The sequence below is a fragment of the Aristolochia californica genome, unplaced genomic scaffold, assembly GCF_029961685.1.
Source record: "Aristolochia californica isolate CCGP_79_NKW_82.1479 unplaced genomic scaffold, dmAriCali1.0.hap1 SCAF_16, whole genome shotgun sequence".
In the NCBI taxonomy this organism is placed as follows: domain Eukaryota; kingdom Viridiplantae; phylum Streptophyta; class Magnoliopsida; order Piperales; family Aristolochiaceae; genus Aristolochia; species Aristolochia californica.
The window spans coordinates 14,455,717-14,527,805 of NW_027181837.1; the positions used below are offsets into that span (position 1 = coordinate 14,455,717).

The 72,089-nt window shown below is 35.4% G+C and overlaps 2 protein-coding genes and 1 pseudogene across 2 annotated transcripts; 2 read left to right on the forward strand and 1 right to left on the reverse strand.

The window, feature by feature from the left end:
- The first annotated feature begins 14,263 nt into the window (after positions 1–14,263).
- Positions 14,264–15,616, forward strand: LOC137952642 (protein neprosin-like). The gene is made up of 6 exons (XM_068799708.1): positions 14,264–14,422; positions 14,494–14,580; positions 14,670–14,897; positions 15,000–15,161; positions 15,343–15,396; positions 15,536–15,616. Exons 1-6 carry the CDS (start codon positions 14,264–14,266, stop codon positions 15,614–15,616), a joined length of 771 nt encoding a protein of 256 aa, XP_068655809.1.
- Positions 15,617–36,681: 21,065 nt separating this feature from the next.
- LOC137953970 (protein neprosin-like) lies at positions 36,682–38,594 on the reverse strand. Its single transcript, XM_068801547.1, has 7 exons — positions 38,388–38,594; positions 38,196–38,282; positions 37,912–38,106; positions 37,670–37,831; positions 37,507–37,560; positions 37,272–37,418; positions 36,682–37,190 (listed from the first exon to the last, which is right to left on the reverse strand). The coding sequence occupies exons 1-7, from the start codon at positions 38,535–38,537 to the stop codon at positions 36,816–36,818; spliced, it is 1,170 nt and encodes a 389-aa protein (XP_068657648.1). The 5' UTR covers positions 38,538–38,594; the 3' UTR covers positions 36,682–36,815.
- Positions 38,595–63,809: 25,215 nt separating this feature from the next.
- LOC137952644 (uncharacterized) lies at positions 63,810–66,476 on the forward strand (annotated as a pseudogene).
- Positions 66,477–72,089: the final 5,613 nt, after the last annotated feature.

A 72,089-nucleotide genomic window follows, 5' to 3' on the forward strand; every position in this document is an offset into this window, starting at 1 on the left:
GGGGGTATATTTTTTGTAGGAAGACATGTTTCATTAGACTCATCAAACATAGGATTCGTATTTACCTAAAGAGGAACATTTTGGGTTGATTCTTCAGTTATTGGTGCAGATGGGAGTAACTCTGAGGGTTTTTCATGAGAAATTACTGAATCACGGTCTTGTTGCACATCATGACACTTGAAAAATTCATTCACCACTTCTAACTCAATAAACTCAGCACCTCCGCTATTTTGTTGTTGAACATTCTCTTCACTTGAACTCTCCCCCTGAGAGATTTCCAAGAGACTCCACCTGAATAATAAGGTACTGATTCATGGAAGGAGACATCTAGAGTCACATGGAGCTTTTGGGTGTGTGGATCATAACACCGATATCCTTTTTGAAATTCAGATTAGCCAACAAATACACATCGCTTGGCACATAGATCAAGTTTATTTTGAAAAATATTTGGGATATGAACATATACGGTACACCCAAAAATCCGGGGTTCAAGGTTTGGAAGATGGAGAATTGAAATCTGGGATTGCAACTTGCGTTGAGGAGTTTGAAAATCTAGTACTCTAGAAGGTGTTCGATTGATGAGGTAGGCAGTAGATTTGATAGCTTCGCCCCAATAAAATTGAGGCATAGTTATGCCAAAGAAAGAGACACGCACTACTTCCAAAGTTGTTTGTTCTTCTTTTCTACCAATCCATTTTGTTGGGGAGTATAGGTGCAACAGGTCTGATGACGAATTCCATGATTGGTCAGAAAATTCTCGAGAGAAGCATTAACAAACTCAATACCATTGTCAGATTGCCAAACATGAATCTGTTTTTGGTATTGAGTATGTATCATTGTGTGGAATTTCTAAAATGCTAGACACACATCACTCTTTTTTATAAGCAGAGATACCCAAGTCATTCTAGTGTATTCATCAATAAATGTCACAAAGTAACAAGCTCTAGAAATAGAGGAAACCTTGGCTGGACCCAAACATTGGAATGAATAACTTCAAAAGGTTTGAAACTTTTATTCAAACTCGGTAAATAAGCGATACAGTGGTTGTTAGCCAGTTCACAGGCGTCACAATGAAAATTCACATCATTCAAACCTGAAAAAAGTTGTGGTCACAATTTCTTAAGATAACCAAAGGAAAGATGTCCTAATCGTCAGTGCCATAACCATATAGTTGTTTGAGAATTATCTTCACTGCTAGCTTGATTTATCTGACCGATTTTTGATCCCCCATTCTCTATCAACTCCAAATAGTAGAGTTTGCCTTGTCTAACACCATAACCAAGAATCTTCCGGGTTAGAATGTCCTGAAAGACACAAAATGAGGTCCAAAAGGTTAAAGTACAAGCAAGAGTGGAAGTAATTTGGCTAACAGACAAAAAATTATATTCAAGAGATGGAACCACAAGGACAGTTTCTAATGAAAGATTATTAGATAATATAACAGATCCTTCCCAAGTAATAGGAGAGGTACTACCTTTGGTTGTTGAAATAACAGATTGTGGAGAAGGTTGGATAGATTGTAACTAATTGGAATCCCATGTCATTTGATCGGATGCACCTGTATCAATAATCCAATTTCTATTCTTAGAATTTATAGAGAATACTGATGCTTTATCGAGATTACCTAGATGGGCAACATATGCAGTAGGTAGCTGCTGATTATCTTTCGTGGATGTCACCATAGCTTTCCCAACAATCTTTTTACGAGGTTTTTTTGGAGAAATCCCACCACTCCGGATAGCCAATAATCTCATAACACCATTGTTGCGAATGTCCTTTTTCTCCACAGTGAGTGCATACCCAGTTGTTACCTTTTCCAGAGGATTGAGTGTTATGACTGCTTGATGATCCTTGTTGGTTTTGGTTGACCAACATAGTCGAGTTCTCTGAAATTGGACGATAGCTCCCCATTGTCTATCTCGGTTTATATTTTGGTTTGACATATGCGTATGTACTCTCCAAATCAAGTTTGGGTCTCCTCCAAGATTTCTCCACGAACTTGATCAAACTCAAAGTCAAGCCTACTGAGAAAAATATGAACTCGAAGCCTAGCCATTGCATAGTGCAATTGGATTAGCCCTTCGACTGTTCCTTCCTGAGATATAGTTCTATGATCAATCTCTTGAAAAATAGCAACCAATTCATTGTAGTACGTGGATAATGGTCTACCATTTTATTTGGTAGAAAAAGATCTTTGGTTTAGCTCAAATATACAGGTTTCATCTGATCCATCATAGAACGTTTTTTATATTGCTTCCTATATCTCCTTGGTAGTGGAGAGGCGAATAAATCGTTGCATTAGCAATGGAGTCATGGAGTCAATAAGCCAACTTTTGACTCTTTGATTTTCAGTAATCCATGCTCCTAGATTGGGATCTCTAGATGCTGGTTTTCTCGTTTTGCCGGTGAGATATCCAACTTTGTTGCGAGTGCCAATTCGCATCTCCATGAGTTGGGACCATAATAAATAATTGGTCTCATCAAGGATGATTCCAGTTGGAAATGCAAAATTGTCTTGGTGGACGATAATCTATGGTGATGGGATAAGTTCGGTTGAGGCGCCTGTAGTGGTGGCCATCAATCTGGAAATTTGGTCCGGTTTTGTCTGATCCAGTCCGGTTCGATTCGGTTTGGTCCGGTCCAGTTCTGGTTCGGATGTGGTTCGGTTAGGGTGCGGTTCAGATCCGCTGAGTTGACCTACCGATCTGGGTCGATTCAGTCGGCAGAGAAATAAAGGAACAGTAATTCCTAAGTTTAAAAAAAACACCTTTCTTCTTCGACAGCGGCAACGAAACTTTGGCTTCCTTCAACGACGGTGGTGATCGACAGTGATAACGGGGCGGTGGAGCAGTCATCGGCAGTTGTCGGCGATCGTTGGCGACGAGGTTTCGGCTACGGGACCGTCGGTAGTTGTAGAAGAAAAAAAAGAGTTTGTTGGCTTCTTTCGGCAACATCGGCGACTACGGGAGCACTTAGCTTTGATCTTCGGAGACGGGAAGGAGAAGAGAATTCTCCCACTCTGATACCATGAAAAACCAAAGGATTTCAAAGAATTTTTTTTTATGTGTTCTTCTCCGTTGAGGAGGCTATTTATAAGACATTACATGCTTGTTTTAGGTCCAATTTAGATCCTAAAATCAAGGTACAAAATCACGAATTAATGGAAACAATTATTTTTCTACAATTAAGCTAATCTAATTTACATACATTCCATTACAGTCTGCACACACCAACTCAAACATTTCTAAACCTAACCCAATGTTATTGATGAACCCTTCAACTCCTCTGGTTTTACTCCTTTATCACTCTACTTTTCACTCTGTCAAACCTAAATTTGAGCCACAATTCTCTCTACTCTCGTTCGCTTCAAGCCATTGTTCACTCTTTTTCTCTCGTCATTCTTCCAATTGTTACCTCTTAAAATCTTTCTCTTCAAGATTTCATTCGATCAAAGAAGGAATCAAAACCACCTGCATAACAAAAACTGAATTGTCTTCTACTCATTCGTGGAGAAAAAAACTCTTGAAGAAGGGGTACATATGAGTTCCATTTTAACTTTTATCTATCATTCTTTTCTTTTCTATTTTAAATACCGGGGTTGGCATTTCAATCTTGAGACCCCTTACACTAAGTTTAGGTTTTATGATTTAGTATTTTTTTTTCTATAAGTGAAATTAATTGTTGCACGTCTGAGAGGACATTTTCTTACAAGGCAATGGTGGGAAATTGATAACCTATCGGGTTGAAAATTAGGAGTCAACATGCTCTACAAGGTAATTGTGATAGCCATACTTTGTAGCCATTACTTAGCCAAAATTTTGTGCAGCCCTTTGCTATTTGCACCTGAAAACAAACTATACAATCGAGTGGTCTTGAGGATATTTCCCTTAGATCCAATATGTAAGAGATAACTTACTATTGACTGATTTTTTTGCCTTCTCACTACAATGACAATTCATGTTGTGATTTTATAGCTCCAATTTGCTTACTCCATCTTTGTTATTGGACGAACTATGATGTTACTCACTAGTAGGAAAGTTACTGTAGCCAATGTTCTCTAAGAACCATTGACAGTAATTCACCAATAATTACAGTTTTCTTAGAACCATTAGTAGTGATTAGTAGTGATACCTCAATTGCCAAGGTTTTCCTAAAACTGTCGGTGGTAATACATCAATAGTTATGTTTATCTTACAACTATTGGTGATAAATCTTAATAGCCAAATCTTTAGTAGAACCTTTGGTAGTAATGCCTAATAGCAAACAATATCATAATAAACCAGGGGAAGTAAGGCCTATTAGCCAATGGTTAATCATAGATCATTGGTGATAACTCATATAGAGTATGTTTCCCTATAATTATTTTTTATTTTTTAATAATATATTTATGTTTAATAAGTTTAAATAAAAAAATAAAAATATTTAAGTTAATAATTTAATTTATATATTATTAAATTTATAAAAAAATAAATACTTCACTAACTTGTTGTAATTTGAGTACAATGAGACTCTATTTGTAATAGAGGAAACCAGTAGAATTTAATTATAATTAAACTACCCTTATCCCAATTACACACAAAGTTAAACAATAAGAGATAAGCCCAAGAATACTAGAATAATTGAACTACTGAATATAATTGAATACTAACATAACTAAAACACATTTAATTGAGACTCTTATGTGAGACCTCCTCCTATGAGATTCCTATAAGACTCCACCATATTAATTATGACTCTCTGAGACTTCTTACTATGAGTGTCATGCAAGACTCTTCCATATCATATCTTCAATTTTCAATGAAAAGAATTTTTGGTTTTTAATTTTCTTTTGCTGAAAAAAATTCTTCATAAATGCAGAAACTTCATCTTATGTGCTCCCCTTTCTTGAATATTTTGGTTACATAAAAATTACCACAACATGTGGAACAAAATACCTCTTTTTTGTACTTCTTCTTCTACTTCTCCCCCTCAAACTGTGGATAAAAAGAACATAGAGACCCAACTTGGACAAAACACAATTTGGGAAAAGAAAATCACTCCTAATTGTACGATAAAGCTCCATACACAAGTCAAAATAATCATAGTCTGAAACACACTCCGCTCAATTTAAAAGGCGAAAAAATGGCCCAACTTTAGGGCACAAAAAAGAGACTAATCACTTTTTAAGGGTAGCTCAAACACAAATCACCTATTGGGTGAAGAATAAAAGACTTGACTCAAGTTGGATCTTGGGCTCACTTCTATACTATTTAGGTGGTGGATCCATGCATTGCTTTGAAGTGATGAAAACACAATATGGAAAATTGAAGAAATACTAGAGGAAAACAATTTTAATTGGAAGGAAGCGATTATGCAACACTCATACTTCTAAAGTGACTTTTTTTTTTGAAAACTAGGGGAGTCTATAATGGCATAACTTAATAAACTTGACAAAGTATAACTTTTTTTGGGTGGCCAAGATTTTTGGGAGTTAACTATGCAAAAGATACACAACCAAGTAACAAAAATACAAAACTTGAAAACAACATTGAAGCAAGATATTGCATACCTTGAAAGAGTACATCATGGAAGGATTAAGTTTTACCAAAACTCTCTGATTAGAAGAGAAATTTGACTAAAAATTTAGATTTTAGGAGAAAAAAAACTCAATTCACGTCAATGCATGAAGAGATAAAATGAGAGAAAACAAGAAAAGAAAGAGATTTTTGGCAGAACTGACAGTTAGCAATTCTGATATCATTATCTCCAAAAATATAGCTCTGAATCACAAACGGTTTGTTGTAAAAGAAAATAGACTCAAATATATTTAAATTGATATCTAATTTGACATAAATGAATTCATTCTTGAATCTTTTATGACCTCTTGATTTTCTTCATTTTGTATCTCGATCCTTGCCGACTCCAATGCAAATATCTCCTTAAATATAGATAAGATTGATATGAAATTTTCTCTATGAAACTAGAATTTAATTCCTTCTATCTAAGTATAAATTTTTTTCATAAAATATTATTCTTTTAAGGGAAAGAATTTGATAGATTTCAAAATTTTTAATTTGGACAAAGTAAGTAGTCTTTCTTTTTTGGCCAACATGAGCATTGATCCTTGTAAAATTGATGTCTCTCTCTAGAAAACTCAGATTAAAAATTACTTTGATAAGGCTGAAAATATATAGGCTATAAATATATTTTTTCTCTATTTATTGAACTGGCATTGGACTGGTCGGTCAGCCAATAGTAATGATCGATCATCCAAAAATGTACAAGCTAGAAATATAAAGCATGATCGACCATCCAAAAATGTACAAGCTAGAAATATAAAGCATGATCGATCATCCAGAAATGTACAAGATATAAATATAAAGCATGATCGATTAACCATAGCCCATTGATCGATCACCCACTTGGATTGATCGATCATTTCTGCCCATGCAAACAAATTTCACATAGAATGATCAATCATCCCACCTAATTGATTGATCAAACAAAACCTTGCTAGTAAGGGAGAAAAACCATGATTGATCATAAGAAATGCACTAATCAATCATAATAGTATTGCATGGTCAGAGGAAATTCTATTTGATTGATCCCCTTACCAATGATCGATCAACTTAACTTTTCAAAACCAATGGTAACATATTGATTGATCAATCCATCGATCAAATCGATCAATAAGTCACTGTCTAACAGAAAATTGGTCGTTATGATCAATTGATCGATCATTGCAAACGAGCCACTAAAGGCTAGTTTGAGTGGGAGAAGCTATAAATACCCTACTAAACCATGTATTGAGAAGTTAATGAGCATTTATTGGTAAATACTCAAGCCATTATTCTCAATCTGTAAAAGTTCTTTGAAAATTCTATAGAGTTAAAGAGAGAGCCTTACACTTCGAAAAATCTCATTTCTCTTTCATCAAATTCTTCCATTCACATAGTCAAAGTTCCTTCATCCTTTCGCATCATGCTACAAAGGAAGAGGAAACTAGAATATCTCAAAGAGAAGCATCTCTCCAAGCAAGGCTATACTTTTTTCTTTCTTTTCCTTGAATTTGTGAAAGGTTCATCTAGAACCTATAAAATCTAGATAAAAAGGTATAGCTGAAGCTAGAATCTAGCAGCAATCTCTTGGGGGGATTGGCATTGTAAAAATCATGTGTTGAGAGCCAAAATCTCTTTTGTAATTGTAGAATTTAGGATCTCATGCAAGGAACTTTAGATCAACGAGGAAGAAGAAGAAGAAGAGAAAAAGAGAGGAAAAGAAGAAGGACGTGGAAGGAGAGAGTTTGGATTAAGGGAGAAGAGGTTTGCGTCAAAGTGAAAGTGAAGGCTGGACGAATTTTTGGAAAGAGAGGAGAGTGCTTCAATGCTCTACCTCTTAGTCAATGCATTTATTTATAGTCTTTACAATGCCCTTAGGGCTACAACTTGATGAAATAAAAGACATAAAAAGAACAAATATTTACACCTCTATGCCATCTTTAAGTGAAGTATCATATTTCACACATGTGCAACTCCTTTGATGTGTGAGTTTCTTGCCTTAAGCTTGTGGGCTTGAGCCCATCTTCCAACACTCCCCCTCAAGCTGGAGGAGAAAAGACATCATAAATACCCAACTTCCCACATATAAACGATAGGATTTTAGATGTAACAGGTTTAGTGAGAATATTAGCTACTTGCTCTTGAGATGACACATGTTTGAGAGAGATTATTTCTGCTTGAAACTTCTCCCGTATAAAATGACAATCTACCTCAATATGTTTAGTCCTTTCATGAAAAACTAGATTTGATGTAATATGAATGGTCGCTTGATTATCACAATGCAGACCTATGGACCCCTTTTTATAAAAACCTAATTCGGTAAGAAGGGTCCTAACCCATAAAAGTTCACTAACGGTATGGGCCATAGCTCTGTATTCTACTTTAGCGCTAGATCTTGCAACCACATTTTGCTTCTTACTTTTCCATGTATCCAAGTTTCCTCCAACCAGAGTACAATATCCTGATGTAGATTTTCTATCATTAGGTGATCCGGCCCAATCTGCATCTGAGAAGCCTTCTATGTTGAAGTGCCCATGTTTTTTATACATCAATCCTCTTCCTGGAGCTCCTTTTAGGTAACATAATATTTTCTCTAAAGCCTGACAGCGGGTAATTTGTGGTTTGTGCATGAATTGACTCACCATACTTACAACATATGATATGTCTGGCCTAGTTACTGTGAGATAAATCAGTTTTCCCATGCCACTTTGATATTTGCCAATATCAATATCTTCTTTATTTGTGGCACATAATTTTACATTTGTATCCATAGGTGTGTCGACTAGTCTACAACCCTTCATTCCTATTTCTTCAAGGAGATCCAAGACATATTTTCTTTGAGACAATATTATCCCATGTTTGGATTGAAGAACTTCTATACCCAAAAAATATTTAAGCATACCAAGATTTTTAGTCTTGAATTTCTGACATATCATCTTTTTCACCTCTTGTATGCTAAGAGCATTATCACCGGTTAAGATAATATCATCCACATATATGGCCAATAATATTTTTCCTTTGACAATATCTTTATAATATACAGAATGATCAACCGGGCACCGATGAAAACCAAACCGTAGAAGTGTTTGACTAAATTATCAAACCAAGACCGAGGGGACTGCTTAAGCCCATATAAAGATTTTTTTAACAGGCATACTGACTCCCCCTCAACCACATAACCAGATGGTTGAGCCATATAAATTTCCTCACTTATATCACCATCTAAAAAAGCATTTTTAATATCCAATTGATAGACGGGCCATGACGAGTTAGCAGTAATAGATAAGATGATGTGTACCGAATTCAATTTTGCAACAGGAGAGAAGGTCTCCTCATAATATATCCCATAGCACTACATATAGCCCTTAGCAATGAGTTGAGCTTTAAAATGAGCAATCGATCCATCCGGATTATGTTTTACCAAAAAAACCCATCTACAACCAATCGGTTTTTTACCTTTTGGGAGTGATGTTAAGGACCAGGTTTGATTTTCATATAAGGCATGCATTTTTTCATCCATAGCCGCCTTCCATCCTGGATGCCTCAGAGCCTCTTCATACGACTATGGAATGGACATAGAAGAAAGAGACGCAAGGAACTGAAAACACTCGGAAGACAAGTGATGGTGAGACATAAAATTTGAGATAGGATGAGAAGTAGTACAAGAACGATGTTCCTTTCTTAAAGCAATAGGCCGAGTATCAAATTCAGGCCCATACATAGGAGGAGAAGGACTTACCTCTTGTGGATCCGATAACTCCATAGGTGAAGGTACGGCCGGTGCATCAGGGGTTGGGTTAACTTCAAGATTGAAAGGCACAAGCGAACAAGGAGTGATAGAAGGACAAGTCCATCCTGGAGGAGCATCATGGGAAGAGTAGAAGGAGGTGTCCTCAAAGAAAGTCACATCCCTAGAGATAAGCATCCTCCGAAGGGTAGGATTGTAACAGACATAACCTTTCTGGATGTGAGAGTACCCCAGAAAAATGCACCTCATAGACAGAGGATCAATTTTATTTTTATCTGGGGATGTAACATGAACAAAACACGTACATCCAAACACTTTCAAAGGAAGAGAAAGAAAATCTTCATCATTAAATAACACAGAGTAAGGAGTTTTATGATAAAGAACTGATGAAGGTAACCTATTAATAAGAAAACATGTTGTAGGTATAGCATGAAGCCAATAGAAATAGGGTATCATGGAGTAGAGGAGGCCCCGAGCAACTTCAAGAAGATAACGATTCTTCCTTTCAGCAACACCATTTTGTTGAGAAGTATAGGCACATGATGTTTGATGAATAAGCCCATTACTCTCACAAAATGATTTGAATTCATTAGACATGTATTCCTTAGCATTGTCAGATCTAAGGATTTGAAGTTTCTTCCCAAATTGTGTCAAGACCATAACATGAAAATTTTTAAACAAAGGAAGAATTTTTGAATGTTTTTTAAATAAATATAACCAAGTCGCACGGGTAAAATCATCAACAAAAATGGCAAAATATTTAACTTGGGAAATATTTGAGACACATAAAGGTCCCCATACATCAGAATGTATTAGCTCAAAAGGAGCAGTACTTGTAGTTGTAAGACGAGGAGAATATGTACTCCTAATATGTTTACTTAACTGACAAACCACACAACTGAAATTAGAAAGTTCTTTTAAGGACGAAAGCAAAGAACGAAGTGAAGGGGTAGACGGATGACCAAGTCGGTTGTGCCAAAGTTGGGCCTCAGATGTAGTGGATGATAATGCAGCTAATGGTGGAAGAGTGAAGTAGTACAAAACCCCTTTTTTCATGGCCGCCACCAATCACCTGCTTCATAATGATATCCTGAAATGCACAATAAGACAGTGAGAAGGTGATAGAGTAATTTAATTGTTTGGTTAATTGACTAACAGAGAGAAAATTTAAAGGAAATTGAGGGACAAACAAAACAACTTGAAGAGAATAGATGAGGTAAGAGAGGAGGAACCTTTGCCAAGGACCTTGGTTTGGGTACCATTAGCAATAGTAACGAATGTCTGAGGATAACATGGAGATAAGGACTGCAACAAGTGTTTATTACCTGATAGATGTTCGGAGGCCCCAGAGTCGATGATCCATGAGGAAGAGGAAGAAGAGGAAGAAAGCATACCTAAGGCAATAGTAGTAGCAGCAGTAGATGATGAGAGAATAGAGGATTCCATGAAGGACTTCATTTTATGAAATGCAACATAGTCTTCAGCAGAAAGAGTCACATTTTTTAAGGATGATTCAGCCTTATCTTCATGTTTCTCAACTCTAACAGAGACTGGGTTAGCTGTGGCCCAGTCAGGCTTGCCATGAAGTTTCCAGCATGCTGCCACAAGGTGGTTCTGACCACCATGGTAAGTACAAAGTTGAGGCTCAGTATGGGGATTATTTGGACCGGTTCGACCACCTCTATTTTCAGCCCCTCTCATAGTTCGACCCCCTCTCATATTTATTCCCCGTCCTCGGTATGTTGAAGATATACCCCGATTGCCGGAGAACATCTCCAATGGGGCATCAATAGGAGAAGGAGGGGATAGATCAGGTAGCCGAAGTAATGTAGCACTAATGTCATCGAAGGATGGAAGAGCGGAAGAACTTAGAAGCTGAGTTTTTGCAACCTCAAGGTAAGGTTTAATATTCGATAAGCAAATGGCTACTGCCAAAGCTTCTCGTTGTCGTTCTTGAACGACAATATCAGTAGAGTATGGCTGAGCTATTTTCCATTCTTGGAGAAGGCCTCGAAATCGGGCCAAAAACTCGTGAATATTATCTCCATGTTTCGTTTATAGCATATTTTGTAAGGCATCATATACTTTTTCTAATGAGGCAGTACTTGAGTAAAGCTTAGCATAAGTGTCCCATATGTCCTTGGCAGTTTTCAACTGGACCACATTGTTGGCCACATGCTCTTCCATGCTATTGATGAGCCAACTAATCACCATGTTATCATTTTTAACCCACTTGTGGTAGGTCTTATCTTCTTCATCAATCGGAGGATGAAATTTAATAACGTGGCTTAAGAGGTCACGATTAATAAGAACCCTCCGAACCGATTGTGACCAGCTCATGTAATTGGAGAGACCTCTTAGTGGAATCGTAGTAATACGGAGTATATCACTCTTATTACTGTTGTGTCCACTCTCCATGATGAGGCAAGTCAAATGTGGAGGTCAAGGGAAGGGGCATTCTTCAAATAACAATTACTCAATGTAATTTGAAGAATCCGTGGATCAAATCAGTCACCAAAAAAGAGAACAAGAACCAATTTCTTTCACAAGGGCAAGCACCAAATTATCAACAAATTTGTGCCTTTAGCAAGTGAGAATAAAATCCAGCCATCACTCAACTCCTCTTGTATCCTTAAAAACAAAGAGAAGAAGGTAGATGCAACCGATTAGGCCTTAATCCAAACTCCAACACAAACCAAGAGATAGAAAAAAAATATTTTGAGAAGATTTAAAGGAAAATCAAGATACTTGGAAGAAATTTATCTTCAGCTCATGGGATACTTCAATGTAAAAAAAAATTCAATTGTTGAAGTTCAAAAGAAACTACAAAGGGTAAATGATTGCTAGAATTTCACCAAACATATAATGGGCATCCAATAACATAACATAAACCCATGAGAAATATTAAGTTGGAGAAGTTACAGCAACATGTGCTGAAATTCTACCTCAAATGAGATGATCCAAGTTACATAAAGGTAATTGAGTCTCACTCATTAATCTTAATAAGACGCAAACAACAAATGATCTTGATCACGCTTGTAATTGATTTACAAGAAGATCGAGATTATAACATCAATTTAGTCATAAAAATAAATCTTCACAACATATAAAGATTTATCTCGACTTGTTGTGATTCAAATTTCAAGAAGTAAAAAAATAGTAAAGAGGAGTATGTAAATAAGGAAAGGAAACAAAATGTAAATAAGAAGAGAATGAACTTATCTCTTCATGACTGAACGCCTTATTTTACAACTTCTTGAGCAAATTCCATAATAACTTCATCAAGAGGGATCCTAAACTCCTTGGTCTGATACCATATAGAATTTAGGATCTCATGAAAGGAGCTTTAGATCAACGAGGAAGAAGAAGAAGAAGAGAGAAGGAGAGGAGAAGAAGAAGGACGTGGAAGGAGAGAGTTTGGATCAAGGGAGAAGAGGTTTGCGTCAAAGTGAAAGTGAGGGCTGAAAAAATTTGTGGAAAGAGAAGAGAGTGTTTCAATGCTCTACCTCTTAGCCAATGCCTTTATTTATAGTCTTTACAAAATCATTAGGGCTACAACTTGATGAAATAAAAAATATAAAAAAAACACATATTTATACCTCTATGCCATCTTTAAGTGAAGTATCATATTTCACACATGTGCAACTCCTTTGACATGTGAGTTTCTTGCCTTGAGCTTGTGGGCTTGAGTCCATCTTCCAACAGTAATTTTAGTTATTAGAGCTTTTAAAAATAGTAAAATTTTTCCAAGCAAGGGTTCTTGGGTGGTGACTACCACTAGGGAAACGTCGATAACAAAAAATCTTCTTGTCCCAGTAGTGTGTGTGTGCATGTTTTATTTTATCTTGAATTATCTTTATGCATAATATTTTAGTTACAAGCACAACTTGTTTTTAGTTTCATATTCTTAATTCACCCCTCTTGAAAAGCCACCTAGGACAACAAAAATAACAGGAAAACCTAGAGGAGAAAGATATAAAAAGAAGAAAGGAAGAAAAGGAAAAAAGTGAAAAATCGAGAGGAGAAAGAAATAGAGAGCGAGAAAGAGAAAAAAAATTAGAAGATAAAAACCAGAGTAAGAAAAGGGGAAGAAGAAAGGAAGAAAAAAAAAGAGAAAGTGAAAGGAAACAAAATGGAAGATAAAACTGAAGTAGAAAGAAAAACAAAAAAGAAGGAAACTTAGAGCAGAAAATACAAAACGAAAAACACTGGAAGATAAAAACCAAACTAAGAAGGGGAGAAGAAGAAAGGAAGAAAAAAATAAAAGGAAAGGAAACAAATTGAAGCAAAGAAGGGTTGAATTAGTAAGATTGGACGAAAGAAGAAAGGAGAAAGGAGGGAAACCAAGAGGATAATAGGGTTTAGGAACGAGAATGAAGAAGAATGAAAAAAAAAATAGAAGATAAGAGACAAAAGGATGAAGAAGACTATGGTTTAGGACGGGATTCATAAAATGGGAGAGAGACAACTTCCCTCCCTCTAGCTGTCGCCCAAACAATGAATTGAAGGATGAAAAATAAAAAGAGGGACTTATAATTTCGTTGGGAGGAGCTCTGGCAGGGAGTTTCACGAACAAAGAATGCTGGAGGAAGTGCATTGAAGGACGATGAAAAGTGAAAAAAGACAGAAGAAGAAGGTGAAAAGAAGGAAGAAGAAAAGGGTGAGCCCCAAGGTAAAAAACCATGCTAACAGGACACCACGCTATCGATCATGGCTGAGTTGGCCCATTGACTGTTCCAGCATGGGAGAAGTCCTCTTACTTTAGTCATAGTTGGTATCTTGACCATTAAGTTTAAAAGTTGGGTATTTTGATAATTAAAATGTTTAAATTGGTTATTTTGGTAAATTTTCCTCTAAACTATTAATGCTAATGCCGTTATATACAATTTTTTTGCTGTAATGTTCCAGCAACACAATTGAATAAAATCCCCTTCGAGGTTTACTTCTTTCGTCTTCATCTTTGCTTCATTCGAGTTCCATGGCTAGAATAATAAGTCTACCCTTGAATCATGCAAAGCTGCTCTGCGTGGCCATATTCATGTTTCTGGGCCATGCATGGAGTGTGTCTGCAGACGAATATCTGCAAATGAAGAGACTCCTCAAATCGCTCAACAAGCCTGCAGTCAAGATTATAGAGGTAAAAACCCTATCAAAGGCTCCTAATCTCGAGCACTGAAACTGATAGCTTTTTTGGTGTTGAAAAATCAGACCGAGTATGGAGAAATCTTTGATTGCGTTGATATTTACAAGCAACCCGCCTTCGATCATCCTCTCCTGAAGAATTATACAATCCCGGTATGTTAATGTGACAAGGTTCTTATAATTTTTGTTTCAGCTTTCCACCTTCTGCCTTAGTAATGCTGGATTTGGTACATGTTGCTCAGCCGAAGCCTACTTCCCCTCCAAATAGGAGGAATTCTTTGGTTTCTTCCAATGCATCGGTGCTGGATATAAAGCTCCCACATGGAGGCTGCCCTGAAGGAACAGTTCCTATCCGAAGGGTTCAAATGCAGGATCTGCTAAGAGCTCGCTCTATCTCTCACTTTGGAAAGAAACATTACCTCAATGGTTCTTCTTTTAACTCTGCCAATGATCTTCCAAGTTATCATCATGTATGTCGATTTTTCTTTCTTCTTGTTTTTCTTCAAATTTTTTAGACAATTCTTCTAGGATCTAATGGTTTTGTTTTTGTGTTCTATATACGATTTTCTCAGTGGGCTAAGATAGACACCAAAAGCGGTGACTTCTATGGAACATCCGCACACATTAATGTGTGGAAACCAGCAGTAGCGAGCAAAGACCAATCGAGCGGCGCCCAGTTCTGGCTAGTTAGTGGCTCTTATCGTCAACTCAACAGCATAGAGGCAGAATGGATGGTAAGCTGAGATTAAACCAAGTTCAACTCCTTCGAACTTTTTCTTTCTGTTTGATTTTCGATTCTTTCATAACTACTTGACGATACTGTAGTTTAGTTCCAGTTAAAGGGATTAAAATATTCTCCACTTATGACTATTCAAAGTTTCGCTTTACTGATTTGATATGTGAGTCAAATTTCAGGTAAATGGCGAGATATTTGGAGATCTGGAACCTCGGATTTTTATATATTGGACTGTAAGACACCAAGGATTCTCGAGGATCAAATCTCTTTTGAGTACACCATTTTCAGACATTTTTCATATAAAAAATTATGACCAATGCAGCCATCTTTTTCTATCCCATTTTTTCTTGTGCTGCTTCTTCTTGTTAACAGTCAGATGGCTATAAGGCCAAACGGGTTGTTTCAATACATTTTGCCCAGGTTTTGTGTCAGTTCACAAAGAAGTACCCCTAGGCAACAGATTCGACAGAATCTCTATAAGAAATGGTCCACAGTTCCATTTTACAGTGTCAGTTTGGAAGGTAAGATGAAAAAAGAGCTTAACAGACCCATCGTTTTAACTGATTTTAAGAAATTTTTGTATCGATAGTTCCAAAATCTAACACAAATCAAATGATATATAATGCATATACCGACAAGTCCAAGTATGACCCAAATTTACATTTTTGTATGCAGGATATAACTCAGTGGTGGCTTTACATAAATGATGAAGTTGTGGGCTTTTGGCCACAACAGATCTTCAGCCGCTTAAACTGAAATGCTGAAAGGTGATGTGGGGAGAACAGGTTTACAACAATGAGGAAGACAGGCAAAAACCGGCATATTTTCCACCGATGGGAAGTGGAAGTTATGCGAGGGAAGGTTGGCGGAGGGCTTGCTTTATGAATAGTATTTTTATTGTAAATAAGAAGAACGAGTATGAAGATGGCCCCACGGATACTTCTACTTTCATCGATAAGCCAATGTGCTACGACTTAACCGACAATGGAATACACAAAGATCCAAATTGGAGAAGATACATTTTCTTGGGGGGTCCTGGTGGTCAATGCTAGAACTGGTCTATCTTCTTTTAGGTTATAACAAGAATAATGCAGCATTTGACTTCTTTCCTCTAGTCTCAGTGGATGCTATTTTTTATGCAAACACACTCATATATACAAACATACAGACACACAGACATACAATGTAATAACCTTTTATTTTGTCTCTCTTATTCACACCTTTTAGGGAGAAACATATACTTTTAATTATTGTATTCTTGACCACTATAAATAGAGCTTAAGGGGGAGAATTAGCTCATTCCAACGATCCATAATCTCTCCCCTCCTCTACAACCTCCTCCTTCTCCACTCTAATCGCCCCCTTTCTTCTTCTTCTTCTCTTCTTCTCTTCTTTTTCTTTCTTCTCTCCTCCTTCTACCTCTCCTCTATCACATGTGACCTTCAAGATCAGAGATGATGGAGTCATGAAAGAACATAGTATCAAAGCAGCTTATTTCAGGACTCCAAGGTGCAAGATTCAGTTTGAAGATCTGAAATCATCTTATTCGATTTGTGGTGGATTTACTTAGGAAAGTTAAGCTTTTTCCAGGTTTGATCCATGATGTTTTATATATATAATAATGCTGGATATATTACAGATCTTCTTCTTCCAGAATCTATGACTTTTTTCATGAGATTTGTGAGGAAAAGTTGAAGTTTTTCCTACTCCATGAAAGCTAGTTTTTCCTGTTTTGTTTCTATATAAACTGTTATAACGAAGACACTAATCCGAGCATATAATCAAGGATATCAAACTATGAAGCATATAATAAAAGAGATAAAACATAAATAGGTGCGGAAACAGTAAATAAATCACAAAGGAGAAGAGATAAGGGTTACGTGGTTCGGCAACAGCCTACTCCACGGGAGATGACGATGATTCCACTAAGTCGAGTGAAGAAGAGAGCTTTGCGGCTCCAAGCATACAAATCGAACACCGATTTCTCCCAATGAAACCCTCTTCCCTGACTAAAAAACCCTCTTCCCAAACTCTCCCGACAGAGAGATCCCAATTAAATGATTTAATCGGGCAACATACGCAGGTCCGTAATCGGGTGCAGGTACTTGGATATTCGGGTATCCATTTAAGACACCCAAATAACAAATCTCCACCTTGGCTTAAATGGAAATAATCCTCTCTGAAAAATAGAACATGTCTATCGCCATCTCTACCTTGCCCCTTAGGACATCCTCCTCAGGTACTACGAACACCAATCAAGTCCAAGCAGTGCTTGAACTTGAGTGTAGGAACTGGTTTGGTAATCATATCTGCTGCATTCTCTGTGGTACCAATCTTCTTTACCCCAATCTGGCCCTAAGAGACAATATCTCTCACAAAATGATATCTGACATCAATATGCTTAGTTCTCTCATGATACATCTGATTTTTAGTCAGATGTATAGCACTCTGACTATCACAGTGAACAATTATAGCACCTTGTGGCAAACCAAGCTCACCAAGTAAACCTCTCAACCAGATAGCTTCTTTAACTGCCTCAGTCACAGCCATGTACTTGGCCTCTGTAGTGGATAAGGCAACTGTAGTCTGTAATGTTGCATTCCGGCTCACTGCACAACTCGATAGAGTGAAAACATAACCCGTCAAAGATCTCCTCTTACCGTGATCGCCAGCATAATCAAAATCAACATAGCCAACTGCACCAGTATCTCCCCCAAATACCAAACCAGTACTAGTAGTACCCTTCAGATATCGAAATATCCATTTCACAGCCTGCCAGTGTCCCTTGCCAGGACGTGCCATATATCTACTCACAACACTAACTGCATGTGAAATATCTGGACGAGTGCAAACCATGACATACATAAGGCTCCCAACTGCACTCGCATAGGGAACATGGGACATGTGCTCCTCCTCATCCTTGGTCTACGGTGATAACTCTACTGAAAGTCTGAAATAGGCAGCAAGAGGTGTGCTCACAAGTTTAGCGTCCTGCATCCCAAAGCGCTCAAGTACCTTCTCAAGACAACTCTTTTGTGATAGGTACAACTTGTTTGCCTTTCTATCCGGACAAATCTCCATGCCCAATATTTTCTTTGTTGCGCCAAAATCTTTCATCTCAAAATCACCACGGAGTTGAGCCTTCAACTTGTTGACCACAAACATATTTTTGGCTGCAATAAGCATATCATCAACATATAACAACAGATACGCAAAAGAACCATTTGAGAGCTTCCTGAAGTAAACACAACTATCATGCTCACTTCTAGAACAACCATGGTCCATCATAAACATGTTGAACCGCTTATACCACTGTCTAGGTGATTGTTTCAGCTCATACAAAGATTTCTGAAGCAAACAAACATAGTCCTCCCAATCTGCTCTTTAAGATCACTATGTAGAAAAGTTGTCTTGACATCAAGCTGCTCTAGCTCTAAGTCAAACATAGCAACCATAGAAAGCAACACGCGAATAGAGCTATGTTTCACAACAGGTGAGATGACCTCAGAGAAGTCTACACCCTCTCTCTGACAATAGCCCTTTGCCACTAAACGTGCCTTGTATCTAGCATCGTCATCAACTCGAGTTCCTTCCTTTCTCTTGAAGACCCATTTGCATCCAATAATCTTCTTCCCATTCGGTGGTTTCACAAGCTCCCAAGTTTGGGTCTTTTGGAGAGATTCCATCTCCTCATTCATAGCAATAGTTCATTTTTCAGAATCACTACCCGTGACAGCTTCACGGTAGTTAGAAGGCTCTTGAAACTGAACGATATCTACCACAGTCAATGCATAAGCCACCATGTCTGTATAGCCGTACTTCTAAGGTGGCCTTATCTGCCTCCTCACTCGATCTCGAGCCAAACTGAACCGTAGCTCTTGAGATGCATCTTCTACCTCACTAGAATCTTGCACCTTGTCATCAATGGACTGAACTGGAGTGTTTTCTATGTCTCTCCCAGAAGCATCACCCTCAACCGCCACCTACTCACTGATACCCTGATTTCTGCCTTCATCAACAGACTCCTTCCTGGGATGAAGCATATAAGTTTCATGAAAAGTAACATCTCTACTGATAAGAAATTTAGGTGCCTTGGGATCAAGACACCATAACCTATACCCTTTCACCCCATATGCATAACCCAGAAATATGCATTTCTTCGCACGAGGTTCTAATTTACCCTCATTCACATGAACATACGCTGGACAACCAAAAATTTTCAAACTAGAATAATCTGTCGGAGATCCAGACCATACCTCAACAGGAGTCTTACACTCAATAGCAGTGTGTGGAGACTGATTCATCAAGTAGCATGTTGTGGAAACTGCCGTAGACCAAAAATCTTTCTCCAAACTCGCATTAGAGGCATACACCTAGCCCTCTGCAAAAGTGTCTTGTTCATGCATTATGTGACACCATTTTGTTGAGGAGTGTGCCTAATTGTACGATGCCGAGCAATTCCCACATTCTCGCATAAATCATTGAACTCCCCTGAACAAAACTCCAAACCATTATCAGTCCTGAGCCTCTTGATTTTCTTTCCAGTCTGATTCGTAAGCATAGCCTTAAACTGCTTGAAAGAAACAAACGCTTCATCCTTAGTCTTCAACGGATAAAGCCAAACCTTCCTAGAGTAGTCATCAATAAAGGTAATAAAATACCGAGCACCACCCTTTGAAGGAATACGAGAGGGACCCCACAAGTCAGAATGGATATAATCCACTATACCCTTAGTTATGTGGATTGCCCTACTGAATTTCAGACGCTTTTGTTTCCCAAAAACACAGTGTTCACAGAAGTCTAAATTCCTTGTCTTCTAACCACCAAGCAAACCCTGTTTGCTCAAAACTGTCATTCCCCTCTCACTCATATGCCCTAATCGCATATACCACAGACGAGTCATGTCTGTATCTGAATCTGTAGATGAGGAAACCGTTGTAGCACCTATGATTGTACTGCCCTGAAGCACATAAAGGGTTCCAACCTTTTTTCCTTTCATCACAACTAATGCACATTTACAGACCTTCAAAACTCCACCTTCAATTGTATATCTACAACCATGGGAATCTAGAGAACCTAGAGAAATCAGATTTTTCTTCAAGTTTGGCACATGCCGAACTTCTGACAAAGTCCTCACCATACCATCATGCATCTTGATTTGGATCTTTCCAATCCCAACAGTTTTACAGGGCATGTTGTTCCCCATCAAAACTGTACCACCATTCACCAACTGAAATGTCGCAAAATAGTCCTTTATAGGACACATGTGGTAGGAGCAGCCCGAATCAAATATCCACTCATCTTGTGAGTGTGCAGCACAAGTATCAAGTGTGAGGACATATTCTGAATGATCAGAATGATCTTCAGCAACCCCAGCAACATCTCTCTGTCCATCAAACTTCTCTACTGTATAATTCGTAGCCATAATTACCAAAATACCCTCAATCACAAAAAAATGCTCAGATGCTTAAATCTTCTCTCTGACCTCACTGATAAATAGAATCTCTCTCTTTTCACTTCCATAATCCAACACCGAACAGTGGCCCAAAAAATTTTTCTTCCCCTCAGCACTGACATAAAACCACCAACCTATGCCAAAAAAGAAAAAAATTTCTTCCACTCAGCACTTCCAGAAAAACAACAAACGGAAGCTCGGGACAGAGAGCTCTCTTCCCGTCAACGGAAACAGAGAGGGACAAACGGAAATCTGGTGCCGTCGCCAAAAAACCTCGCTCTGATACCACTTGTTATAATGAAGACACTAATCCGAGCATATAATCAAGGATATCAAACTACGAAGCATATAATCAAAGAGAGAAAACATAAATAGGTGCAGAAACAGTAAATAAATCACAAAGGAGAAGAGACAAGGGTTACATGGTTCGGCAACAGCCTACTCCACGGGAGATGACGATGATTCCACTAAGTCGAGCGAAGAAGAGAACTTTGCGGCTCCAAGCATACAAATCGAACACCGATTTCTCCCAATGAAGCCTCTTCCCGGAAAGACCTTCCTCTCGACTAAACCCTCTTCCCCGACTAAAAAACCCTCTTCCTGTAAGTCTCAACCCCCAAACTCTCCCGATAGAGAGATCCCAATTGAATGATTTAATCGGGTAACATACACAGGTCCGTAATTGGGTGCAAGTACTCGGGTATTCGGGTATCCATTTAAGACACCCAAATAACATAAATTAGAAAGGATTTCAGCCAGAATTTCGATGGGATTTGGATTACAAACTTTTCTCATATGGACTGATCAATTTAGGAAACAAATCTAGTGGTTAAAGTTACAATTACCAGTCTTTCCCTTTTTATTTTACTCTTGCTATTACTATTTGTTGGAGGACAAAATTCCTGGTTTACTATGTTATTATTCATGTCCAGCACTGGTTTTTGGTGCTGGAAATTAATCCTTCAAACATCTATCCTAGCAGCAGCTGCATGAAATATTGTGGCTTTATTACACTGCAGTCACCAGCATATATTGCTCTTATTAGACATCTAATACAACAGCTCTTATATCTTATTTACAGCAGTATATTATAGTAACAGAAGACCATTGTTCAGCATCTGTTTTATTTTTCTAAGACGTGCTTCTGGTGTCTATTACAACAACAATATATTAATCTTCTTTTGATATTTGATATTGCACATGGAGTTCAGAGTAAAATGTCTTTTAAAGCTCAAACATGGATGATGAGCTAAATAATACAATGGCTGGAAAAAAGTGATTTGCTTAAAATCACTACGGTTCCTATAAAAGGACTATCTAATTATTTAAGCTGGTATCAATCAATGAGAAGGTTCCTCATTACTTGTGATTTTTTGAGTCACTTAGGTAAGATTCCTCCTCCGGTGGATGAAAAAGATAGTGTGTACATGAAGTGGTTTAAAGAAGATATACAGGTTCTCAATTAGATGATTAAAAATTATGGAAGAAAATGTCACCAACAATGTTGTCCATCTCAAGACCGCTAAACTAGTATGGGATACTTGTGCCAAGTTATAACTCCAGCGCTAATAGTTTGCAAAAATTATATGATATTTTTCAAAGAATGTATAATAATAAACAGGGGAGAATTTACATGATTATCTTGCTTAGTTTCAAGGACTTATTCAAGAATGGAAGGTTGCTCACCCTTATGCTACAGATATTGCGGTCCAGGAGAAACTAAGAGAAGCATTAGTAGTTGCAATTTTCCTTGCTAATACCAAGCCTTATCTTGAGGTAGCTAAGTCTCAAATTCTTAGCTCCGCTGTTTTTCCTTCTTTTGATGATATTTTGCCTACATTGTTACGTATCCCATATCCAGCCCCCACCACACGTCTTGATGTTTCTTCAGCTATGTTCCCTAGCAACAAAGGTGGAGGTTTCGGGAATAGGGGTCGAGGAAGAAATAATAAAGGTGACTGTGGCAGAGGAGGGAGGTCTAGTCAAAATTCTTCCCAACCTGACAATGGTCAAAGTTGTACTCATTGTGGAAAAAACAACTCACACTGTGGAAACATGTTGGAAAATTCATGGTGTACCTGATTGGGTTACAACAAATCAAGTCATCACCACTAGTGGCGATAAAGACAAGGCCAAAGTTGAGCAAACCAAAGGCAAGAAGACTGTGAGGATTTTGACTTCCTTATGAAAATAAAGACCGTGATGGTATTATCTAACAAAATAGAGGAAAAAACTTATCTCTTATGAGCCAAAAAAAAACTCAATATCGAATCCTTGTTCAGCAACACGCTTTTACTAAAAGAAATTATGAGAAGCTTGGTAATTTCGGAATTGTAAACCTAATGCACTGATACCATGTTGGATTTAGGATCCCATGATAAAAAAAGACCTCGATCAAGGTGGTGAAGGGAGAGAGGAGGAAGAAGAGGAGAAGAAAAGAGAAGAAGAAAGAAGAAGAGAGCAGAAGGAGATAGATGGCTGGAGAGAGATGGAGAGAGAACTTGGGAAAAGAGAGAAAATGCTAGGGACAAATTTATGAAAAGAGGAGAGACTTAATGCTCTACCCATGCCTTGAGTCTCTTATTTATAGTTGTTGAAGGAGGTTTACAATTATTACAATGCCTTTAGGGCTACAAGCTTTTTAAAGAAAAGAACATACGTAGACATACATCATCTTACTTAATTACAACCTTGTGTCATCCTTATGAAAAACCGTTTATTTACCTCCTTTGCCAGTTCTCCCTTAATTTATATTTGTGCCACTTTAGTTGTGTCTTCCAACAATAAAAAATATTTGATGTTTATTTGTGGTGTGTTGTTTTATAGAAGAGTTTCACTTTAAAGGTGTTTAGTCATGTTAGTATTCAATTTATATTGGGTTATTTAATTATGCTAGAACTCACCTTTAAAGTGAAACTCATCTATGAGACCTGCTTCCATATTGTAAAAATAAGTATTTATTTAATTATTTAATTATATATTTAATTAAATAAAAATTAAATTTATCTTAGTTTATTAACAGAATAGTTAAATTAAATTATCTTACTCTCATTTTTTGAATATTTTTTTCTGTTTGAGATTCTTAACCAGAATTCTAATCACTCAACAACTAATGGCGATTAAAATGAAAAAAAAAATGAACTACGTGTTGGTAAGAGAGCAATCAAAAATGAACTAGAACTAGTGATTACTTTCTATTGAATTTATGAAAAATAAAAATACTTCATTGACTTATTATAATCAGAGTACATGGACCTCTATTTATAATAGATGAAGGTAGTAGAGACCAATTACAATAAAACTATATTTGCCCCAATTAAATATAAGTCCTAGCATAATTAAATAACTCAATATAAATAGAAGATGACATAACTCAAACTAGAACTCTTCTATGAGGACGTGACCATAAGATGAAGATGCCAGCTTGTGGCTATCTTTTGGGGTCCCACTTGATCTTCTAACCAGCTCGTGGTTATCTTTGTGAGTCCTTGATATTCCAACTTATGTGATAAGGATGCCAGCTCATGGTAATCATGGTGGGTCCTACTTCTTATGAGCTTGGGCCCATCTTACAATACTTTTATATATGTGGGTCTTCCTTGGTTGTGTGGCCCATCTTACAATACTCTTAGATATGTGGGTCTTCCTAGGTTGTGTGGCCCATCTTACAATACTCTTAGATATGTGGGCCTTCCTTGGTCGTGTGGGCTTGAGCCCATCTTCCAACAGTCACCCTCAAACAGGGGGTGAGAGAACATCATAAACTCCCAGGTTGCTACAAATGATGTATAGGATCTTTTCGTATAAAATGGTTATCCTCCATATCTTCCAACACTAACCCTCATGTTGGTGGCTCATCCATGAGGTAAGATAAGTGAGAGTAAAATCACTTCAAGCCGTATGACATTGCTCCATACTCCAATAGGTTGGAGCACACTTCTATTTTCTGTAGGTAGTGGGTCTATATGCAATGCTCAGAAGTGTCATAAAACTCCTCCATCACCGTGTCCCTCCACAGGACAACGATTCTCAAGTGGTACGAGTAATAAATGCCAATTAAGAGGGGTATAACATAGATGCAGTAATAAGCTCTTCCATCACGGTGATGTAACATAGATGTATTAATAGGCTCATTCATCATGGTGTCCCAACCCGGGCACCGACTCTCACAAGTAAAAATTAACGGGTAACATAGATGTAGTAATAAGCTCCTCTGTCACGGTGTCCCAATCGTAGATGTAGCTGAAATGGGCTTGAGCCCATATAACATGAACCAAAATAATAAACCTTGTAAAAGGACTCATGAAATAATCCGATGCAAAAAAATTTTCTTAGATGCAAAAGCTTCATCTTTTGTGCTCCCCCTTTCTTGAATATTTTGGTCACATAAAACTGTTGAATTTATGGGAAAGAGAAAAAATTCATTGACTTGTTGTAATCAGAGTACATGAATCTCTATTTATAATAGAGGGAGTTAGTAAAGTCCAATTACAATAAAACTACCTTTGTCCCAATTACAACCAAACTCTAACACTTAAAGATAAGTCCTAGCATAATTAAATAACTCAATATTGATAAAAGATGAACATAACTCAAATAAAAACTCTTCTAGGACGTGACCATTAGATAAAGATACTTTCTTGAGTCCTTCTTGATATTCCAACTGATGTGATAAGGATGCCAGCTCATGGTAATCATTGTGGGTCCCACGTCTTATGGGCTTGGGCCCATCTTGTGGGCCTTATTGGGTCGTTTGGCCCATCTTATAATACTTTTAGATATGTAGCCTTCCTTGGTTGTGTGGGTTTGAGCTCTATCTTCCAACACTCCCCCTCAAGCTGGGGGTGAGAGAATATCAAGAACTCCTAGCTTGCTACAAATGATGTATAAAATCTTTTTGTATAAAATGACAGTCCTCCAATCTTCCAACACTCCCCCTCACGCTGGTGCTCTCTTCCTTGAGACCCAATTAGCCAATTCAGGCGGGTATAACATAAATGCAATAATAAGTTCCTCCGTCATGGACTTCCAACCACAAATAATTTTGATGTTTTTTATGGGGATGAAGTTCCTCCGTCAAGGACTTCCAACCACAAATAATTTTGATCTTTTTGACAGGGATGAAGTTCCTCTGTCATGGACTCCCAACCACAAATAATTTTGATCTTTTTTACGGGGTAAAATAAATGATGAATATAATACGACCATCTTCCAACTCATATAACACGAATCAAAATAATAAACCTTGTAGAAGGACCCATGAAATAATCATAATATGATATAAATATTTTTTCTTAGATGCAAATGCTTCATCTTTTGTGCCCCCCTTTTCTTGAATATTTTGGTCACATAAACTTATCCACAACATATAGAATAAAATACCTCTTTCTTGTACTTCTTGTACTTCTCCCCCTCAAGCTTGGAGGTAATGGCACTGATACCAGCTTGAACCAAATACCATAGATGTAGCCATAAGCCCAAATAACAGAGATGTGTAAATAAGCCCTCAAATTAAGGAGAAGTGAGATATTTTCTGATATATCAACTCAAAAAGTGACGCAAAACAATGGGCATAAATTGGGATTTTTCAATACAACAGAATACCAACATGACCTTTGATTCTTCCAATGCGAATATATCTTTAAATACAGATCAGATTGACATAAAATTTTCTCATTATGAAAGTATACTTAAATACCTTTCATCCAAGTATAACTTAACTTTATAAAATATAATTATTGGAAGATAAATAATCTGATACATTTCTGTCTCTGTCATCTGGTCGAACTAAGTTCCGTTTCTCCTATTTTTCTAGAATGACCATTGACTCTTCCAAGATCAATATCTCCTTATAAGAAAATCATACCAAGAATTGGTTGACTAAGTAATAAAATATACTTATTACTTACGTATATTTCTTTTGATATATATTTCTCCATATAAAGTCTCTTTCTTGATAGCATAAAATACCTCGAAAGTTGAGGCTTTCTGCTGCAGCTCGAACCTCTTTTTTAATCTGACCTTTGCTGCTTTAAATAATGTCTCTTTGTAGATAACTCAGATAAAAAATGGTTGAATATTAAAAAGAATAGACTTACATATATTTATTTTTATATAAATTTTTCCATATAAAATCTAATTCTTGATAGCAAAAAAATACCTCAGAATCTGAAGATTGCTGCAGTTGCTTAAACCTTTTTGCAATCTGACCTTTGCTCATTCAAATATTGATATCTCTCTCTATATAACTCAGATTGGAACAAATACTTTTTCTTTGGAAATTAGACTCAAATAAATTTCCGTAAATATATAATTTTCAATATAAAAAACTTTTTATAGAGGTAAAACACTCAAATCAAACTATGGGTGTAGGGACTAAAAAAAATAACTACGAACCTAGACCTAGGGTTTAGGGTTTAGAGAAAAGGATCACATTACCTCTGTGGGTTGACCACGTCAACTCACAGAACCTGCTCTGATACCATGTTTAATTTATGGGAAAGAGAAAAACTTCATTGACTTTTTTTAATCAGAGTACATGAACCTCTATTTATAATAGAGGAGGTAGTAGAGTCTAATTACAATAAAACTACCCTTGTCCCAATTACACCTAAACTCTAACACTTAAAGATAAATCCTAGCATAATTGAATAACTCAATGTTGATAAAAGATGAACATAACTCAAACTAAAACTCTTATACGAGGTGACCATTAGATAAAGATACTTTCTTGAGTCCTTCTTGATCTTCCAACTGATATGATAAGGATGCCAGTTCATGGTAATCATTGTCGGTCCTACTTCTTATGAGCTTGGGCCCATCTTGTGGGCCTTCTTTGGTCATTTGGACCATCTTATAATACTCTTAGATATGTGGGTCTTCCTTGGTCATGTGCGCTTGAGCCCTATCTTCCAACAAAAACTTATCCACAACATATATAATAAAATACTTCTTTCTTGTACTTCTTGTACTTTTCTCCCTCAAGCTGAGAGATAATGGCAGTGATCCCAGCTTGAACCAAATATTATAGATGTAGTAATAAGCCCTCAAACCAAGTAGAATTTTGATATTTTCCTTATATTGCAACTCAAAAAGTGATGCAAAACAATCGGCTTAAATTCAAATTTTTTAATGCAATAGGATACCAACATGACCTTTTATTCTTCCAATGCAAATATATATTTAAATATAGATCATATTGACTTAAAATTTTCACTTTTTGAAACTATACTTAAATACCTTTCATTCAAGTATAACTTCACATTATAAATTATACTTCATTTGAGATAAATAATCTGATAGATTCCGGTCATTGTAATCTTGCCGAACTATATACTTTTTTCTCGTTTTGCCAACATGAATATTGACTTTTCCAAGAGAAATATCTCCTTATAAAAACTTAGATCGAGAATTGGTTGAATAGGTAAGAAAATAAACTTACATATCTTTCTTTTGATATATAATTCTCCATATAAATTTTCGTTCTTGACAACATAAAGTACCTCAAAAATTGAAGTTTTCTACTATTGCTCAAACCTCTTTTGCAATCTAACCTTCGTTGCTTCAAATATCTTTTTCTCTTGGTAGATAACTCAGATTGAGAATTGGTTGAATAGGTAAGAAAATATACTTACAGATATTTCTTTTGATATATAATTATCCATATAAATTCTCATTCTTGATAGCATAAAATACCTCGGAAGTTGAAGCTTTCTATTGCTAATCGAACCTTTTTTTAATCTGAGCTTCGCTTCTTTAAATATCAATTTCCCTTTTTAGATAACTCTGAATGGAAATAATCGGTTTTCCATGGAAAGTAGATTCGAATATGTTTCTATTAATATATAATTTACAATATTACAAACTAAGTATAGAGTTAAAAATATAAAACAACTAACGGATTTAGGGAACGAAAAAAAGATAAATATGAAACCTAAAGTGCTTGAAATAATAGATCAGAAAAAGGATCACATAACCTCTGTGGGTTGACCAAGTCAAGTCACAGAACCTGATCTGATACCATGTTGAATTTATTGAAAAGAAAACTACTTCATTGACTTATTATAATCAGAGTACATGAACCTCTATTTATAATAGAAGAAGGTAGTAGAGTCTAATTACAATAAAACTACCTTTGTCCCAACTACACCCAAACTCTAACACTTAAAGATAAGTCCTAACATAATTAAATAACTTAATATAGATAAAATACAAACATAACTCCAACTAAAACTCCTCTAGGCCGTGACCATAAGATAAAAATGGCTTTGTGAGTCCTTCTTGATCTTCCAACTTATGTGATAAGGATGCTAGCTCATGCTAATCATGGTGGGTCCTACTTCTTATGGGCTTGGGCCCATCTTGTGGTCCTTTTGTCGTGTGGCCTATCTTATAATAGTCTTAGATATATGGGCCTTCCTTGGTCGTGTGGGCTTGGGCCCTATCTTCCAACAAGCACATCTTCAAACACTTTCCAAAATTATTCTACAAACCATAGCGTAGGGCTTTAACAACCTAATTGAGCAGTTACTGATTCAACAAACCAGAGCTTAAAGAGAGCTTTAAGAGGACTTTAAATTTTTGAGGAGAGAGAACTTGCTGAATTGACTTCAGCCTTTTGTTCCTCTTCAAAACTAGCCAAACCCTTTGATGCTTAAAGGCTGAATTGAGTTTTCTTTTCACTAAACTTTCATAATTTGATCAACTTTACTTTAAACCTAGAATTCCAGCTCTAATACCATGTTGAATTATAGGATATAATTTTTGGATAACTTGGATTGAGAGAATAAAAAGGAAAAAAAGAAGGAAGAAGAGGAGAAGATGAAAAGGGACGGGCAAGAGCAAAAGTTGAGGAGAAAAACTTTAGGGGTTAAGAGAAAACACAAGTTTTAGCTCCTCCCCTTCTCTTTCTTATTTATATAGGTGGGACATGGATGCCCTAATACATAAGAATAAAAAAGAACACTTAAACTAACCACTAATTACAAATTAGGCCACTCACTCTCATAATTGCATAGAATAATACTCAAACTACTTCAACAATAGGCATTACACCTTTTAATGACTATTATCACTCTTTTGTTTGGAAGATATGAGGTTGATTTCATCTCTTTCTTATCACCCATGTCTTTTTTATGTTTTGAGAGCTCGTGTCCAATTGAGTACTTATCCTTGGTATACCCTAAAGGAGGAGATAATTATTACAATTTTTTTTTTTTTTTTGGAACTGGGATCATTGTCAGTACCTCTCAGCTTGAGGGAGAGATTAGAAGGAGAAGTATAAAGAATTCTACTAGCTGAACCAAGTCTGGTCACTTTTATTATATTGATTTTATGTACACCTTCTTCAAAAATTTTACATTTAAAAAATCTATTTGAAAGTTGAGTGTTGTAGTGGTTGTGCCTCCTTACGGAATTGAAGTATGGGTGTTGCAATCACTTGAGAAGAAGAAGTACAGGTTTACAATAAAAAAATACACGTGTTTTGGTAATTAAATTCTATTTGACAATAATATCCAAGTCAAGGGTACTACAATATGAAGATTTTATTCTTGAAGACCAAGAATATTTTTCATTACAAGATGAAGTTATAAACTCCATCTCGAGTGGGAATGTTGAAGAACATGTATGAGAGAATCTTACATGACTCTCACATCAAGAAGTATCACTGAGCCATAATTAATATGGTGAGGTCTAAGAAGAATCTCATGGGAAGGAGGTCTCACAAAAGAAATTTGGCATAAAGGTGTTTCAATTATGTCAGCCTTCTATTTACATTTAGTAGTTTAATTTTTTTAGGACTTATCTTTAAGTTTTTGACTTTGGGTGTAATTAGTACGATTCTACTTGTTTCATCTATTATAAATAAAGGTTCATTGTATCCAATTATAATCAAGTCGGTGAATTATTCTCTCTTCTCCGAAAATTCAACAATATCATTTAATTCGAGAAAAATTACAAGTTGAAATTATATGCCTCAAATATGTCTCTTTGGAAAACTCTTTCATATCTTCACTAAGACAATTGCAGTAGGACTTCGTTAATCTACTTGTGTCAAGTTGGGTGTTTATGATGTATATATGCACAAGCTTGAATGAGAGTATTAAAAAAGTGAAAAAATGAATTGCTATGTTGTAATTATTTTTATATTTTTTAGCTTTATGATTATCTTTCTTTTTACCTATGTTAAAAGGTGTTCTTGATTGTCTTTCTTGTTAAGTTGATTAATAAAGCATCTAAGGGAGAAGAGGAGCATGTACTTTTCAAGACTTATCCTTGTTTTCATATCAACCCTCATTTGCTTGTTCAACCTTCTTCTTCTCTCGCTGTTCTCTTTTTTATTCTCTTCCCAACTTTCTTTTCTTCTTCTTCTACTCTCAACTTGAGTAAAAACCTAAAGTAAATTAATGTTATCCTAGAATCTAAAACCTACCAATGAACTAAAAATTTGCAAGTGAATTTTTTTCAAACAATAGATTTTAGAATTCGCTAGTAGAAGCATTATTACTAGCAAAAATAAATTCATTGGTATAGTATTTATTGTAAAATCAACTTTCTTGTAGTTTCAACTTTGAACTTACATGTAAATTAGAGAGATTTCAACCTGCTACAAAAGATTAAGACATTCGACATTCAAAAGGCTACAGATTCCATAAGCTAACCCTTGGAACCCAACATAGTTTAGTAAAATACACCCAAGCAGATAGATTGTTTCAGAATGGGTAGTTTGCTATCAGTGATTTTCTAAATACTCTTCAATCATGCAACGCAAATGGAAACCATGAGACGGTTTGAACAAGATTGATGGGAAAGGTTGCATTCAAGTAGTTTATCCTATAACCAATTTCTTCATTTAGATGTTCTCCACATATAAGTTGTTGTTTATTGATAGGAAAAACTTTGCTATACATTGGCAGTGAAACTATTTTATGTAGTGGAGAGAATGTTATATGCATAATTGTGTAACTTTAAATATTTGGAAATTGATATGTAACCAAGGGCTAGCTCTTATTGTTTAGCTTTGTTGGAACTTAGGATTTCATGATGTATAATCAAAGTAGAATAGGATTAAGGGGTGAGAAGAAGAAGAAGAGTTGTAGAGAGAAGGTTTTAGGAGGAGAAGAAGAAGAGTGACGAATTTGGAGGAGAAAAGAGGAGGAAGAATAGAGTTATGGACTTATCCAAACCCTCTCCCTTAAACTATATTTATAGATGATAAAAGTATAGTATTATAATTATACCTTTCACCCTAGTAAGAGTGAAGAAGAGACTAAAAATATAAACTAATTGCATCAATGACACTATAATTACATCATATATTCTAACACTCTCCCTCAAACTGGGAGGTAATGGCAGTGATCCCAACTTGAAACAAATAACATAGATGTAGTAATAATCTCCTCCATCACGGTGTCCCAGGATAAGTACAACACCAGGCACAAAGTCTCAAAGGGTAGAAATGGGTGATTAAACATAAGTCGAAACTAACCTCAAATGATTTTGAAAAAATATAGTGATAATAATCATTGTTGGAAGATGGGACCAAACCCACATGGCCAAGGAAGGCCCAATTATTCAAGTGTGATAGAAGATGGGCCTAAGCCCATAAGATATGGACCCACCATGATCACACAAGCTGGTGGGATCCACCATGATCATGAGGTGGCATGATGAGGCTTACACAGTAAGAAGTCTTACAGAGCCAAAATTATTATGGAAGCAGGTATCATAGAAGAGTATTATTTTAAATGTGTTTTAGTCATATTAGTCTTCTATATATATTGGGTTATTTAATTATACTAGGACTTATCTTCAAGTGTTAGAGTTTGGGTGTAATTGGGACACAAGTAGTTTAATTGTAATTGGACTCTACTACCTTCCTCTATTATAAATAGAAGTTCATGTACTCTGATTACATAAAATCAGTGAAGTATTTTTCTTTTCCATAAATTCAACATGGTATTAGAGCATGTTCTATGAGTTGACTCGGTCAACCCACAGAGGTAATGTGATCTTTTCTGATTTATTATCTCTAGCAGTCGAGGTTCATATCCTTATATCCGTTATTTGATTCACGTTTTCACCTCTATAATGAGATTTTCATATTTCATATTATATATTGAAGGAAATATATTCGAGTCTACTTTCTAAAGAACAATTATTTTTTGCCATCGAAATTATCTAAAAAGAGAAATCGATATTTGAAGCAGCAAAGGTCAAATTGAAAAAGAGGTTCGTGCAGCAGCACAAAGCTTCAAATTCCAAGATATTTTATGCTACCAAGAACGAGACTTTATATGGATAATTATATATCAAATGAAATATATGTATGTCTATTTTCTTTCCTATTCAACCAATTCTGAATCTGAGTTTTTTATTTGGAGATATTGATCTTGGAAGAGTCAATGGTCATGCTAGAAAAAGGGGAAAGAGTACATAGTTCGACAGAGACCAAAATTTGTCAAATTATATATCTCAATAGAAGTATATTTTATAAGAGAATTTATACTTGGATGAAATTTATTTAAGTCTAGTTTCAAAAGGATAATATTTCATGTCAATATGATCTATATGTAAGGATATATTCGTATTGGAAGAATCAAAGGTCATACTAGTATTCTATTGCATTGAAAATTCCAAATTTAAGCCGGTTGTTTTGCATCACTTTTTGAGTTGCTATTATTCATCAACTATATCAAGAAAATATCTCACTGACCCCTTTTTCAGTTACTACATCTATGTTATTTGTTTCAAGTTAGGAACATTGCCATTACCTCCCAGCTTGAGGGGAAGAAGTAAAAGACGTACAAGAAAGAGGTATTTTATTCCATATGTTGTACTAAGTTTTATGTGACCAAAATATTCAAGAAAGGGAGAGCACAAAAGATGAAGGTTTTGCATCTAAGAAGTGATTTTTTGCATCAAATAAAATTGAAGATCAAGAACCCTGACTCACAGTAATAATTGTGGTAATTATTGGTGGTACCTGACTCGGCTCGACTTGATTCTATTTCTCCGATTGGATTATTATTTTGAGGTATTCACAACATATTCTTTGGTCAACATATTATTTGGTGCAAATACTTGTATCGGATTATTTCATGGGTCCTTTTATAAGGATTTTATTATTTTAGTTTGTGTTATATGGGCCCAAGCCCATTTCAGCAGCAGTTATTGTGTCTCTATGTATGAGACATTATTATTGAAGAAGTGGTGGCCTCAACATCCTATCTTCCTCATTACCCATTTCCTATTGGTTATTTGACAACCTTACTTCTACTATCCTTTATTTGACTCTCACATACTTCTTTGGTCCAACCTCTTGCGTGTTGCTTCAGTTGGGAGTTTAAGTCCATCATGGTTGGGTGTTTTAGGTTCATTATATATATCTATATATATATATATATATATATATATATATATATATATATATATATATATACCTGTGGGTCTTTCATCGTCGTCTTGTGAATGATAGGCATTTATCATGTATCACGTCATTTATCGCCGTCTTGTGAATGACATGCATTTATCACCCATTTCTACCTATGAGACTCGGTACCTGGGTTGGGACATCGTGATGGAGGAGCTTATTACTACAGACATGTTACCCCCCTTAATTGGCATTTATTATTCCTACCACTTGAGATTCGTTGTCATGTGGAGGGGGAGGGACAAGGTGATGGAGGTGTTTTTACTACACTTCTTTGCACTACATATAAACTCACTACCTATGAAAGATAGGAGTGCCACTACCTAAGAATGATAGGAGTGTGCCCTACATCCAGCATGGGTTATGACTGGAGTATGGAGCAATATCATACGGCTTGGAGTGATTTTTTTCAACAATGTATGTTACATCTACTGTGCTTTTGGATGATGACCTTCACGGACCATTGAAGTAATAGTACCAGGCTAGAGACCTAATGCCTCTTAGTCCACAAGACTGGCTCAAAATCATGGAAGATCGGTCATATCTACACATGCATGGATCGAGACACAAGTTTCAATATGTTGGGGATAAAAAGGATATAAAGACCTACCTTGGACAAAACACCATGTGGGAGAAGAAAATCATTCTTAGATGTACGATAAAGTTCCATACATCAGTCAAAAGATTAACTAAAGAAATATAAGAGGAAAACAACTTTAATCGGAAGGAGGCAACTATGCAACACTCATACTTCCAAACAAATCTAGAATATGACCCTTTTTTGTTGAAAAATTAGGGGAGACTATAATGGTATAACTTAAATAAATTTGACCAAGTATCATTTTTTTGGGGGGATGACAAAATTTTCAAAGTTGACTATGCTTAGGATACACAAGCAAATAACAAAAATGCAAACCTTGAAAAAAACATTGAAATAACAAATTTTTGCATACCTTGAATGAGCACCTCATGGAGTGATTAATTTTGACCAAAATTATCTAATTAGAAGATAAATTTGGCTAACAAACAAGATTATAAGAGAAAAGGAAACTCAATTCATGTTAATGCATGGAGAGATAATAGGAGAGAAAATAGGAAAAAAAAAAGAGATTTTCATGAGAACTAACCTTTAGTACTTTTCAAATTAATATCTCCCACAATATATATCAGAATCACAAACCGGTTGTTGCTTAAGAAACTTGACTCAATGAGTTTTAGTTTGATACCTAATTTGACATAAAAAACTTCATTCTTGAATATGTTATGACCTCTTTATTTTTTTCATTCTATAGCTTGATGGTTGTTGACTCTTATGCAAATATCTCCTTATCTGTAGATTAGATTGACATTACATTTTCTCCTTATGAAACTAGACTTTGATAACTTTCATTCTAGTATATTTTTTCTTCATAAAAAATATTTATTTTGAGAGAAAGATTCTAATAGATTTTGGATTCTATAATCTGACTGAACTGAGTACTCTTTTTTCTTTGGCCAGTGTGACATTGACTCTTCCGATATTGATATATCCCTGTAAAAAACTCAGATTGAGAATTTTTTAATATTTAAGAACATAGACTTACGAATCTATCTTTAGACATATAAGTCTCCATATAAATTCTCATTCTTGGTGGTATAACATGCTTCAAAAGTTGAAGTTTTTTGATGTTGCTCGAACCTCTCTTGTAGTCTGACCTTTGTTTTTTCACATATTCATTGCTCTTTGTAGAAAACTCTGGTTGCCAAAATTATTTTTGTGTTGTAAAGTAGATTTGAAGATATTTATGTTAATATATAATTTAAAATAAGAAAAAATTTAGTATGGAGGTGTGAATGTTAAGAAACCAACATGTACTAGGATAGGAAAGAAAAGAAATAAAATATGAACCTAAACTACTAAAGATGATAGATTATAAAAGGATGAAATTATTTCTATGGGTTGACCGAGTCAACTCACAGAACCTGCTTTGATTCCACGATGAATTTATAGAAAAAAGAAATACTTCACTATCTTGTTATAATTTGAGTACAATGAGCCTCTATTTATAAAAGAGGAAACAAGTAGAATCTAATTAAATTGAAACTACCTTTATCCAGGTTACACCTAAAGTTAAACACTAAAAGATAAGTCTTAGAAAAATTGAACAATTGAACAAAAATAGAAGAATAATATAAAAATAATAATTTTAACCGAGACTCATCTATGAGACCTCCTTCTGTGAGACTCCTGCAAGTCTCCACCATATTAACTTTGGCTCTGTGGGACTTCAGGTATCAAAGCAGCGATATCAGGATTCCAGTTGTTTTTCTTTTCTACTCAGATTATGAGATATGAAGGTGTTGTTCGATCTTGAAGATGTGAAGATTAAATGGGTTGTTCCGGTTTCAAGGAGCTGCCTAAGTTGATTAAAAAAATATAAATTCTTTCTCTTGGTTTCTCTATCTTCCATATCTAATGTAGTAGATATATCATGTTGTTCTTCATTATATGTTTCATGATTGGTATTTGCTTCTTTAAATCTGAAATTGGCAGCAAGATGTGTGTACGATGAGATAAACACGGCTAGAAGATATATATATATATATACTATCTATAAACACGTGGCATTAAAACCAAGGTTGAGACCTATTTGGATTTTATTATTCACTTGCAATATTTAGGTAGTAATATAGAAGTAAAAACACTGAAATTTCTTGCACAAGAATAGCTGCAACCAACAGAGCTATTATTCTCATCTGCAAATGATTTCAGAATTCTCTTTCAACTAACAGCGGCCTCCAGGGCCCCCAAAGAAGAAATGTCTGGCCAAGTCTCCACCTGGGTTTCCACCATCCACCACATTGTAGCAATTGGGGACGTCCAAGAAAGGAGAAGCAGTGGCGGGTGCGTCGACACGGTTTAAGTTTCTGTCGACGATCTTCACTCTTCGCACATACCCGGCTTTCCCGTAGCCTTCATTAGCCAAATGACCACTTCCCATTTGAGGGGCAGGATCCGCAGAGTTGGCGTTGAGGACCTCACCTCCCCACTGAATAGAATGTGCGACATCTGCTAAGTGGGTGAAGATGGACTTTGGCCAGTAACCCACCAATTCGTTCGACTCTCCAAATGTCACCCACCAGTTTCCTGTCGCTGGAGCCTGCCATGGAGGGAGAAGCATCAACATCTCTTCATTAGCTTCGGCTGTTAGAAGCCTACTTCAATTGACAAAATAAATTACCTTGAACACAGTCAGCTTCACGTCCTGTTGTGCTCCGTTATAAGCAGATACGGGTTCAATGACTTGGCCTAGAGCAATTTTGCTGCTCACTTGTACAAACCCCGGGCAAAGAAGGTTATAACAGCCGGTTCTTACATTTCCATCTGCCTGGATTCCATGCAAACCGGTGTTAAAAAATGGTGGCTTAAATAACTTATTTTGGATTGATTGATTCAAGTTTCTTGTTGAAACTTACTGTCCAGGAAACGAAAAGACGAGGACGATCGTCCTTGTTTAGAGCCACTGAGACCTGAAAATTCAACTCGAAGATATTGAAACAAACATTAACAATTCTTCACTTAAGTCACATATCATCCACATAAAAATCGTTCTAGTAACAATGACTAAAGAAAACATACAATCCAACCAACTTCTATGGCATTGATGGCGTCATAAGGTCCACTGGAGAGCCTGAACTGGGCACGGCTGTACTGCCCGTTGTTTGCAAGCTTTGGCGCCCAGGAATTAAAATTTGCTTCAGTTCCAAGAAAGTCGCCTCCGGTAAGTCGCAGAGCTGCCCACTGAAGCAAGAGTTAATGAAGCTTTTTGAAGAAAGAGAATATTAAAAGGGTTAAAATAAACATATCGTAAAACGACTAACATGATGTCCTGTAGCATCTTTTCGTTGATGCAACCTTTTCCCCAGAGATTTTGCTCTTACAAATTCTTCTATGCCAGTTCTTTTGATTGGGACTGTTCCATGAGGACAGCCACCGTCAGGAAGTCTGATCATGGGACTGACGCTTGACTCTGTGTTCTCAATGTTCATTCCTTGTGGGAAGGATGTTGGCCTCAACTGTACAGTTAAAATTTCCACATTAATGATTCATGAAGAGATGGTAGAGACAGTAAAAAAAAAAAAAAATCAAACGGGTATTCAGATACCTGAATTGAGTGATTCCTGAGTAAAGGATGATCTAGAGCCGGTTGCTTGTTTATGTCTACACAATCAAATATATCTCCGTATTTGGTCTGCAACGAAAAGCATGTCATCTCGGGACATAGAGTTTTAGATAGTTCATCTTATGGTTATTAACTATTTTTCGAAATCAATCACTTGGACACTAGAAGTTTTACCTTAAGTCTCTTCACCGCAGGCTTGTTAAGAGACCTGAACTGATCCTCAATAGCCAAAAAATCATCAATTGACAATCTTCCTGCATCAGATATAACAAGAGAGGCCATTAGCCATATCAAAATCATACACGCAAAACCCAAGCCAGCCATGGAGGACCGAGGAACTGAAGTCTGGAGGAAAGAAGAAAAACAAAGGTAGAAGGAGAAGATTTCCACTGAAACTCAGTATGAGATTGTGATTTCGAAGCAAATTTATGGACGAACCACGCTCTGTTGGTCAACCTTCCATATTATTCGATATGAGCTGTTTGTTATTATTGATAAGAGCAACATTTGCTGGAAACGTTATCAACGCAGTTTGCTTTGCTTTCATACTAAATCGTCTCATAGACAGACGTCAAGCGATTTATTAAGTTTTTTGGGTTTCCATATATTAGGCACCTTGTCACCATACGCTCATTTTGAGTATTGCTCTTAAATGTTTTTTTTTTCCTGTATTTCTATGAAAGACAGTGAGCGTTCTTTAAAGCTCCTACAATGTTATTTTGATACCCATTTTGCCTAAACTCATTCAACATCCCTAGTTACCACTTCGATGATTTTGACGATGGGATTTGCTTAACCTCATGGAACAGAAAGAATAATGGCATGGCCACAGCGGTTAAAAGGTCCAATTTACCTTCTTCTACTTGGAAGAGACTAGCAAATCCCAATTTATGATTTTGTGGCTTGATATATTAAAAAGTGAATCTTATTCTTGATCCCTGGATAGACCCATTATATCTCAGTCAAAGAGACACAATAGCAGCAATGGAAATTGGCTAATGACCAAATAACATGTACCAAATTTACAGTAGTATAGCAATAGATAACCAGTAAATAAGAAAAGTCCTTAAGAGTAATAAGGACACATAAAATAATTCTGCTTAAATTCGGATTTTTCAATATAACTGGATAACAATATGACCTTTGATTCTTCCAATGCAAATATATCCTTAAATATAGATCAGATTGATATGATGCTTTCGCCTTGTGAAAAATAGACTTAAATACCTTTCATCCAAGTATAACTTCTCTTCATAAAATATACTTCTATTGAGAAATATAATCTGATAGATTTCGGTCTCTGTAATCTGGCCAAACTAAGTACTCATTCTCCTTTTGCCAGCATGGCCATTGACTCTTCCAAGATCAATATCTCCATATAAAAAACTCAGATAGAGAATTGGTTGAATAGGTAAGAAAATAGGCTTATAGATCTTTCTTTTGATATATAATTATCCATGTAAAATATTGTTCTTGATAGCGTAAAATAGCTCGGAAGTTGAAGTTTTCTGCTATTGTTAGAACCTCTTTTGCAATCTGACCTTCGCTGCTTCAAATATCGATTTCTCTTTGTAGATAACTCCAATTGGAAAACATCATTTTTCCTTGGAAAATAGACTTGAATATATTTTCTTTAATATATAATTTTCAATATGAAAAGCTCAGTATAGAGGTGAAAATATCAACCAAATAACAGGTATAGGGACTGAAAAAAAAGATAAATTCGAACCTAAACAGCTAGAGATAATAAATCAAAAAAGATCACATTACCTCTGTGGGTTGACCGAGTCAACTCACAGAACCTGCTCTAATACCATGTTGAATTTATGTGAAAGAGAAAAACTTTATTGACTTATTATAGTCAAAGTACATGAACCTCTATTTATAATAGAGGAAAGTAGTAGAGTCCAATTACAATTAAACTACATTTGTCCCAATTACACCCAAACTCTAACACTTAAAGATAAGTCCTAGCATAATTAAATAACCCAATATAAATAGAAGACTAACATGACTAAAACACCTTTAAACTGAAACTCTTATGTGAGACCTGCTTTTATAATAATTTTAGCTTTGTAAGACTTCTTATTGTGTAAAAACTCTTCATGCCATAATTATATGGGCCTAGGGCTTCTCCTTAGTCTATGAGCCTTGAGCCCATCTTTCACTTCTCTTGGATGTATGGGCCTTTCTTGGTCATGTGGGCTTGGGCCTATCTTCCAACTAAAGCCAAAAAACTAGCCCAATTTTAGGGCTTAAAAGATACTACTTACTTTTTAAAGGTAGCTCAAATACAAATCACCTCTTAGGTGAAGAATAAAAGACTTGACTCAAGCTGGATATTGGGCGCACTCCTATACTTTTTAGGTAGTAGGTCTAGGCATTGCTTTGAAGTGATAAAAACACAAGATGATAAACTGAAGAAATACTTGAGGGAAACAACTTTAACCCGAAGGAGGCGACTATGCAACACTCATACTTCCAAAGTGATTTTTTATTTTTTTGGAAAACTAGGGGAGACTATAACGGTAGAACTTAATAAACTTGACCAAGTATGACTTTTTTTTGGGTGATCACAATTTTTTCTGAGTTAACTATACAGAAGATATACAACCAAGTAACAAAAACACAAAACTTGCAAACAACTTTGTTACAAGATATTGCATATCTTGAATGACCACATGAGTGATTAAGTTGGACCAAAACTCTCTGATTAGAAGAAAAAATTGGATAAAAACTCAGATTTTAGGAGAAAAGTAAACTCAAATCACGTCAATGACTGGAGAGATAATAGAACCGAAAATAGGAAAAACTGAGAGATTTTTGGTTGAACTAACCTTTGATACTTCTGATATAAATATCTCCAAAAATATAACTCAAAATCACAAACAGTTTATTTATATAGAAACTAGACTAAAATATATTTAATTTTATATATAATTTGACATAAAAATATTCGTTCTTAAATATTTTATGACCTCTTGATTCTCTTCATTCTATATCTTAACCCTTCTCGATTGTAATGCAAATATGTCCTTAAATATAGATCAGATTGACATGAAATTTTCTTCTTAAATAAATTTCATCTAAGTATAACTTTTTTCCATAAAATATACTTATTTTGATATAAAGAAGCTAATATATTTCATGAATTTGTAATCTAGCTGAACTGAATACTCTTTCTTCTATGGCTAGCATGACCATTGACTCTTCCAAGATCGATATCTCTCTCTAGAAAACTCAAATTGACAATTGGTTGAATAGGTACGAAAATATACTTAAAGATATTTCTTAGGATATATAATTCTCCTTATAAATTCTCATTCTTGATGGCATAAGATGGCTCGAAAGTTGAAGCTTTCTGCTAATGCTCAAACTTCTCTTGTAGTCTGACATTTTCTGCTTCAAATATGGCTAACTTCATGGAGTAGAGGAGACCCCGAGCAACCTCAATGAAAAGGTAAATCTTTATTTTAGTAACACCATTCTGTTGAGGTGTATAGGCACATGATGTTTGGTGGATAAGGTCATTATCTTGACAGAATGACTAAAAGTCACTAGACAAGTACTATTTAGCATTATCAGACCTAAGTACTTGAATTTTCTTGCCAAATAGGGTTAATACCATAGCATTAAAGGCCTTAAAGATAGTAAATATTTCAGATATTTCTTTAAATAGATATAACCAAGTAACCTAGGTAAAATCATCAACAAAAGTAACCATATATTTAACTTGAGAAATATTGGAGACACTCAAAGGTTTCCATACATCATAGTGTACTAGAGAAAAGAGAACAACCTTTTATTTGTAGGGCGAGGAGAACAACCTTTTATTTGTGTCAAAGAGAAGATGTAGAAGGATGGCCAAACCGGTTGTGCCAAAGTTGCACCTCAGATGGAGAGGATGACAGTGTAGCTAACGAAGGCTGGTCCAAGTAATAAAAACTTCCTTTTTCATTGCCTCCACCAATCACCCGCTTTGTTGTTAGATCCTAAAATACACAAGAAGAGGGTGAGAAGGTGATAGAGCAATTTAAATATTTTGTGATCTGACTTACCAAGAGTAAGTTTAAAGGGAATTGAGAACAAATAAAAAATCTTGAAGTGGGATAGAGGGTGTAATAGAAGATGATCCCTTGCCAAGAAATTTGGTTTGGGTACCATTAGCTATTGTTGTTAGGAATTAGGCGCTCTAATTCCAATCTGAGCAATAATAATAAAAGCGAAAAAAGGGAAAAACAAGCACAAAAAGCACAACAAAATTTATACAGGTTCGCCTCAAGGTGAGACTATGTACTGTCTTCCACTGCTGTAGTAATCCACTATGATGATGAAATAGCTTACAAGAGAAATCGCACACTTACAGGTGTTTCTCTCTAACCTCTCGGGCTGCTCGAGGTGCTCCTCGGATTACGGTGCCCCTCAATTATAAAGAGAAAATTAGGGCAACTGCATTACAAGAGTGAAATTTCTAAACTACCCTTAATGAAATACCATTTAATATATTGTGGATCGAGCAGGGGCTCCGCCCCCTACACCCTGGGAGGAGAGCTTCCCGCCCCCCTTCCAACCCCCATGGCTAGGGGTGGCTATAAAAAGAGCCGGCTCACGAGCCACTAGAGACCGGCTCAGTGCCTGCTCTGTTCGATTCGTTATATATCGAGCTCGAGCTCAGAAATAGGTTTATTTAGATTAACGAGTCGAGCTCGAGCAGAGTCAGGTTCAGCTCGTCGGCTCGCAAATCGGCTCGTTAATTTAACAGTGATTCGGGAATCGAGGGAAGTTATGAAAATTTTCAGGAAAGAGAGTCCCGTTACTTCCCTTCCGTCCTGCCGCTTGGGAAACCCATACTTCTCTGCCATTTCCATGCCATTTCTGCATGATTTTCTTGGGGAAATCACTGTCCGTCGGCAGGTATTCATGATAACCGGGGGATTTTTGTCTTCAAATCCCTCGTTCTCCCTCTCCCTCTTTGATTCCTCAATCTCTGTCAAAGACTTCGATTTTTTCGTCTTCCTCTGCGATTTATTCCTCTTCTATCTTCTTCCTCTTCGATTTCTTCATCCGAAGTTCTTCCTTGCCGATGAACGAAAGTCACGGTCCAACGGGAGGTAAGATTTTTATTTAATGTTGTATTTTTTTTGCGTCGCCGACCTAACCCTACAAAATCTCTAACTCTTGCTTTGTTTCAGCAGTGATCCTTCATTCTTGGAAATGTTTTGGAGATATCCCCGAACGGCGAACACTCTCTATTTCTGTAAGTGTTGATTTGTTTTTTCATTTTTATCTTTTGTAAGTTTTCTTCCTTTGCGATTTTGGTGTTGATTTTTTTTTCAGTTTTTATCTTTTGTACGTTTTCTTCCTTTGCGATTTCGGTGTTGATTTTTTTTCATTTTTATCTTCTGTACGTTTTCTTCCTTTGCAATTTCAGTGTTGATTTTTTTTTTCATTTTAATCTTTTGTAAGTCTAGTTAGCCTTTGGTTGACGGGACTTTGGGGTTCGTTGTATATGTTCCAGATAAAGTTAAATACGTCATTTTAATCATTTTTTTACCTTTTTTCCTCAATCAATAAGTTTATCTCGTATCCATTTTCCATCATGTGGTTTTTTTTTAAGCATGAAGAGAATTTAGTAGACCATGTAGTTGATTATTATCATATTACTCACAGGCCTAAACTTTGACCTTCCAATTTTCACCTATAATGCTATCAACGGTATTGGTTTGAAATGCATAAAACTTCTGCTCTCTCTTAAGAATCTGTTTAAGCTTAAAAGGATCATTCATCCTTTGCTCGGCATTGCATTTTTTACTGTCGTTATTCATATGTTGTCCTACATTTTCCTGTGGACAAAGTCTACAAGCCCTTCTTCTAGTCACAATATGTGGATTATCAACATTTTCAATGTACAGTGCACATCTACTTTTGCTAGTTCACTACTTATATTGATCTTTGTTCATGTAGATTGTGTCCATATTAATTATATTTTATCTGGTAGTGAACTTTTTTATCCAAAATGCAATGATTAGTCTTTATTTTTTTTCTGTAGCTTCTATTGTGACTTGGTTCTGTTTTTTTTTTTTTCAATAACTTGAGAGAATTAAAATTACGATAACATGCTCTTTGAAGCAATTGTGTAGACAAAAATCATGTCCTAACTGTAAAACTATAAAAAAAAACTATCTGGTGTGATCAAAGCCTGTTCTTTCTTCATGTGTCTTTTTCTTATTCCTATGGAACTCTTCCTATTCCTAAATATAATATTGTGGTCCATAAAACAACCATAATAATTAAATTGTTGTTCACCAAAACAAAACTTTATTTTATGCATATGGAGCTCAACCCAATTCTGTTATGTTAGACTAGTAACAAGTCTAGTAAGCATGTATTCATCATACATAATAGATCAGAACATTTCGGAATACAGTTAGAAATTTTTATTTTTAGACCCAATATTTCATTGAATTGATACATTAGATATAGACGGATGTAAATTATCTCTCTTTTCTACAATCGATTTTTATCCCTCCTCTTCGATTTCTTCATTCGAAGTTCTTCCTCGCTGACGAGACGAAAGCGACGGTCCGAAGGGAGGTAAGATTTTTATTTAATGTTCTATTTTTTTTGTCGCCGACCTAACACTACAAAATTTCTAACTCTCGCTTCGTTTCAGCAGTACTCCTTCATTCTTGGAAAGGCTTTTGGAGATATCCCTGAACGGCGAACACACTTTCTATTTCTGTAAGTGTTGATTTTTTTTCATTTTTATCATTAATTTCTTGGTATTGAGGTTGAATTTCATCAGAATATTAGAAGAGAATGTTGGTGTGCTTATTTCCTTCTCTTAAAAGTTTTTAAATTTATATATAAAAAAAGGATCAGTATATTGGACTGAAAACTATTGGGTGCAGGGCTACAAGCTCAAAGAAACCCCGCTGCATTGAAAGACAAGGGTCATTCCCGATTGTCACAATGTCACGTACCTTCCTCTAAGAGTAGACAAGAATCTTAAATTATGTGTAGGATCTTTGTTGTTTGGATAGCTTACTTTTCTTTATGTTTTTAATTTGTAATTTTGTTTTTTTGCAGAAGTAAGAATGTCAACACCTCCTCAATTGATATCAATAATTAACACTAGTTCTAGTGTGGCCATAAATAGAGACGCAACTCCACCAGAGTCACTACCCTCTGTCATAGAAGTGGCCCAGATGAAATTACCATAAATGAGGATGAAGGTGACTCTACCCATACTTCAAAAAGACAAAAAAAAAGTCTCATGTGTAGATGGAATTCAAAGAAGTATCACTTAATGGTACAAAAAAGGTTCAGTGTGTTCATTGTAAAATCAATTTGAGTGTTATTAGTAGTGGAGTGACCACACATATGAGTCGACATTTGAAACGTTACACTAGTAGAAAAGTGGCAATGAGAAAACAAAAAACCTTAAACTTTCAACCAGTGGGAGCGGGGTCTAATGTTGATCAGAGTCCATCTAGACTTCCTTTTATGGATTTTGGAGGAAAATATGATCAAGCTAAAATGAGAGTACTCATTGCTCATTGGATTCTTATGCATGAGCATCCATTCATGATAGTAGAAGAGGAGGGATTTAATTTTGTAATGAAGATGGCAAATATGAATTATGAGAAAATATCCTGTAAGACCATTAAGGAGTGTATGGAGGTGTATGAGGCAGAGAAAAAGAAATTAAAAATTTTGTTAAAAGAGATTAACAAGATTAGTCTTACCACGGATCTTTGGAAATCCCAAAATCAAAAGATTGAATACATGATTATTACTGGGCATTTTATTGACAGTAATTGGAAGCTACAAAAACGAGTCTTGAGTTTTGTGCATGTTCCTCCTCCTCCTCGTGGCGTTGATATAGTAGGTGTTATTTACAAGTGTTTGAAAGAGTGGGAGATCGAAAAATAAAGTTTTTAGTATTTCAGTTGATAATGCTGCATATAATGATGTTTGTATCAGAGTTTTGAAACAAGATTTTTCAAGGAAAAAAAATTTGGTGTGTGGTGGAAAGTTGTTTCATGTGTGTTGTTGTGCTCATATTTTGAACTTATTAGTCCAAGATGGTTTTGTTCAGATTAAGGATATCATTGATAATGTGCATGAAAGTGTCAAATTCATAAATCTGTCTGAGGCTAGACTTCGTACTTTTTTTCTGAAATTGTACAACAATTAGAACTTGGTGAAAAGAAGTTGGTTATTGATTGTCCAACTCGTTGGAACTCCACTTATGACATGTTGTCTTCTGAATTAAAATTCAAAGATGCATTCTCTAGATTTAAAGTTAGAGAACCAACTTATGATTATTTGCCGAGTTTTGATGATTGGAAAAAGGTTGATATGGTGTGTGAGATTCTAAAAGTTTTTAATGTAGTTACTAATATAATTTCTGGGAGTGACTACCCTACTTCTAATTTGTACCTTAGTGAGGTATATAGGGTAAAAGAAGTTTTGGATTTTCATTCTACAAATGAAAATGTTTTCATTAGGACAATGGTTAGTAGAATGAAAGAGAATTTGGAGAAGTACTGGGGTGAATGCAATTTATTGATGGTTGTTGCTTTAGTTTTGGATCCAAGGGTCAAATTAAAGTTGATCGAAATGTGTTTTCCAGTGATATATTCTAAGGTGGAAGCTACAATGAATATAAATTTAGTTCGACGCACCTTATATGAGATCTACGATGAATATGTATCCTTATATAATGTGGATATTAGAAATGAAGAGATTGTTTCAAGTACTAGCTCTATGGGTGTTTCCACAAGTCGTAGGTCTTCAGGTTGGTCAAAGTTAATGAATTATGTGAAACAAAAGGATGTAGTTAATTCACCAAGGTCAGAATTGGTAATTTATCTTGAAGAAGGTGTATATAGTTGTGAGGGAACTTCACAATATGATTTTGATGTTTTAGAATGGTGGAATGTGAACCATATGAAATTTCGGGTTTTATCTAAGATGGCAGTAGACATCCTTGTAATTCCCATATCCATAGTAGCTTCAGAGTCTACATTTAGTGCTGGTGGTAAAGTAATAGACTCATATCGTTCTTCCTTGGCACCAAATACAGTTCAAGCTTTCATTTGTGGCAGTGATTGGGTTCGGGTTCTTCACGGTGTAAAGAAAAATCAACAGGTGAATTTCTTTGATTAATTATTTATTATGATAATTTTTAGTATAGTTTTTAGTTTTATTTAGTAAAATTTTGTTTTATGATTACAGCCTGAGAAGAAGAGTGTAGAGATAATGCTACCAGCTACATGATTTTTCATGCTTTTCTCATCATGGTAATTTTAATATTTTTAACAACATTAAGTAACTAGTAGTGGAAGAGTATTTTTTTGTCTGACAATAACTAATTTATTTTTTTTGTCATAGGTGGAGATTTTGCTCATGCAGGGGCGTAAATTATTTTATAGTATTAAGAGAAACAACTATAGTTTGTAAATTTATAATAGATTTATAGTTTTTATTTGGGTGATTGTAAATTTATAGTGATATTTCATTTAATTTTGTTGTGTTTGATTATTGTATAGAGTTTATTTATAATGTTATGCAGTGTATGGAGTGTTTATACTATTTTATGGAGTATATAAACAATTTCATGGAGTGTTTATGGAATGTATAGACAAATTTTATGGAGTGTTTATGGAGTGTTTATGCAGGTATTATGTATATTGATTATGCCCAATTTTAAGTAGAGGTCATGCCGAATTTTACACAGGTATTATAAACATAGATTATGCTCAATTTTAAGAAGATGTTATCCCCAATCTTATACATGTATTATATATATATAGGTTATGCCTAATTTTATGTAGAAGTCATGCTCAATTTTATGTCAAATGTATGCATAATTTTATATACAATTTATTTTATATATATTTTTTGAAAATTTTTAAATGTATGTTGAAATTCGAGCTCGGGTCGAACCTCGACTCGAAATATTTAAATCAAGCTTGGCTCGGCTCGGGTCAATGCCACCCCTACCCATGGTGACCTGACTGTGTAAGTCGATCCGCTACCAACTCAGCGTAGGGCGTTAATTAAGCTCCACAGCTTAATAATAGTAGCAAACTTATCGGGAATAAATGCAGATAAAAAAATTAGCATATGTTTGTTACCTAAGAAATGTTCAGAGGCTCCAGAGTATATTATCCAAGATGAAGAGGAGGAAGTAGAAGAAAGTATACTTGAAGCAATAGTGGTAGCAACCGTTAGTAATGATGTAAGGGAAGACACCATGAATGACTTCATTTTCTCAAACGTTTCATAGTCTTCATGAGTGAGAGTCATCTTCTCGGTTTGTGATTCAGCAATTCCTTCCCATTTATCATTGATAACGGATGCTGGAGTAGGGGTGGCCCATTCTGGTTTGCTTTGAAACTTCCAACTAGTTTCCACAAGGTGGTTTTGACCACCACAATAAGTGCATATTCGAGGCTCTATGTGAGAGTAGCTAGGACCAGTTCAACCACCTCTTGTTCGGCCTCCTCTAGAATTTCTACCACGGCTATCTCTAATACTTAATATATAGTAGATGAAATATTATTATTTGAGTTAGGAGACAGATCAGGGATTCACAACAATGTGGCACTTATATCATCAAAGGACAAAAGTGTGGAGTAGTTAAGAACTTGGGTTTTAGCAACTTCAAGGTATGGTTTCATATTTGCTAAACAAATTGTTGCCTCTAAAGCTTCCCTTTGCCTTTATTGAACTGAAATATTGATGGAATATGGTTGAGTGATCTTCCACTCTTGAATTAAACCTCGAAACTGAGCTAAATATTCATGAATATTGTCTCCTTGCTTAGTATTGAGCATGTTTTGCAGTACATCAAATAACTTTTGTAAAGTCGACATAGTAGAGTATAACTTAGTGCAAGTGTCCCATATCTGTTTGGCTGACTCTAAGTGGACAATATTGTTAGCTTCATGTTCTTCCATATTATTAATAAGCCAACTAATTACCAAATTGTCATCTTTAACCCACTTTAGATAGGATTGACTTTCTTTATCAATCGGTGGTAAAGGCTTAGTTAAGTGAAACCTTCTAACCGATTGAGACCAACTAAGATAATTAGATATTCCTCTTAAGGGAATTGTAATAATTTTTAGTATGTCACTCTTACTACTTGTATTTCCTTATGCCATTTTAATTTAACAAATGCTTACAAAACACAAACAAGAAGAGTTGTAATTCTAATTGAGATCCAATCAAACTAAAAACCTAATTTAGATGGCACAATTGCTATAATCCACTATTTAAGAGCTGATTGGAACTGACGTCACTTTGTAAAGCATGGGAACCACTTAAAGCAATGATATGGTGTCCAAAAAAATAGGTAAGGGTAAGGGAATTTTCTTCCCAATTCGAATTTCAACCCAAGAGGGACTTTTAAGGGTTCAAAACAATTCGAACTTGTATTCAAACTGAGACTTCAATCTTGGGAGGCTCATGTTTGCTGAAAAAATCCATAGTTCAAAATTGAAAATAGTCCTCTTAATCTAATTTGAACAATCTTCTTTCAAATACCTGCCATTTTCAAATAAAGACAAGTTCTTATCCACTATATTTGCAACTAAATCAGGCTCCAAACACACTAAAAATTGTGCCTTGAGTGGAGTAAATCAATTACTCATTCACTATCAATCCAAATCCTTTTTTTTTCTGTAGAATTTAAGATCCCATGAGAAGAACTTTATATCAACGGGGAAGAAGAAGAAGAAGAGAGAAAGGAGATGAGAAGAAGAAGAATGTAGAAGGAGAGAATTTGAATTAAGGGAAGAAGGGTTTGTGTCAAATAAGAAAGAGGAGGGCTGGACAAATTTGTGGAAGGAGAGGAGAAGGTTTCAATGCTCTACCTTTTAGCCAATGCCTTTATATATAGTTTTACAATGACCTTAGTGCTACAACTTGATAAAACAAAAGACATAAAAGGAATACATATTTACACCTTTATGCCATCTTTATGGAAAGTGTCATATTTTATACATATGCCACTCCTTTGACGTGTGGGTTTCTTGTCTTGAGCTTGTGGGCTTGAGCCCATCTTCCAACACTCTCCCCTCAAGCTGGAGGAGAAAAGATATCATAAATACCCAATTTGCCACATATAAAAGATAGGATTTTAGATGTAACGGGTTTAGTGAGAATATCAGCTACTTGCTCATGAGATGAAACATGTTTGAAGGAGATTATTCCTACTTGAAACTTCTCCCATATAAAGTAACAAACCACCTCAATATGTTTAGTTCTTTCATGGAAGACTGGATTTGAAGTAATATGAATTGCTGTTTGGTTGTCACAATGCAGACCCATGGAACCTCTTTTATAAAATCCTAATTCGGTAAGAAGGGTCCTAATCCATAAGAGTTCACTAACTGTATGGGCCATAGCTCTGTATTCTGCTTCGGCGCTAGATCTTGCAACCACATTTTGCCTCTTACTTTTCCATATAACCTAGTTCCCTTCAACAAGAGTACAATATCCCGATATAGATTTCCTATCATCAGGTGATCCAGCCCAATTTGCATCTAAGAAACCTTCTATGTTGAAGTGCCCATGTTTTTTATACAACAATCCTCTTCCAGGAGCTCCTTTTAGGTATCATAATATTCTCTCTAATGCCTCCCATTGGGTAATTTGTGGTTTGTGCATGAATTGACTCACCACACTTACAACATATGATATGTCTGGCCTAGTTACCATGAGATGATCAATTTTCCCACTAGTCTTTGATATTTGCCAATATTGATATATTCTCCATTCGTGGCACACAATTTTATATTTGTATCTATAGGTGTGTCAACTGGTTGACAACCCTTCATTCATGTTTCTTCAAGGAGATCCAAGACATATTTCCATTGAGACAATATTATCCCATGTATGGATTGAAGAACTTCTATGCCCAAAAAATATTTAAACATACCTAGATCTTTAGTCTTGAATTTCTGACATATCATATTCTTCACTTCTTGTATGCTCTGAGCATCATCACCGGTTAAGATAATATCATCAACATATACAACCAATAATATGTTCCCTTTGATAGTATCTTTAAAATATATTAAATGATCAACCGAGCAGTGATAAAAACCAAACCATAGAAGTGTTTGAATAAATTTATCAAACCAAGCCCGAGGGGATTGTTTATGCCCATATAAATATTTTTTAACCGGCATACCGACTCCCCCTCAACCACATAACCAGGTGGTTGAACCATATAAATTTCCTTACGTATATCACCATTTAAAAAGGCGTTTTTGATATCCAATTGATATACAGGCCATGATGAGTTAGCAGCAATAGATAAAATGATACGTACCAAATTCAATTTGGCATAAAGAGAGAAGGTCTCCTCATAATCTATCCCATAGCACTGAGTATAACCTTTAGAAATGATTCAAGATTTAAGACGAGCAACCGATCCATCCGGGTTATGTTTCACTTAAAACATCCATCTACAAACAACCGGTCTTTTACCTTTCGGGAGTGATGCTAAGGACAAAGTTTGATTTTCATATAAGGTGTGCATTTCTTCATCCATAGCCGCCTTCCATCCTGGATGCTTTAGAAACTCCTGATACTTTGGAATGGAAGTAGAAGAAAGAGAAGCAAGGAATTGAAAACACTCAGAAGACAAGTGATGGTGAGACAAAAAAATTGAGATAGGATACAAAGTAGTACGGGAACGACGTTCCTTTCTTAAAGCAATAGGCCTAGTATCAAATTATGACCCAAACATAGGAGGAGAAGGACTTACCTCTGGTGGATCCGACAACTCCACAGGTGAAGGTACGGCCAGTGCGTCAGGGGGTGGATTAATATCAACATTGAAAGGCACAAGCGGACACGAAGTCGTAGAAAATATCCATCCTTAAGGAGCATCATGGGAGGAGTAGAAGGAGATGTCCTCAAAGCATGTCACATCCCAAGAAACAAGCATCTTCGAAGGGTAGGATTGTAACAGACATAACCTTTCTTGGTGTGAGAGTACCCCAAAAAAATACACCTCATAGACCGAGGATCATGTACATCCAAACACTTTAAGAGGAAGAAAAAATAGATCTTCACCATGAAATAAAACAGAGTAAGGAGTTTTATTATGAAGAACCAATGAAAGTAACCAATTAATAAGAAAGCATTTCATAAGTATAGCATGAGGCCAATAAAAATAGGGTACCTTCATGGAGTAGAGGAGGCCCCGAGCAACTTCAAGAAGGTGACAATTCTTCCATTCAGCAATACCATTTTGTTGAGGGGTGTAGGCACATGATGTTTAATGGATAAGCCCATTACCCTCACAAAATTATTTGAATTCATTAGACAAATATTCCTTAGCATTATCAGACCTAAGGATTTGAATTTTCTTTCCAAATTGAATCAATACCATAACATGAAAATTTTTAAATAAAGGAACAATTTCTGAATGTTCTTTAAATAAACATAACCAAGTCACTCGGGTAAAATCATCAACAACATCAGAATGTATTAACTCAAAAGGAGCAACACTTGTAGTTGTAAGACGAGGAGAATATGTACTCCTAATGTGTTTACTTAATTGACAAACCTCACAACTGAAAGTAGAAAGTACTTTTAAAGACGGAAGCAAAGAACGAAGTGAAGAGGTAGACGGACGACCAAGCCGATTGTGCCAAAGTTGGGCCTCGGATGTAGTGGATGATAAGGCAGCTAATAGTGGAAGAGTAAAGTACTACAAGCCCCCCTTTTCATTGTCACCACCAATCACCCGCTTCGTAGTTAGATCCTAAAATATACAAGAACACGGTGAGAAAGTGAAAGAGCAATTCAACTGTTTTGTTAATTGATTAACAGAAAGCTAATTTAAAGGAAATTGAGGGACAAAAAAAATATCTTGAAGAGGAATAGACAAAGTAAGAGAGGAGGAACCTTTGCCAAGGACCTTGGTTTGGGTACCATTAAAAATAGTAACAAATTTTTGAGGAAGACAAGGAGATAAAGACTGAAACAAGTTTTTGTTACCTGACAAATGTTCAGAGGCCCCGGAGTTGATGATCCAAGAGGAAGAAAGCATACCTGAGGCAATAGTGGTAGCAGCAGTAGATAGTAGAGGAATGGAGGATTCTATTAAGAACTTCATATTCTGAAATGCAACAAAGTCTTCAACAATGAGAGTCAAATTTCTAGAGTGGGAGTCAGCCTTTTCTTCATGTTTCTCAATATTAACAGAGACTGGGTTAGTCCTGGCCCAATCAGGCTTGCCATGAAGTTTCTAACATGTTTCCACAAGGTGGTTCTGACCACCACAGTAAGTGCAAAGTCGAGGCTCAGTACGGGAATTATTCTGACCCATTCGACCACCTTTATTTTCTGCCCCCTTCCATATTTCTGCCCCGTCCTCGGTATGAGCATGATGTACCCCGATTGCCCAAGAACATAGCCGATGGAGCATCAATTGGAGAAGGAGGGAATGGATCAGGTATCCGTAGTAACGTAGCACTAATGTCATCGAAGGATGAAAGAGCGGAGGAACGTAGAACCTGGGTCTTCGCAACCTCAAGGTAAAGCTTAATATTTGACAAGCAAATAGTTGTTGCCAAGGCCTCTCGTTGTCATTCTTGAATAGCAATGTCTGTGGAGTATGGCTGAACTTTTTTCCATTCTTGGAGAAGGCCCTGAAACTGCGCCAAAAATTCATGAATGTTATCTCCATGTTTAGTATGTAGCATACTTTGTAAGACATCATATACTCTTTGTAATGAGGCAGTACTCAAGTAAAGTTTAGCACAATTGTCCCAAATGTCCTTGACTGTTTCCAAGTTGACCACATTATTAGCTACATGTTCTTCCATGCTATTGATGAGCCAACTGATAACCATGTTATCATTTTTAACCCACTTGTGGTAGGTTTCATCTTCTTCATCAATCGGAGGAGGGATTTTGACAACATGACTTAGAAGGTCACGAGTAATGAGAACCCTCCATACCAATTGTCACCAACTAAAGTAATTGGGGGGGGGGGGGGGGGGGGGGGGGGGGGGGGGGGGGGGGGTTAGTCCACTTGAAGTCCGAGATGAAGATCAACCGCATGACAACCTTCATCAGTTGAAGTCGTTAGTGGAGCGCAGATGACATTTCATCTGGATGCTAGGGATGAAGCGGTCCTTGATCTCCACGTTTTAAAATCCTTCATCTCGTTGAAGACCATTTTTAATCTTTTTCAGATTGAAGGACTTGCACGACTTGGTTTTTTTTTCCCCTCTCTCTCCTCGCACCCCCCTCTCTTGCGCGTCCTCATTTCCATTTTTTCCTTCCTCTCTCCCGCACCCCCTCTCTCTTCTCCCTATGCCCCCGACGTCTTTGCTCCCTCTCTTCTCTCAGACTTTCATCTCCAGCCTCCGTCTCTGCTCCCTCTCATCTCCGGCCTCAGTCTCTCGGTCTTCTCTCGGACTCACCCTCTCTCTCACACCCCTTCTCTAGTCTCCGTGCCTCCCTCTCTTCTCTTGGACTCGCTCTCCGTTTTTTTCTCTCTCTCTCTTATCCCTCTCGACCTCCCTTTCTTCTCTCTCTTCTCCCTCTCTTCTCCCTCTCTTCTCCCTTTCAACCTCCCACTCCCTTCTCTCTCTGGCTATTCTCCTTTCCCCCAAAATACCTTTTGATTTTGTTTGATTTTGAAGATGAAGATGCAGATGAACTTGTCCACACTAACACCCTATTTCGAAGATTTCGAACATGAACTTGTCCACAATAACACATATTTCGAAGATGAAGATCATGCAAATGCATGAGATGAAGATGAAGAAATTTCTAGATCGAACTTGTATTCAAACTGAGACTTCAATCTTGGGAGGCTCATGTTTGCTGAAAAAATCCATAGTTCAAAATTGAAAATAGTCCTCTTAATCTAATTTGAACAATCTTCTTTCAAATACCTGCCATTTTCAAATAAAGACAAGTTCTTATCCACTATATTTGCAACTAAATCAGGCTCCAAACACACTAAAAATTGTGCCTTGAGTGGAGTAAATCAATTACTCATTCACTATCAATCCAAATCCTTTATTTTTCTGTAGAATTTAAGATCCCATGAGAAGAACTTTAGATCAACGGGGAAGAAGAAGAAGAAGAGAGAAAGGAGATGAGAAGAAGAAGAATGTAGAAGGAGAGAATTTGAATTAAGGGAAGAAGGGTTTGTGTCAAATAAGAAAGAGGAGGGCTGGACAAATTTGTGGAAGGAGAGGAGAAGGTTTCAATGCTCTACCTTTTAGCCAATGCCTTCATTTATAGTTTTACAATGACCTTAGGGCTACAACTTGATAAAACAAAAGACATAAAAGGAATACATATTTACACCTTTATGCCATCTTTATGGAAAGTGTCATATTTTATACATATGCCACTCCTTTGACGTGTGGGCTTCTTGTCTTGAGCTTGTGGGCTTGAGCCCATCTTCCAACACTCTCCCCTCAAGCTGGAGGAGAAAAGATATCATAAATACCCAATTTGCCACATATAAAAGATAGGATTTTAGATGTAACAGGTTTAGTGAGAATATCAGCTACTTGCTCATGAGATGAAACATGTTTGAAGGAGATTATTCCTACTTGAAACTTCTCCCATATAAAGTAACAAACCACCTCAATATGTTTAGTTCTTTCATGGAAGACTGGATTTGAAGTAATATGAATTGCTGTTTGGTTGTCACAATGCAGACCCATGGAACCTCTTTTATAAAATCCTAATTCGGTAAGAAGGGTCCTAATCCATAAGAGTTCACTAACTGTATGGGCCATAGCTCTGTATTCTGCTTCGGCGCTAGATCTTGCAACCACATTTTGCCTCCTACTTTTCCATATAACCTAGTTCCCTTCAACAAGAGTACAATATCCTGATGTAGATTTCCTATCATCAGGTGATCCAGCCCAATTTGCATCTAAGAAACCTTCTATGTTGAAGTGCCCATGTTTTTTATACAACAATCCTCTTCCAGGAGCTCCTTTTAGGTATCATAATATTCTCTCTAATGCCTCCCATTGGGTAATTTGTGGTTTGTGCATGAATTGACTCACCATACTTACAACATATGATATGTCTGGCCTAGTTACAATGAGATAGATCAATTTTCCCACGAGTCTTTGATATTTGCCAATATTGATATATTCTCCATTCGTGGCACACAATTTTATATTTGTATCCATAGGTGTGTCAACTGGTTGACAACCCTTCATTCATGTTTCTTCAAGGAGATCCAAGACATATTTCCATTGAGACAATATTATCGCATGTATGGATTGAAGAACTTCTATGCCCAAAAAATATTTAAACATACCTAGATCTTTAGTCTTGAATTCTTGACATATCATATTCTTCACTTCTTGTATGCTCTGAGCATCATCACCGGTTAAGATAATATCATCAACATATACAACCAATAATATTTTCCTTTTGATAGTATCTTTAAAATATATTAAATGATCAACCGAGCAGTGATGAAAACCAAACCATAGAAGTGTTTGAATAAATTTATCAAACCATGCCCGAGGGGACTGTTTATGCCCATATAAATATTTTTTAACCGGCATACCGACTCCCCCTCAACCACATAACCAGGAGGTTGAACCATATAAATTTCCTTACGTATATCACCATTTAAAAAGGCGTTTTTGATATCCAATTGATATACAGGCCATGATGAGTTAGCAGCAATAGATAAAATGATACGTACCAAATTCAATTTGGCATAAAGAGAGAAGGTCTCCTCATAATCTATCCCATAGCACTGAGTATAACCTTTAGAAATGAGTCAAGATTTAAGACGAGCAACCAATCCATCCGGGTTATGTTTCACTGAAAACATCCATCTACAAACAACCGGTCTTTTACCTTTCGGGAGTGATGCTAAGGACCAAGTTTGATTTTCATATAAGGTGTGCATTTCTTCATCCATAGCCGCCTTCCATCCTGGATGCATTAGAAACTCCTGAAACTTTGGAATGGAAGTAGAAGAAAGAAAAGCAAGGAACTGAAAACACTCAGAAGACAAGTGATGGTGAGACAAAAAAATTGAGATAGGATGCAAAGTAGTACGGGAACGACGTTCCTTTCTTAAAGCAATAGGCCTAGTATCAAATTATGACCCAAACATAGGAGGAGAAGGACTTACCTCTGGCGGATCCGACAACTCCACAGGTGAAGGTACAGCCAGTGCGTCAGGGGGTGGATTAATATCAACATTGAAAGGCACAAGCGGACACGAAGTGGTAGAAAATATCCATCCTTAAGGAGCATCATGGGAGGAGTAGAAGGAGATGTCCTCAAAGCAGGTCACATCCCAGAAACAAGCATCTTCGAAGGGTAGGATTGTAACAGACATAACCTTTCTTGGTGTGAGAGTACCCCAAAAAAATACACCTCATAGACCGAGGATCATGTACATCCAAACACTTTAAGAGGAAGAAAAAATAGATCTTCACCATGAAATAAAACAGAGTAAGGAGTTTTATTATGAAGAACCAATGAAAGTAACCAATTAATAAGAAAGCATGTCATAAGTATAGCATGAGGCCAACAAAAATAGGGTACCTTCATGGAGTAGAGGAGGCCCCGAGCAACTTCAAGAAGGTGACAATTCTTCCATTCAGCAATACCATTTTGTTGAGGGGTGTAGGCACATGATGTTTAATGGATAAGCCCATTACCCTCACAAAATTATTTGAATTCATTAGACAAATATTCCTTAGCATTATCAGACCTAAGGATTTGAATTTTCTTTCCAAATTGAATCAATACCATAACATGAAAATTTTTAAATAAAGGAACAATTTCTGAATGTTCTTTAAATAAACATAACCAAGTCACTCGGGTAAAATCATCAACAACATCAGAATGTATTAACTCAAAAGGAGCAACACTTGTAGTTTTAAGACGAGGAGAATATGTACTCCTAATGTGTTTACTTAATTGACAAACCTCACAGCTGAAAGTAGAAAGTACTTTTAAAGACGGAAGCAAAGAACGAAGTGAAGAGGTAGACGGATGACCAAGCCGATTGTGTCAAAGTTGGGCCTCGGATGTAGTGGATGATAAGGCAGCTAATAGTGGAAGAGTAAAGTACTACAAGCCCCCCTTTTCATTGTCACCACCAATCACCCGCTTCGTAGTTTGATCCTAAAATATACAAGAACACGGTGAGAAAGTGAAAGAGCAATTCAACTGTTTTGTTAATTGATTAACAGAAAGCTAATTTAAAGGAAATTGAGGGACAAAAAAAAATATCTTGAAGAGGAATAGACAAAGTAAGAGAGGAGGAACCTTTGCCAAGGACCTTGGTTTGGGTACCATTAAAAATAGTAACAAATTTCTGAGGAAGACAAGGAGATAAAGACTGAAACAAGTTTTTGTTACCTGACAAATGTTCAGAGGCCCCGGAGTTGATGATCCAAGAGGAAGAAAGCATACCTGAGGCAATAGTGGTAGCAGCAGTAGATAGTAGAGGAATGGAGGATTCTATTAAGAACTTCATATTCTGAAATGCAACAAAGTCTTCAACAATGAGAGTCAAATTTCTAGAGTGGGAGTCAGCCTTTTCTTCATGTTTCTCAACATTAACAGAGACTGGGTTAGTCCTGGCCCAATCAGGCTTGCCATGAAGTTTCTAACATGTTTCCACAAGGTGGTTCTAACCACCACAGTAAGTGGAAAGTCGAGGCTCAGTACGGGAATTATTCTGACCCATTCGACCACCTTTATTTTCTGCCCCCTTCATAGTTCTACCCCCTCTCATATTTCTGCCCCGTCCTCGGTATGAGCATGATGTACCCCGATTGCCCAAGAACATAGCCGATGGAGCATCAATTGGAGAAGGAGGGAATGGATCAGGTATCCGTAGTAACGTAGCACTAATGTCATCGAAGGCTGAAAGAGCGGAGGAATGTAGAACCTGGGTCTTCGCAACCTCAAGGTAAAGCTTAATATTTGACAAGCAAATAATTGTTGCCAAGGCCTCTCGTTGCCATTCTTGAATTGCAATGTCTGTGGAGTATGGCTGAACTATTTTCCATTCTTGGAGAAGGCCCTGAAACTACGCCAAAAATTCATGAATGTTATCTCCATGTTTAGTATGTAGCATACTTTGTAAGATATCATATACTCTTTGTAATGAGGCAGTACTTGAGTAAAGTTTAGCACAATTGTCCCAAATGTCCTTGACTGTTTCCAAGTCGACCACATTATTAGCTACGTGCTCTTCCATGCTATTGATGAGCCAACTGATAACCATGTTATCATTTTTAACCCACTTGTGGTAGGTTTCATCTTCTTCATCAATCGGAGGAGGGATTTTGACAACATGACTTAGAAGGTCACGAGTAATGAGAACCCTCCATACCAATTGTCACCAACTAAAGTAATTGGTGGGGGGGGGGGGGGGGGGGGGGGGGGGGGGGGGGGGGGTTAGGCCACTTGAAGTCCGAGATGAAGATCAACCGCATGACAACCTTCATCAGTTGAAGTCGTTAGTGAAGCGTAGATGACATTTCATCTGGATGCTAGGGATGAAGCGGTCCTTGATCTCCACGTTTTAAAATCCTTCATCTCGTTGAAGACCATTTTAATCTTTTTCGGATTGAAGGACGTGCACGACTTGGTTTTTTTTCCCCCTCTCTCTCCTCGCACCCCCCTCTCTTGCGCATCCTCATTTCCATTTTTTCCTCCCTCTCTCCCGCACCCCCTCTCTCTTCTCCCTGTGCCCCCGACGTCGTTGCTCCCTCTCTTCTCTCGAACTTTCATCTCCAGCCTCCGTCTCTGCTCCCTCTCATCTCCGGCCTCAGTCTCTCGGTCTTCTCTCGGACTCACCCTCTCTCTCACACCCCTTCTCTAGTCTCCGTGCCTCCCTCTCTTCTCTTGGACTCGCTCTCCGTTTTTTTCTCTCTCTCTCTTATCCTTCTCGACCTCCCTTTCTTCTCTCTCTTCTCCCTCTCTTCTCCCTTTCAGCCTCCCACTCCCTTCTCTCTCTAGCTATTCTCCTTTCCCCCAAAATACCTTTTGATTTTGTTTGATTTTCAAGATGAAGATGCAAATAAACTTGTCCACACTAACACCCTATTTCGAAGATTTTGAACATGAACTTGTCCACAATAACACATATTTCGAAGATGAAGATCATGCAAATGCATGAGATGAAGATGAAGATGAAGATGAAGAAATTTACAGTTCGTTGACTAACCCCTCCCGCCTCCCCCCCTCCCGCCTACCCCCCGCCCCTTTGTATAATCGTTGTAATGTGGAGTATGTCACTCTTATTACTGGTGTGTCCACTCTCCATGATGAAGCAAGGCTAATGTGGAGGTCAAGGGCAGGGGCCTTCTTCAAATAACAATTACTCAATGTAATTTGAAGAACCAGTGGACCAAATCAGTCATCAACAATAGAGGGAAAAGGATAACATAATTTCTTCACGAGAGTAAACTCCAAATTATCAAAAAAATTGTGCTTGTGGCAAGTGAGAATAAGGTCCAGCCATCACTCAATTCCTCTTATATTCTTAAAGGAAAAAACAAAGAGGAGAAGGTAGATACAACCGATTAGGCCTTAATCCAAACTCCAACACAAACTGAGAGCAAAAAAAAAAATGTTTAGAGAAAACTTAGAGGAAAATCAAGACACTCGGAACGAAAATTATCTTCAGCTCATGGGAATACTTCAACGTAAAAAAAAGGCAATTATTGAAGTTCAAAAGCAACAAAAATAATAGGGATAAGTGAGTGCTGGAATTTCATCAAACATAAAATGGGCATCCAACATCATAAGACTATCCCATGAGCAACATCAAGTGGGAGACTTTATAGTAACATGTGTTAGAATTCCACCTCAAATGAAATTGATTCAAGTTACATAAAGGTAACTGAATCTCAAACATCAATCTTGATAAGACACAAGTAGCAACTGATCTTGATCAAGCTTGTAATTGATCTACAAGGAAATCAAGATTATAACATCATTTTAGTCACAAAAATAAATCTTCACAACATATGAAGATTATCTTGACTTGATGTGATTTAAATTTCAAGAAGAAAAAAAACGTAAAGGAGTATGTAAATAAGAAGAAGAGAATTAACTTCTCTTCATGGCCGAACCCCTTCTTTTACCAACTTCTTGGATAGATTTCATAACTACTTCATCAAGTGGGATCCTAAACTCCTTGCTCTGATACCATGTAGAATTTAGGATCCCATGAGAAGAACTTTAGATCAACAAGGAAGAAGAAGAAGAAGAAGAGAGAAAGGAGAGGAGAAGAAGAAGAATGTAGAAGGAGAGAGATTGGATTAAGGTAAGAAGGGTTTGTGTCAAATAACAAAGAGGAAAGTTGGACGAATTTGTGGAATGAGAAGAGAGGGCTTCAATGATCTACCTCTTAGCCAATGCCTTTATTTATAGTTTTAAAAATCCCTTAGGGCTACAACTTGATTAAAAAAAGACATAAAAGGAACACATTTACACCTCTATGTCATCTTCATGGAAAGTAACATATATTACACATAAGCCACTCCTTTGACGTGTGGGCTTCTTGTCTTGAGCTTGTGGGCTTGAGCCCATCTTCCAACATTTTCTTCAAAAACTCAATAACTCATGGCTAGTTCTTCAACCAAGCTTGGCTTTAACTTTTCCTTATGATAGGTGTCATATTTATCACTTTAAAAAACACATTTCCCTTACTCATTTCAAAAAATCCTTTACGCAATGAAATTGCTCATAAGTCCTAAAAGGTTGGAGAAGGAATTAGAAATTTTCAAAGTTCATAAATCACCAAACCAACTGCTCTTTGAGCTCGGAAAAGTCCCACAAACAATTTCTTTATGTTAAGAGAATCTGAGTACCATAAATCATACAAAACCTTGATTTAATCCAAAAAATCAAGTAAACTACTAGTCTTAAATAATGAGAGATCAAGTTAAATCCCATATCATTCTTCCATCATATAACCATCAACTTCATAATCAATAGGTCTTCAAAACCTTGTAGGCAACCGATCTTGATCAAACTTGCAATATTTGAATGCAATAAGATCAAGGTCATAATATCCTTTAAACACCAAGTATTATCTTTTACAACTTCTTATATGAAAGCCATTTTTTTCTTGATGTGATATAGAGATTAAGGGCTTTGTACATAGTATGAATGTATTGAAAAAATAACCAGAAATCACTTATCTTTCCATGGTTGAATCTCTTCCTTCAAGAGCACCTTGCATGAAACCTTCAAAGGTACTTAAACATCACTTCAATGTAGGAGTCTTAAATCCTTAGTTCTGTTACCATGTAGAATATAGAACTTCTTCATATTGATCTCAAGCCAAAGAGGGGGAGAAGAAGGAGAAGAAGGAGAAGAAGAAGAGAAGAAGAGAAGTAGAGAGAAAGGAGAGAGAGTTTAGAGATCGGATTCCAAGAGAAGGGAGAGGAGAGTTTGGATGAGATTGAGAAGTGAAGAGAGAACTTAATTGCTTTACCTATTTTCCAAGGGCCTCTATTTATAGTTTTTATAATGCCCTTAGGGCTACAACATTACAAGAGTAGAGACATAAATACACAAATAATTACATCTTCATGTCATATTTATGAGAAGACTTCTTGTTTACCAATATGCCACCTCTTGGACATGTGGGCTTTCTTCCTTTGACGTGTGAGCTTGATCCCATCTTCTAATAGATATTAACCATGTTGTTAAGTCTTTTTTCTTCTTACCTACTCAGATTTTTTTTTCTCGATTCTCATTGCATCCATGCTTCTAATGCACTTGTTGTAGACTTCATTTCTCCACACTAAATTTGTTACTTGGTGGAAACTTTCTTCATTTCTCCAATCCAAATTTGTTTGAACCAATTTTTTTTTTTTTTTTTTTTTTTGCATCAACATTATTTTTTTTATTTTTTTTATATACTTAGGTGGGCCATGTGTGGGAAAGAGATGAACTATAATTATAAATCTGAGAATAAAATAATCTTGATCAATTTTCATTATATGTTTTAAATGGTTTCTGAAATTATCTTTATGATTTTTTTGTTATTGTTGAGGTGATTGTGGCTTCACTATATCAGCCATTTGTAAATAAAGGAAATACTAACACTGAAAGAAAAGGTAATCGAACCATTGACAGAGCTATTGAAGCAATTGGTAACTCTAATCAACCCACTGATAGTACTAGTCAAGCTCCAAAACCTTCACAAACACAAGGGAAAGGGACAAAAAAAACTATTTCAGCAATGTAGAACAATTTTCAAAATTTTGAAAAAAGATGGGGTTGAAATGGCCAAATGTAATCATGATAAAGTTGAACTGAAAGGACCAAGAAAAAATGGAACATCCAATTGTTTTCAGCATTTGAGGAGGTGCCCAAGAAATAAAAATCTAGACATTAGGCAATAGTTATTACCCTCTACACAACAAACTAGTGGAACTGTAAGTCTAACAAGTCATATGTTTGATCAAGAGAGACTTAGAATTAGTATCACTAAGTGGGTTGTATTAGAGAAACAACCATTATCTTTTGTTGAGAGCCCACACTTTAGGAATATGATGAAGGAAGCAAACCTTTATGTATCAACCCATTTCTCATACCACTTTGAAAAGGGACCTCTTGAAAATGTATAGCAGTGAAAAGACAAAGCTTCTGGATGAGTTAGTTAAGTTATCTAGTAGAGTTGTCATCACGAATGACATGTGGACTTCAGTGTAATAGAAAGGGTACTTGGCCATTAATACTCACTACATTGATGACTTTTGGATGTTACAAAAGGGCATCTTAAAGTAGGTCTTAGACATATTCATATTTTTTGTTTATGTTATTTACAAAAACTTGCATATCTTATATTATGTTTTTACTAACATTGATAAGATGCTTTGTACTTTTTTATTAGGTTTGTTTATGTTCCTTGTCCTCATACAAAAGATGTCTTGTGTGAAGCTCTATTGAATTCTTTTTTGGAATGGAATATAAAAAGAAAGTTGTCTTGTATTACTATAGACTACTGTTCCACTAATGATGCTTGTATAACATTTCTTGGGGAACAACTTTCTCACCCTATTTTGCTAGATCAAGAGTTTTTGCATGTTCAATGTGTTGCCTATACTTTAAACATAGTTATTCAAGAAGGTCTTGGACAAATAAAAAAACAATAGAGGCTTTAAGAGATTGGATTGTGTATTGGATTGCAAGCCCTCAAAGAGTTGGGAAATTTGAAGAAATGATTCACCAATTGAGAGTTTCTTGCAAAAACAAGTTGATTTTGGATTGTGAAACCCAATGGAACTCCACCTATTAGATCCTTCAAGTGGCTTTGGCATACAAAGATGTATCACTACGTTTGAGACAATGTGAAAAATTAAACATGGAATTGCTGACTAAAGAAGAGTGGATGTTATGAACTCAATAACACTGAGTCATCTACTTTACTTTTATTATTTATGTTGTTTTTAATTTCGAATTTTATTGATTTGTAATAAGACTTAAAGGTAGGGGTAGAATTGTGTTTTAATAACCCTAACATATGTTGATGTTAATTACACTATTTAAGGGGTAAGGATGGAGAAATAAAGCAAGTTCGGAATTAGCATAAACTAGGGTAATTTAGGTTCCTTCTAGGCTCTCTATTCTAGGGTTCTTGGTGTGAACTCTCTTGAGGGTTTGCTGCATCCATTGGGGAGTCTTTGAGGAGATCTTGGAAGGAAAAGGAAGAGGAATTACCTTTCTCTTTCGAGCTGCAAGAGAAGGCCATCTCTTTCACGAAAATTCCAGAAAGGGAGAAGGGTTGGCGTGAGCTAACTATGAAGGAGGACGAATTCTGGTTGCTGGATTGGTGTTGAAGTCAAGAGGTATTTGTTAATCTTATTCCAAGCATTAAGATTAGATTTATGTTTTTCTTTTATGTAAGGAACCAGTGCTGCATGAAATTGGAAACCCTACCTTGACGTGAGCCATAAGAAAGGGGGTTCCACATTGGGGCCTCAAGGAGCTTCCTTGACTAGCTGGGTTCATTCATAATTAAGAAAAGGAAACTTCTTTTCAACGGGAATGAATTCAGTAAAGGGAAAGGGGTTGTTCTTGAGTCATTACAGCAAGTAAAACCCTCTTGACGTGAATCATAAAAGAGGGATTTCATATCTATGTGCTTAAACAGTCCTTTAACTTGCTTGTTGCATCTATAATTGAAAAAAGGAAAATATTTTTCAATCCTAACGTGAAAAGGAGAAGTATAAGAGAGTTCTTTTCATAAAAACTTGATAAGAAACCCTCAAATAGTACTGGATTCATATTCAACTCGCCGAGTTACTAGATCTGTGGCTAGGGACCGTAACAGTGGAGGATGGCAAATGAATTATGTTCTAAATTGGAGATGTTTTGTGAGGTCACCAGGTTATTCTCATACACTAAATACCCCATATTGAACATGTTCTTTGCAAAAATGTGTGATATTAAGTTAGCATTAAGTAGGTGGAATGAGTCCAAGGATCATGCCATATATTGGATGGCACAAACAATGCTCACTAAATTTAACAAGTATTGATAGAATTGTTCTTTAATTTTGGCTATTGGTGTTTTGCTAGATCTGAGGTATAAGCTGGACAAAATTGTGTTTTACTAACCGAAAATTGTACATGGATGAAAGGGAAGAAGTTCGTAAAGTTCGTGAATGTCTACACATATTTTTTAGGGAATATCAGAAGAAAGAAGGAACACCCAATGTAAAGATGAATGCATCTTCCACAAACATGAATCTTGTTAAAGAGATCAATCTATTAGAATTTAAATCAAATATTAAGGAGAATAGGAGTGATTAAGTATCAAGATCAGAATTAGATTTCTGCTTGGATGACCCCTTAAACCCTAGGAGTTCAGATCTTGATATTTTGATTTGGTGGAAGACTAATGGTTAAAAATATCCAATATCGTCATTGTTTGCAAGAAATGTATTGGTTGTTCCTATTTCTATAGTTTCATCTGAGTCAACTTTTAGCACATGTGGTAGAGTGATTAGTGTTTATCGTAGTACTCTACATCCAGATACTATAGAGGCTTTAAAGTGTGTGCAAGATTGGGTTGGAGTTGAATTATATAGTAAGTTTAATTCTGTATTTATTTCTTCATTTAATAGTTATTTGTTTTTTTAAATACCAATTAAATTTTTTATTTTTAGTTTTTGCAGTAACTTGTATTCCTACTTTTATCTCGGATGAGTTACAGGGTGATGATGATAAGAATTGATTTGGTTTTTATCGTAATTTTATATTTGTATGTATATTTTTATTTAATTATATATTTTTAAATATTGGTAATTGGTTGACCTTTTTTTAAAAAAAAAAAACTTTTGTTTTCTGACTTGAGCTATTTGGAGATTGACCGAGTTATGACATTTTATTATGAATTTCACTATCATTATGAGTTGTTTATGAGTTTTGAGGATATGGTTGTAAGATCGTGGAGATATTATATGGTGTAATATCTAAACAGTTTGATATTGTTGATTTGTTATGGTATTTCTAGGAGTATTGAGATTTTAATTTGATGTTGACTTGGTGTGACTATGTTGTACTTGATATTTTAATCCAGGTAGAATGGCACAATGTGAGGATGTTTAATTATACTTCATTTGGAAATGTTAGATTTTAATGTACGATTATTTTCATTTATTTGTATTTTTAGGTATATAAATTTAATTTGAATAGCTTATAGGTGTATATTGTCTATTAATTTGGTATAATTCTAGTTTCTACTTTTTTATTTGAATTGTTTTTTAATTTTTACAAGTTTACAAAAAACAATTATGGATCATGTAAGGGAAGTATTTGAATAATATGTTTGTATTTTGTATCATATTGGTTATTTGTCATATTATATCGTGTATGATGAATATGTTGTATTAATTTTTCATTCTATTGTGGTAATTTATTTTTAAAAAAATAGAAAATTTTATCATTTGTATAGGTTAATTAGTGTAGTGAGTCAATACTTATGGGTGAGGGATGGGCTGGGGACATGGGGCGGGGACAGGGTTGGTTTTCCTACCCCATTCAGCTTTTTTCTCGGGTTTGGTTTATTGTTCGGGTTCGGGTTTTGGGAAACCAAACTCCGACCCGACCCGTGCCCACCCCTAGAGCAAGGGAAGATATTGAAAGTTTTTGCTATTTCTTATCAATATGCCACCTTAACATATGTCACCTTTGAAAAATGGTTTTCAAAGAGAATTATAAATAAATAAAATACAATTTTTCACACTATCACGGCTCAGGTTTGTCTCTTTGTGTCTGTTTTTTTTCTTTTTTTTTCTATTATATTTATGAATCATTTATTTATCTGAATTTTTCTAGTGATAGTTCAATATCTCTACTCTTACTATTCATGCATACTCACCCCCTCACGGTTTAATTTATCTATTCAATATTTAGGTATGTTTGTTTCCTTCTTTTAGTATCTGATTTTTTTATGATCCATTATTGCCCCATTTTTTTAGTTTTTTTTTATTTTTTATTCTTATTATATAAATATCTTATTTTTTAGTGTCTTTAATTAGTCTTTTTTGTTACAGTTAATTAATTAATGGTATTTAGTAGACAAGTTATTTTATATCAATGTTAATGACATAATTGTTATAATATAATTAGATAATTTATTTAATTTATCTATTTTCTTAATTTTACTAGACCATAATTAAAAAATTAAAAATTATTTAACAATAAATTAAAAAGGTTTTTAAAATTAATTTAAAATATCCAATAAAATGAATAAAATATAAATTAAAATAAAATAAAATGAATAAAAATAAATATGAAATATGTTTTTCTATAAATATGAATTAAGTTTATCTATATTGGTTAATTTAGGATAGATATTTTATCAATTTTAACTATATAGATTTATTTTTATGGCATTCGCTAGTCATTACACTTTCACTTGACCTTAACGCATAAGTGCATGCACTGGAAGCGAATTCAAGTGGATGAACTTGTTCATTTACTTGAACTTGTTCTTAAATAAAGTGGGTGAATTAGGATTCCCACCAAAATCTTGGTTCATCCACTTTCCCTCGTGTCGACTCTTCCTCTTGCCCTCTCGCTCTCGGCCTCCCTCGCATTGTTATTAATTATACTACGTAAAAATCTATCTTACATTATTTATAAAATAATATAAATATTTATTTATTTATTATTTTATTTTATTACTATTTTATATTAGTGATTTAAGATTGATAACGAAAATATTGTTAAAGTAAGCATTTCATAAAGTATTTTTTTAATTATTCAATTTTTTATAATTAATTAAATTAATTATTTTTAATTTGGTGAAAATATATTATTAACTCATACTACGTAAAAACCTATCTTATATTATTAATAAAATACTATATTGGTTATTTGTTATATTCATTAATGTTTTATTTATTTATTTTTATAATTAATTAGTGGACCTATTAATTTTTACACTTAAATATTGTATTAATTTAGACCTAACTGCAATCTATCTTAATTTATTAATGAAAAATATTATTTAATTAATTAGTATATTAATATATTTTAATGTTATATTAAATTACTTATTAGGGTAGTAACCATGTTTATTTATGTTAATTATCTGTTTAGGTATATTTTAAAAAGTAACTCATTCTCTTGTTTACACTATATTTTTCATTTTGGACACTAACATAAGAAAGTATTTTCTATTGTACTTTACATCTACCACACTAACACCAACAAGTGATTCACTTTCAATTTCACTTACACTAGGTATTTCACTTTCACTTTCGTAATCTAAAATATCCAATAAAATATAATAAAAATAAAATAAAATAAAATAAAATAAATATTAATTATATTTTTATATAAATATAAAATAAGTTTATCTTTAGTGGTTAATTTAGGATAAATATTTTATCAATTTTAACAGTATTGATTTATTTTTAATTTATTTTATTATGGATTGTGAGATATTGGACTATGTTTTGAAGCAGCTCCCTGATCAATAAACCTACCAAGGGAGTCCACCATGGAGATGAATTGATATGAATGAAGAGGATCTCCTTGTACAGTCCTTTTTCCTTGGTTAGGTTTTTGCAATGGTTAAAGGAAATTGACCAATTTAGTAGATTGTATTTATTTTAATATGTTTAATTTCAGTACTTAGTCTTTTAAAACAAATAGGGCGATCACTTTGAATAATAATAAAACAAATAAAGTTGTTAACACATAAAAATAAATATGTTATATATAAGTAAATAATTTAAAATAAATAAGAAGAAAGGATTTATAAAATAAAATAAAATACCCCAAGTATAGTAATACAATACTATTTTTTTATTTTTTTATTTCAAACAATAAGTATTTTATCAATAATTTTTTAACTTAAGGTAAGTATTTTACCAGTGTTTAACAATATTTAATTTATTTTTGTTTAATTTATTATTTTATATGCAACTAGATAGATTTTATCAATTTTAAGTAAATTTAAATTCTATATTAGTTCTTTATTTACTCTTGTGGAACTAATAGAATGATCAATATACGTTTATAATTTTTATTCAATTTTATTTTAGATTTTTATGATTTATAATATAGTTATTTATTTTTTTCAAATAGATTAAAAAAATTAAATATTTTTATTTTTATATTAATTTAGTACATCATTATCAATTTTATTCAATTATGTTATAAAAAAAAAATATTTTTAATTTATTGGTTTACCTATTAATGTTTTTGCTTAAAATAATTTAAAACAGCCCAAATATTTTAAAAAATAAAATTAATTACACATTGATTTTGAAAAAGAAGAATTGACGAAAATATCCAAAAAATAATATGAGTGACTTATTTCAATTCATATATTCATGTACATAAACATATTTTATTGAATTTATTATATTTAATTAATTTTAATTTCTAAATATGTGCATCACATGAGTATTTTGGTCCCTCTATTCTCTTTGGTGTTGTATATTTTGTGGAATGATCCCTTTATTTTTTCTATATTTTTATTTTCCTTCCGCTCTCAAGGAAAAGTATACATTGCAATAAATATTTTATAAGTGCTAAAATGTTATTGAGTTTGTGTTTTTTTATAACGTGCATCATACAATTTTTTACTTGTTAGATGCTTAGTAGAACTCAATCACAAAGCCCTTACCTATAGTAAGTAATAAAATTTGTTGGAAGATATGATGTAATTAGTTTATGTTTCTTGTCTCTTCTTCACTCTTCTTAGGGTGAAGGGTATAATTATAATATTATATTTTTATCATCTATAAATATAACTAAAGAGGGAGGGTTTGGATAAGTCCATAACCTTATTCTTCCTCTCTTTTCTCATCCAAATTCGTCACTCTTCATCTTCTCCTCCTAAAACCTTCTCTTCATAACTCTTCTTCGTATTCTCATTCTACTTTTATTATACATCATGGAATCCTAATTTCCAACACGGCATCAAAGTAGGTTATGTGAATTGACTAGGCCAACCCACAGAGATAGTGTCATTTTTTTTTTTATCTATCATCTCAAGTAGTCGTTCTCTTAGTGTTTACACTTCCATCCTGAGTTTTTCATATTAAAAATTATATATTGATAGAAATATATTTAGGTTTACTTTCCAACGCAAAATGAATTTATGAAATCATATTTTTCTAGAAAGAGAAACCGACATCTAAGGGGGGAGGTTAGTCTGCAATGAACTTGAAATGAAGTTAGGGGGGGGGAGGGGAGGGTGTTAGTCAACAAAATGAAATTCAAATTTATTTCATTCATCTACATAAACTTCATCTTCGTGTTAGTGAAGACGACTTCATCATGTGCACTGAAAAATAGTTTCTAGTGCTAGTGCCCCAACATGAGAAAAATATAAAAAAACAAGAGAGTCCCTAATTAAAACACAGTTTCCAGTGTTAGTGCCCCAACATGAGAAAAATATAAAAAACAAGAAAGTCCCTAAACCCTAACTGTACACTTAATTAAAACACAATCCTTAAACCCCAAATTAGGTAAAATATGCATTATTACTAGACGAATAAGTAATTTAATGTATAATTAAAATATATTAATATACTCACTAATTGAATTAGATATTATATTATTTAATTATTATATTTTATTATGCATTAATACAATAATTACGTGAACCAATGAAGTACGCACATGATTAATTATAAGTAATAAATAAATAACAGAAAAAATGTAATAAGTTTATTTATTAATTTATTAATAACATATAATATACTTTAACCTAAAAATAAATGATTTAATAGAAAAATTAATTTAATCATAACTTTAACACACTATATATTTGTACGTAATATTAATTAATAATATATTTCCATTAAATTTAAAACCATTGATTTTATTAAATAAAAAATAGGTTAATTAAACCAAAATAATTGATTAAATGCTTGATTTAACAATATCTTAATTACAACTATTCTTCTCGTGGTTATTTAAAATAAAATAAAATATTCTCAATCGTTAAAAGCGAAATTCGAAATAGTAGATCGCCCCATTCGTCCACTCTCTTCTGCCTAACAACCCTTCAAATAATGTTCTCTCACAACTTTCGCAAGAATAAGGAAAACAAAAATTAATCGAAGAAAAAACAGAGGCCTAACTAATGCACCGTAGGGTTTCCATAGAAGAAAATAGCTGTCCAACCTTCATAACCTTGCCCTGTTTTGTTTTGCGAACGAACAATTTGTTCTGCAACATCTTGACTGGTTTGAGTGAGCCGGAAACTACTGGAAATCCAAACCAGGAAGGAAGAGGAGCTGGAATTGCTCAAATTACAAGTTCAAAACCTGGAATTACTCAATTTCTCTTCTTATACAGGCAAAAGCAAGAAGGGGGATAG

What these genes read in the sequence shown, in the direction of transcription:
- LOC137953970 (XM_068801547.1), bottom strand. Translation starts at nt 38,537, where the DNA reads ATGGCTGGCTTGGGTTTTGCGTGTATGATTTTGATATGGCTAATGGCC. An exon ending in CTGCGGTGAAGAGACTTAAG is followed by an intron (nt 38,283 to 38,387) that starts GTAAAACTTCTA and finishes TTTTCGTTGCAG; the next exon opens with ACCAAATACGGAGATATATT. An exon ending in AAGATGCTACAGGACATCAT is followed by an intron (nt 37,832 to 37,911) that starts GTTAGTCGTTTT and finishes CTCTTGCTTCAG; the next exon opens with TGGGCAGCTCTGCGACTTAC.
- LOC137952642 (XM_068799708.1), top strand. Translation starts at nt 14,264, where the DNA reads ATGGCTAGAATAATAAGTCTACCCTTGAATCATGCAAAGCTGCTCTGC. An exon ending in ATCTTCCAAGTTATCATCAT is followed by an intron (nt 14,898 to 14,999) that starts GTATGTCGATTT and finishes CGATTTTCTCAG; the next exon opens with TGGGCTAAGATAGACACCAA. An exon ending in GCATAGAGGCAGAATGGATG is followed by an intron (nt 15,162 to 15,342) that starts GTAAGCTGAGAT and finishes GTCAAATTTCAG; the next exon opens with GTAAATGGCGAGATATTTGG.